The sequence below is a fragment of the Aotus nancymaae genome, unplaced genomic scaffold (genome assembly GCF_030222135.1).
Source record: "Aotus nancymaae isolate 86718 unplaced genomic scaffold, 86718_ANA_hifiasm-v0.15.2.pri h1tg000036l, whole genome shotgun sequence".
Classification (NCBI taxonomy): domain Eukaryota; kingdom Metazoa; phylum Chordata; class Mammalia; order Primates; family Aotidae; genus Aotus; species Aotus nancymaae.
In genome coordinates, this window is record NW_026988450.1 from 42,169,704 (window position 1) to 42,225,832 (window position 56,129).

At 38.8% G+C, this 56,129-nt stretch overlaps 2 protein-coding genes across 14 annotated transcripts; one reads left to right on the forward strand and one right to left on the reverse strand.

Moving 5' to 3' along the window:
* The first annotated feature begins 13,257 nt into the window (after positions 1-13,257).
* On the forward strand, positions 13,258-41,653 carry CIBAR1 (CBY1 interacting BAR domain containing 1). 6 transcript variants are annotated; one of them, XM_064384364.1, is made up of 9 exons: positions 13,258-13,337; positions 13,879-14,113; positions 16,573-16,641; positions 17,540-17,680; positions 22,509-22,613; positions 26,581-26,670; positions 32,094-32,207; positions 39,138-39,257; positions 41,389-41,653. In XM_064384364.1, exons 1-9 carry the CDS (start codon positions 13,312-13,314, stop codon positions 41,470-41,472), a joined length of 984 nt encoding a protein of 327 aa, XP_064240434.1. In that variant the 5' UTR covers positions 13,258-13,311; the 3' UTR covers positions 41,473-41,653. The 6 variants fall into 6 exon arrangements, with proteins under 6 accessions (XP_064240434.1, XP_064240436.1, XP_064240435.1 ...); XM_064384368.1 differs by lacking the exon at positions 13,258-13,337 and adding an exon at positions 15,176-15,198 and having other exon boundaries at positions 14,046-14,113; XM_064384366.1 differs by lacking the exon at positions 39,138-39,257.
* Positions 41,654-45,063: 3,410 nt separating this feature from the next.
* On the reverse strand, positions 45,064-54,796 carry RBM12B (RNA binding motif protein 12B). 8 transcript variants are annotated; one of them, XM_012438603.3, is made up of 4 exons: positions 54,638-54,767; positions 54,389-54,456; positions 51,077-51,125; positions 45,064-50,184 (listed from the first exon to the last, which is right to left on the reverse strand). In XM_012438603.3, exon 4 carries the CDS (start codon positions 50,154-50,156, stop codon positions 47,154-47,156), a length of 3,003 nt encoding a protein of 1,000 aa, XP_012294026.2. In that variant the 5' UTR covers positions 50,157-50,184; positions 51,077-51,125; positions 54,389-54,456; positions 54,638-54,767; the 3' UTR covers positions 45,064-47,153. The 8 variants fall into 8 exon arrangements, with proteins under 8 accessions (XP_012294026.2, XP_012294027.2, XP_012294023.2 ...); XM_012438604.3 differs by lacking the exons at positions 54,389-54,456; positions 54,638-54,767 and adding an exon at positions 54,780-54,796; XM_012438600.3 differs by lacking the exon at positions 54,389-54,456.
* Between the last annotated feature and the right edge of the window lie 1,333 nt (positions 54,797-56,129).

Here is a 56,129-nt window from a genome sequence, read left to right on the forward strand (position 1 = left end):
CTTTAAAGATGACATGATCCTATATCTAGAAAACCCCATCAATTCGGCCCAAAAGTTTCTTAAACTGATAAGCAACTTCAGCAAACTCTCAGGATACAAAATCAATGTGCAAAAATCACAAGCATTCCTACAACAACAGACAAGCAGAGAGCCAAATCACGAATGAACTCCCATTTACAATTGCCACAAAAAGAATAAAATACCTAGGAAGACATTCTGGTGCCTCCCTAGAATCTGAGCAGATGCCAGCACCAGGCTTCCCATCAAGTCTGCAGAACCATGAGCCAATTAAACCTCCTTTTTATAAATTACCTAGTTTCAGATATTTACTTATAGCAATGCAAGAATGGCCTAATATAATGCCACATAGGTGACTGTGAAGATTAACTGAGTTAACACATGTACAATGCTTAGAGTAATGACCTAGCATAATGAGCATAGAATGGATATTCAATTAAACAAATATTTACTTAGGATCTTCCACACCGTAGCATCAAGAATAAAAGCAGATATCAAGAACAACTAAGGTTTTGGTCAGGCATGGTGGCTCATCCCTGTAATCCCAGCACTTTGGGAGACTGAGGCAGGTGGATCACTTGAACTCAGGAGTTTGAGACCAGCTTGGCCAACATGGTGAAACCCCCTCTCTACTGAAACTGTAAAAATTAGTTGGGCATGGTGGCATGCGCCTGTAGTCTCAGCTACCTGGGAGACTGAGGCAAGAGAATTGCTTGAACCCAGGAGGCGGAAGCTGCAGTGAGCTGACATCACACCACTGCACTCTAGCCCAGGTAATAGAATGAGACTCCATCTTAAAAAAAAAAAAAAAAAGAAAAAAAGAAAGAAAAAACAGAGGGGTTTCTTGTCTTCTGGAGTTTTGAGATCAACCTAAAAGTGTTTATCTATTTATTCAGCAAACATGCTTTTGTGTTTCTTCTACTCTGCACCTATGGCCTCGTTCGTCATCCAGACTCTCTTGACTAGAGGCCAGTATCTTAGGTCCACTCTGTTCTGGGCTATAAGACATCCAGGGTCTGCCCCTTACTTTTTCCTATATTTTCCTTTCCTTGACTCTTCTGGCTCATGGTAGATCAGTGGCTCTCATCCATGGGCAACTTTGCCCCAAGAGGACATTTGGCAATGTCTGAAGACTTCTTTGGTATCCATGACTTGACACTGGGGAGGTAAAAGGGAATTGCCATTGGGTTGAGGCCACAGATGCTGCTAAATGCCCTACAATGTACAGTTTTATAATTTTACAATGTATCATTTTACTATTTAACAGAGACAAGGTCTTGCTGTGTTACCCATGCTGGCCTCAAACTCCTAGGCGCAAATGATCTCCTGCTTCAGCCTCCCAAAGTGCCGGGATTAAAGGTGCGCCCGGCTAGTATCTTACAATATATAGAACAGCATGCCCCACTAAGAATTATCTGACTGTCAGCAGTTCCCAGGTTGAGGAACTTTGCCAGCCACAGACTTAGTTTCTGGACCAGGAACTGAGGGAAAGATAGAGGGTAATCAGCTACTTCTTAAAGCTCATAGGATGATACTCTTGGACACCAGGGCCAAGAGTTCCATAGAGTGGATGGAAGCTAAGACCTTATTCCACTAAATAAGACGTTGTTTTCTCTCCCAGGAGCCATCAGTTTGTACCTCACCTTTACTCACCTGCTGGAGAAGAATGCATCCAGACAGTGCTTCCAGGGGTTCAGGATCCTGCCAATAGATCTTCACATTTTTCTTTTTTTTTTTCTTCGAGATGGAGTCTTGCTCTGTCACCAGGCTGGAGTGCAGTGGTGCAATCTCGGCTCACTGCAACCTCCGCCTCCCAGGTTCAGGCAATTCACCTGCCCTCAGTCTCCCAAGTATCTGGGACTACAGGCACGTGCCACCAAGGCCAGCTAGTTTTTTGTAATTTAGTAGAGATGGGGTTTCACCATGTTGGCCAGGATGGTCTCAATCTTCTGACATCGTGATCCACCTGCCTCAGCCTCCCAAAGTGCTGGGATTACAGGTGTGAGTCACCGTGCCTGGCCGAAAGTTTTCTTTTAATGAGCTTTCCCAGGTTGAAAGAACCTGCCAATAGATTTGCCTCTTGGAACAAATTGAATAGTCAAGAGACACACTAGCCAATGTAAACAAAAATAAAACTCTAAGCACCCCAATCATCTAAATAAACCTCTCCTTTTGGCCAAGAGCATTCCAACTGAAAAACTAATTTAGGCCATGATGGAAAGTGGGGGTTGGACATGACATTATCCCTCCTCCCTTTGGAATTCATTATACACTCCTCCCATTGGAATGTATCTTTGATATTCCTGCTAACATCACAGCGGGTGTACAACCTGTGATATGCAAAATATCTTCAATATTCCTGCTAATATCACAGTAGGTATATACCCTGTGATACTATGCAGAGTATATCTCTGATAATCCTGCTAATATCACAGTGGGTGTACAATCTGTGAAATGCAAAATATATCTCTGATATTCCTGATAATATCATAGTGGGTGTACTCCCTCTTATATTATGCAAAACATATCTGCGATATTCCTCCTGATAGCACAGTGGGTGTATACCCTGTGATATTATGCAGAATATATCTTTGATTTCCCTGCTAATATCACTGTGGGTGTACAACCTATGTGTACATTTTTTAATATTATTAAGAATACATCATCAATATTCCTGCTAATATCATAGTCAGTGTACACCCTGTGATATTATGCAGAATATATCTTCAATATTCCTGCTAATATCACAATGGGGGTACACCCTGTGATATTTTGCAGAATATATTTTCAATATTTCTGCTAATATCTCAGTGAGTATACACCTGCAATATTATGCAGAATCTATCTTCGACATTCCTACTAACATCACAGGGTTTACACCCAAGGTGATGTTAGTAGGAATATATCACCTTGAGATATATTTCTACTATCTATCTATATATATGTTAGTAGGAATAACATCACCTTGGGTATACACCCTGTGATGTTATGCAGAATATATCTTTGATATTCCTGCTAATATCACAGTGGGTGTACACCCTGTGTGTGCACCCACTGTGATATTATGCAGACTGTATCTTCAATATTCCTGCTAATATTACAGTGGGTTCACACCCTGTGATATTATGCAGAATATATCTTCAATATTCCTGCTAATATCACAGTGGGTGTACACCCTGCGTGTACATCATGTGATATTATGCAGAATTCAGCTTCGATATTACTGCTAATATCACAGTGGTTGTACAACCAGTGTGATATTATTCAGAATATATCTTTGATATTCCTGCTAATATCGCAGTGGGTGCACACCTTGTGTGTACATCCTGTGATGTTATGCAGAATATATCTATCCTCCATATTCCTGCTAATATCACAGTGGGTGCAAACCCTGTGTACAACCTGTGGTATTACTCAGAATATATCTATCTTCGATATTCCTGCTAATATCACAGTGGGTGCATGTCCTGTCTGTACACCCTGTGATATTATGCAGAATATATTCATCTTTGATATTCCTGCTAACATCACAGTGGCTGTACAACCTGTTTGTACACCCTGTGATATTATGCAGAAGATATCTATCTTCAGTATTCCCACTGATGTCACTGTGGGTGTACACCCAGTGATATCAGAATATATCTATCTTTGATATTTCTGCTAATATCATGGTGGGTGTACACCATGTGATATTATGCCAGAATATATCTATCTTCGATTATCCTGCTAATATCACAATGGGTGCACACCCTATTTCTACATCCTGTGATATTTTGCAGAATATATCTATCTTCGATATTCCTGCTAATATCAAAGTGGATGTGCACCTAGTATGCCCACCCAATGTGATATTATAAAGAATATATCTATCTTTGATATTCCTGCTAATATCACAGTGGGTATCCACCCTGTGTATACACTGGTGATATTAGTCAGAATATCTTGGATAGCTACTCCTGCTAATATCACAGTGATTGTACACCCTGTGATATTACTTCAAATATCTTTGATATTCCTGCTAATATTACTGTGAGATGATTGATAAACATCTGAGCAATATTTTTTTATTCATATCACATCAAGAACAGTCTGTGTAAACACTGTGATTTGACTGATGAGCATCCAAGCTATATTTCTTTCATTCATATCTCAGTGAGTAAACACTCTGTGTAAACACCGTAAAATGATTGATAAACATCCAAGCAATATTTCTTTCAAACACTGTGATATGATATAAATATCAGAGGGATATTGTATTAATATTACAGTATATAAACACAGTGATATGATGAATATCAGACTGATGTTTTATTAATATCACACTGTGTACACACTATGATATGATGAATATCAGAGCAATATTTCTTTAATATCACAGTGTAAACACTGTGATAAGATGAATATTGGAGCGATATTTCATTCATTAATACCAGAGTGATATTAATCTCTGTGTACACTCTGTGTACATGCTGTGATATGATGAATATCAGAGCTATGTTTCATTATTTACTATCACAGTGTGTACACACTCTGTGTAACCAGTGTGAAATGATGAATATCGGAGTAATATTTCATTAATATCACAGTGTGTATACCCAGTGATATTAGTCAGAATATCTTGGATAGATACTCTTGGATAGATATTGTGATATAATGAATATCAGAGTGATATTTCATTAATATATCACAGTGTGTACACACTGTGATATGATGGATATCAGAGTGATATTTCATTAATACCACAATGCATAAACATTCTTTGTAAACACTGTGATATATGATAAATATCAGTGATATTTCATTAATACCACAGTGTGTAAACACTCTGTGTCAACACTGTGATCTGATTACTATCAACAGATGGATATTTCATTAATATCACAGTGTGTAAAACACTGTGTAAACATCATGACATAACTATCATTAGAACCATATTTCATTAATATCACAGTATGTAAACATTCTGTGTAAACACTGTGATATGATAACTATCATCAGAGTGATATTTCATTAATATCACAGTGTGTAAACACTGTGTGTAAACTCTGGCTATTATAATTATCAGAGTGATATTTCATTAATATCATAGTGTGTCAACACTGTGTGTAAATGCTGGATATTATAAATATCAGAGCAATATTTCATTAATATCACAGTGTGTAAACACTGTGTGTAAACTCTGGGTATTAAAAGTATCAGAGCAATATTTTATTAATATCACAGTGTGCAAACATGTGTGAAAACCCTGGATATTATAAATATCAGAGTGATATGTCATCAATATCACAGTGTGTAAACCCTGGATATTATAAATATTAAAGTGGTATGGCATCAAAATCACAGTGTGTAAACCCTGGATATTATAACTATCAGAGTGGTATTTCATTAATGTCACAGTGTGTAATCACTGTATATAAACCCTGGACATTATAAATATCAGAGCGATATGTCATCAATACCACAGTGCAGCCCACACTTAAGGAGAGAGGACTTTTACTCCACCTCCTTGAGGATGGAGTAGATACACACATTATTTGGAATTCTGTGGGAGATTTGTCTCTTCTTCTCCATTCATTTATTCATTTAATCTCAGCATAGACTCAGGAATATTTAATTTTTTACTTTGGGTTATAATCCACTACTATATTATTTCTTGCTCAAATTGTTCCAGCCTTGGCCATCCAGAGCTCTTTTAATTGACTCCCATGTCTCCTTAACTTACCCTCCCACATGTGTTTTTTGTTTTGTATCAATTTTTCAAATCAATTCACAAAAAGATTAATGTATTAATAATTAATGCATGCTAATAGGTATATTAATGATGTTTATGTAGCATTAGGCACAGAGACCTTAATGATAAGACTGCTGATATAACTTAGCTAACAATATTAGCTCAACAACAATATTATTACAAATTCTCCCTTTTTAAATTATCCAAGTTGGAGAAACACTGACAAATCTATGGCATTAGTAGGCGCTAACCTTTGTGGACCACTTACTATTTCAGGTACCATGCTAAGCACTTAACATCTAGTACTCTGCTTAATCTTCACAACCCCAGAGCTAACCCTGAGGAATGTGAGGCACTCTGGAGTCTAGGCCAGTGGTTCCCAAAGCGTGGTAGGGACCAGCAGGTTCAGTACCACCTGAGAATTTGTTATAAACGCATATTTTTGATCCTCACCTCAGAACTCCCGAATGAGAAACTCCAGGGCTGGGGCTTAGAAAACCGTGTTTTAACATGTCCTGCAAGTAATTCTTGCTAATGCTTGAGAGAGCAGTGGAGCCATACTTTAAATCCAGGTATTAGACATAGAGTCCATCAAAGCCTATGTGCTTAATTACTTAATCGTATTCCCTCCTTATTATACTAAGAAGAAAACCAGTAATAGGTGATTTCTACTTATAAACGAGTCATAAAAGAGATAGCAGTCCAGGGCAGTTTCACTCTCTTCTCTCTGTCTTCCAAGGCTGGACCAAATAACTTTAAATATCAAATTCACCACTAGAGGGAGCCCTGACATTCCTCAAATACTGAACCTTTTAAAAGCATGTAACCAAACCCTAAATCTTTTGCTGGAAAAAAAAAAAGTTTGATTTGTATGTATCATCATTAAAACAATTTGTTTAAGCTACTTAATATGGAACAGCTGCATTTGGAGTTATATTGTTTGGCACAAATTACTTTTAACAAATAAATACAATATAGCATGACTGGTCACTTAACATCTTTCTTCATTTCTAAAACAGAACTGGAGAAGGGAAGGAGGAAACTCCAGTTAGCAAAATAATAATATACTTAAATAAAAATAATCTAGTTTTAACTACATCATCATCTCTAAATTCCTGATGAAATAAGACTGGAAAAGAATTCAGCAAAATTAGCCAGTTGCATGTGTCTCCTTCCACATTACTCTGAGCACTTGAGTTCAGGAATGTCAAATTCGGCACCTAGTAGATGGCAAGTTCTCAGTAAGGAATGCTGAATAAACATGTAAATAAAATGATTGCAACTCTCTGCCTCCACTAGACCCCTCTTAAAACATGCTAAATAAATTGGAGTTCATTCAATATTACACAAAATAATACTGTGCTGTTTTCACAATAAATATACAAATATCACATAATAGTTCAGAAAAGTCAGAGCCTATAATGCTTATAATCTGGAACAATAATTTCCAGAAATTTTGAAATGCTATACTCAGCGATGGACCGATCCTATGACACACACCCTCCTTCTTCCAAATATGGAATGATATTCAAATGTTTCAACTTGTTTAAGATCTTTGCAAAAAATCACTTTTTTTGTATTTCATTTTTATTTTCTATTTCAATAGGTGTTTGGGGAACAGGTGGTGTTTGATTACATGAATAAGTTCTTTAGTGGTGATTTCTGAGATTATCGTGCACCCATCACTTGAGCAGTGTACACTGTAACCAATGTGTAGTCTTTTATTCCTCGCCACCCCCCACTCTTTCCCTCAAGTCCCCAAAGTCCGATGTATCATTCTTATGCCTTTGTGTCCTCGTAGCTTAGCTCCCACTTATGAGTGAGAACACATGATATTTGGTTTTCTATTCCTGAGTTACTTCACTTAGAATAATGATCTCCAATTCCATCCAGGTTGCTGCAAATGCCATTATTTTGTTCCTTTTTATGACTGAGTATAATCCACTTGTATTCCATGATATGTATACGCATTTTCTTTATTTACCCGTTGACTGATGGACATTTGGGCTGGTTCCATATTTTTGCAATTGTGAATTGTACTGCTATAAATATGCATGTGCAAGTGTCTTTTTTGTATAATGACTTCTCTTCCTCTGGGTTGATACCCAGGAGTGAGATTTCTGGATGAAGTGGTAATTCTACTTCTAGTTTTTTAAGGAATCTCCACACTGTTTTCCATAGTGGTTGTACTAGTTTACATTCCTACCAACAGTGTAAAAGTGTTCCCTTTTCATCACATCCATGCCAGCATCTATTATTTTTTAAATTTTTTATTATGGCCATTCTTGCAGGAGTAAGGTGGTATTGCATGGTGGTTTTGGTTTGCCAAAAAAAATCACTTTTAAGAGCAAAAAAAGATCCTGGTACTATGGAAAGAACACTGAAGAGAGAAGACAAAGGATTTAAATCCAGCTCTTCTACTATTTGACCAGCTCCTCTTTGATGAGATAATGTGTCCTTGGAGAGAGTATAACCTGTAAGAAGGAACATGCCTCCAAGTAGTAAAAAGACTTGAGAACGATTGTGTTAATGCATATTTTTTAGATATCTGTTGACAGGAGAATAATATCAAGAGCTCATATCTCAGGAGGAAGTTTCCTTGAGCACTTTTATTTCCATATATTAAGTGGAGATTGAAGAAGGGTAATTCAATATGCATCTGTTCAACAATTATGATACTATATACCAAGCATGTGCTAACAGCTTTAAGAGCTACACAATAAATCACTTGCTTTAATATGTCAATACCTTCATACTGATACAAAGACAATGAATGATGGTTAATTTTATGTGTCAATATGACTGAGCCACGGGTGCCCAGACATTCCTCCAAACACTATTCTGCTGTGTCTTCGAGGGTGTTTATGGATGAGACTAACATTTGCACAAAGGAGAGTTCCCTCTCTAATGTGGGCAGGCCTCATCCAGTCAATCAAAGACCTCAATAGGAAAAAGCCTCAGTAGGAGGAAACCGCTCCCACCAGACCACTTGACTCAGGACACCATATTTTCTAGCCTTCCCACTGGGACTCAGTCATCTGTTTTCCTTGGGTCTCCACCTGCTGGCTTTCAAACAGGAAATAAACCATCAGCTCTTCTGGTTCTCCAGCTTTGGACTTGAACTGAAATGACATATTGGCTCTCCTGGATCTCCAGCTTGTGAACTGCAGATTTTGGGACTTCTCAGCCTCCATAATCACTTGAGCCAATTCCTTATAATAAAATTATACATATTATATATTATATTAATTATAACACAGACTATTGGTTCCGTTTCTCTAAAGAATCTTAGCTAATACAAGAACCAATCTCTAAACTCCTTAGCATGGCCAAAATGCCCTATACAACCCCCGGCCCCCATCTAGCCCTTCAACTAAATCTCAGACCATGGAGTACCACTTCCTCCACTCCATCCCATTGGCTTTCTTCCATGTCCTCACACATACTGTGTCCCTTCTGTCACAAGGTTTTCACTCATTTATTTATTCATTCATTAATAAATTCAACTAATTATTGAGTTTCTACTATGAGTCAAGCATGAGGTGGTACTGGGAATATAAAGTGAACAGGTAGGCCAGGTGTGGTGGCTTATGACTGTAATCCCACCACTTTGGGAGGCCAAGGTGGGCAGATCATCTGAGGTCAGGAGTTCCAGACCAGCCTGACCAAAATGATAAAACCCCATCTCTACCAAAAATACAAAAAAATTAGCTGGGTGTGGTGGCACATGCCTGTAGTCTCAGCTACTTGGGAGGCTGAGGTAGAGAATTGCTTGAACACAGGAGACAGAGGTTGCAGTGAGCTGAGATCATACCACTGCACTCCAGCCTGGGAGACAGAGTGAGACTCCATCTCAAAAAAAAAAAAAAAAATTAAAAAAAAATTTTTAAATTAAATAAATAAAATAAAGTGAACAGGTAACAAAGTGGCTAGTTTCATGGAGAATATATTCTAGTCATAGAAGACAGAAATAGATCTACAGCCATATCTGAACACACTTGATCTTTGAAGCTAAGTGAGGTGCAGCCTGGTTAGTACTTGAATGGGAGAAGACAGAGAAAGCATGTAAATAAACAGGTTAATTTCAGGACGTGACACGTGCTTCAAAGGAAACAAAACATTTGGTGATCAGAGAAAGCCCCACTCATAGGTGTTTTTTAAGCACAATTTTATACGAAGGGGCCATCCATGTGAAGACCTGAAGAAGGAACATTCCAGGCAAAGAGAATTGCAAACACAGAACTAACACTGAGATAAGCTTATCTACAGATAGACACAGAGAGAGAGAAAGAGAGAGAGCGAGAGTGAGAGTGAGAGCAAGAGAGAGAGAGAGAAACTTATCTATCTATCTGTCTGTCTATATAGATACAGATAAATAAAGTGTGGCTATAGCACAATGGGGCAGCAAGAGAAGGTAGCTGGGTAACCAGAAATAAGATAAAGCCTTAACAGACAATGTAGGCTTTAAATTTTTATTTGAAGCACACTGAGAGGCTTTGACATCATCTGATTTGCATGTTTGATTCCACACTGCAATGTGTAACAGTGGACATGGGGAGACTAGTAAGGGAGGTTTGCAGTAAGGATGACTGGTAATAGCAGCTTGTTTTATGGGGATGTAGAAAAAAAATGAAGAAGAAATGATTCAGGGTATGTTTTGAGGTGGAACCAGTAGGAAATGCCCATGTGGCTGGAGAAAAGAAAGGATGACGCCTAGGTTTTTGACTTGAACAATCAGCTGGACAAAAGTACCATTTCTGAGATATGAAATTCTGGGTAGAGACGGGACTGGGACTGGGGGAGGCATGGGGGCAAACTGTCCGTACTGTTTTTCTCTCAGGACTGTTTTTCAGTCCCTCTTCACCTAATTAACTCCTTCCTATTCTTTGGATCTCAGCTCAAATGTCACTTTCTCAATGAAGCCCTTCCCTGATGAGTTCAAACCAAAGCTCTGCATTAAATATAGGCTCAATTGCTGCCATGTAGTTTCCCTTAGTAGTAGATTGGAAAAGTGGTCACCAATTCCTCTACCAACCACACCATCCATAACATTTCCACTGCCCTCCCACTCTCATCCATCTGGTCTAGGCCACATGACTTGCATCCACCAATAGGGCATCAGAAAACGTAACACAGGCAGAGTCTTGAAAGGCACTTGTGCAGTAAGTAGACTTGTCCTGCTACACTGTTTTGGAACTCTGAAACCATGAAAAGCCTGGCTGACATGCTAGACAATCAGAAACATATGGCTCCTGCTGATGACCTGCCACTGCCATGACACAGGAGTGAGCCCCCTAGATCATCCAGTCGCCAGCTGACCAGAAAGGTAAGTAAGAGCCCAACTGAGCAGAAACTAGGTAAAAGAACTATCCAGCCCACTCAGAATCCAAAGCTAGCCAGAGGACTGTAAAAAGCCACTAAGTTTTGCAGTGATTGGTTACACTGTGAAAGTGGATACAGTAGCACGTATCTCGGTTGTCATTTTACATATCTTTGATTAGCTTCCATCCCTCCCACCTGACTGTGAGCTCTCTAAAAGCACAGACTATTCTGGCCAGGTACAGTGGCTCATGCCTGTAATCCCAGCACTTTGGGAGGCTGAGGTGGGCGGAGCACAAGGTGAAGAGTTTGAGACCTGCCTGGCCAACACGATGAAACCCCGTCTCTACTAAACACACACACACACACACACACACACACACACACACACACAAAAAAAAAGTAGGGTGTGGTGGCTTGCGCCTGTAATCCCAGCTACTTAGGAGGCTGATGCAGAAGAATTGCTTGAACCTGGGAGGCAGAGATTGCAGGGAGCCAAGATTGCACCACTGCACTCCAGCCTGGGCAATAGAGCAAGACTCCATCTCAGGAATAAAAGAAAAAAGCATAGACTATTCTGACCTTAGGGTACTGTGCCAACCTCAAAGCCCAGTATGATACCTGGAACACACGAGGCATCCAATCTATAACATGCTGAATGAATGCAAGAAGGAGAGAGAGGTACACATTGTAACATGAGAGAATGGCACAAGAGAATGGAGGGGAGTTCAAAACAAAGGACTGAGGACATCTATTTGTCCAAAATAAAATCTTTTATGGAGCAGGGCAAGGCAGTGAGGAATCCCAGAACAAAATCGCATTTCCTCTGCCTCAAAGGGCTCAAAGTCTAGAGTACAGGAGGCAGTATAAAATCAACAACGTGTACTGTTTGAGCATTTAGACACTTCACTCCTTCAGACAGCATTAGGACCCTGTCCCAAGGCGTTAGGACTAGGCCCTAACGCTGCCTAAAGGAGCAAAGTGCGGGAGGATCCCAGAGAGGTTTCTTAAAGCAGATAAAGTCTGAATTGAGGCCAGGTGCAAGTGGCTCATGCCTGTAATCCCAGCACTTGGGAGGCTGAGGGGGGTGGATCACTTGAGGCCAAGAGTTCAAGATCAGCCTGGCCAACATGGTGAAACCCCGTCTCTACTAAAAATACAAAATATTACCCCAGCATAGTAGTGCATGCCTGTAAACCCAGCTACTCAGGAGTTTGAGGCAGGAGAATTGCTTGAACCAGGAGGCAGAGGTTGCAGTGAGCCGAGATTGCGCCACTGCACTCCAGCCTGGGAAACAGAGCGAGACTCCATCTCAAAATATATATATAAATAAATAAAGTCAGAATGGAGTCCTTGCGGTGTTTACTGAGAAGAGCCACACACACCAAGGCTAGGAGGGTCAAAGGGACTGAGGCGTTCAAAGGAAAAAGGAGAGCCTCCTGTTTGTTTGGGGTTTTATTATTTGTTAATTTTTCTTCCCCCAGGCCAACCCTGAGAGCCAGGACTGTTGGTCGTTGTTTATCTCAGCACAGGTTCCGTGTAAGTGTTGCCTCCTCATCCAACGCTCAGGCCCTTCAGGCCCGGGACCGCTGCTTCTTATGTTTCTATTATTCCCAGTGTCTAACAATCTCTTCCACCAAGTAGGAACTCGATACATATTTGCTGAATAAACGAAAAGTTAAACATGAGGCAGTAGCACCGCTCCTTCCAAGGGCAGCTCCCAAGAGCCCAGGTTTTCAGATTCAACAGCGAAGCGGACGCGTCGGGTACGAGACTACAAGTCGCACAGGCGGATATGAGCCCCCTGGGGCTCTGGTTTCACGTCTCCCTCCTGGATCCCGGCGGACCGGCGTCTTTTCTCCCCTGCTCGGAGTAGTCGAGCAGCCATGGATGCTGGGTGTCTGTTTCGCTCGGCTGTTAGGGAGGATGGAGGCGCCGCAGGGACGCACGGGGTGACTGCACAAACCGCTCTGCAGAGGTGGGCGCGCCTTTGGCACTCTCGGACCCTCGCTGCTTTGCGCTTCTCGAGCCCAGCCGCCCTCTGGCAGCCTCTCGCTTTGACCTCTGGGGCGCTCGCCTCGTTTCCATAGAAACGCCCGGGCTGGCGCGGCGGCGCGAGGGGCGGGCTCTTCGGCTCACGGCAGCTGCTTGCGCCGCAGCGCGCGCCCGGGCGCTTTGGAGCCCCAGTAGCTGAGCCCGACTGGTTGGGCCCCCGCAAGGTCCGCTGCCGTGCGCGAGGCAGCATGATGAGGCGCACCCTGGAAAACCGGTAACAGCCCGGGCCCAGTTTCCCGGGGCCCACACGGGAGGGCCGGGGTAGGGGAAGTGGAGCCTCTGTCCGTGGGGCCTCTGCGCCGAATTCCGACCCGGGGCGGGAGACTGCACGGTCCCCGCTGTGGTCTGGGGCCTAATTCTCTGGCCTGCAGCAAGCGCTGGCGGCCAAGGGGAGCACCGGGCCCGGCAAGCTGCCAGCCACCCACGCCTCTGGGTCTCGGGTCCCCGCACGGCCGCGGGCAGTGCAGAAGCCTGGGAGGCAGTCGGGCGCCCAGGCCGCGCCTCGCGGAGCTGCCATCTGATGCCAGGCCCACCCGGCCTGGGCCTCTTCCTGTGCCTACACTGTCGGGTTAGTGAGGCCAGGCCCCAAATGGGGTCATGGAGGAGAGCAGTCCGCGCCGGGAGACAGTGGATCGTTGGTTGGTTTGCGCCTTCAAAGCTGCAGAATGCCCGGGTGTGTTGGCATGTTAGATTAATGTGAAGCCTTCTCATCGCTAACGAGAATGTTTCACCTTTTGTGTCACCTTTTTCTCTAGGAACGCTCAAACGAAACAACTGCAAACAGCTGTCTCAAACGTGGAGAAGCATTTTGGAGAATTGTGCCAAATCTTCGCTGCCTATGTGCGGAAAACTGCCAGGCTGCGAGACAAAGCAGACCTCCTGGTGAATGAAATCAACACATATGCCGCTACAGAGACTCCACATTTAAAGCTGGGTCTGATGAACTTTGCTGACGAGTTTGCCAGACTTCAGGATTATCGACAAGCAGAGGTATGGAGTGAGGTCACAGTGTCATTGTTATGAATGAGCCATGAAGTAGTGGATGAAGGAACCGTGGAAACTTTTACTTGTAATCTACCTAACTGCAGAGGTGGATACAAACTTGATAAAGTATACATTTTCGTGTCTATAACGTTTTGTGAATCTATTAAAGAGAAGCTTTCTATGTTGTATTTTACCGTTTCCAAGCTAAACTTTAGGGCGTCTTGAAGTCTTGAATTTCCCCACTTTATTTGCTAACTTTTGGCCAAGGGGTGGCTGTTTACTGGGGGTAGTACGAATATACCCAGGGGGAAGAAAAGAAGCATAACTCGTGTCTTGTGTGGCACATAAGTACATTTTAAAGAATGACTGGAGATGGAATGTTGGGAATGATAATGTGGATGGATAAATTATTAATAAATGGGCAAGAGATCATTGTTGCATCCATGCTCTGGAAAATTTACCAGTGGTTTATTAACAACCGCAAAAAATGCTGTGAATTATATCATGGAAGCAAACCAATACTGAGACACCAAGGGGGCTTTTTGCTCTGGGTAGCAGGAGAGGTGCCCTTGCGATTGTTTTCTTTCTAAAAGCCCATTTTTTTTCCTTTAATACTTAATAAGCACTTTTACTTATATTTATTTTCAGTTTCAAGGCATAGGTTAACTTGTCAGAAGTTGCCCGGTTAGAACATTATTGCTTTTTTTGTACTTTTCTCATCAGAACCTAAAACAGAAATTTCAATTTTCAAAAAATAAAATGAGCATAATCTTTGAACTCATAATATCCATACAAATGTGAAGAGTAATCACATTTAGAGGTACTTTTGGAAAAATGTTGAATTATTGTCATGAAATTTCTGTAATAAGTAACTCTCAATTGTATATGATAACTGGGGACTTAATGTTTCAAAGATAATTTATGTTCACAGGTAATCCTAAAATCCTATTTTAGCCAGTAATTTCAATGCCCCTTTGTAGAAAACCTTTATGCTATTTATCAAATAGCAAAGTGAATTGATTTGCATTTGTTTGCCTTTTATTTCCCTTGCTTACCAAATGGTGGAAGTGCTAATGAACAATGACAAAAAGGTAGGCAACAAAAGGAGAACAGAAAAAAGAAAAAAAGACTTAAATAATCCTTAAACTGAATAATCAGTATGGATTATAAGAAATGGTATAAACCAGGCCAGGCCCGGTGGCTCACGCCTGTAATCCCAGCACTTTAGGAGGCTGAGGCAGGTGGATCACCTGAGGTCGCGAGTTCAAGACCAGCCTGACGAACATGGAGAAACCCCAAAAATTAGCAGGGCTTGGTGGCTCATGCCTGTAATCTCAGCTATTCAGAAGGCTGAGGCAGGAGAATCGCTTGAACCTGGGAGGCGAAGCTTGCAGTGAGCTGAGATCGCACCATTGCACTCCAGCCTGGGCAACAAGAGCGAAACTCTGTCTCAAGAAAAAAAAAAGAAAAGAAATGGTGTATTCCAAACTGCCGTGAATATCTATGATTTTAGGATTCCTAATATTTGAACACTTGATGGGAACTTGATTTGTATTTTCCTAATATATTTTAAAATGAGGCATCTATAATACATTTTGTTTATGAAACTAAAGAAAAATCAATATCAAATAGTGTATTTGTCAATTATATAAATATGTATCATTAAAAATCCCTTTTTCTGCTATTAAAATAATACATGTTCATTTTAAGCAATTGAATACATGTCACCTATCTTGAGAGAAAAAGTTTTAATGTCCAAGAGAGTTATTTTTCTTATGCTATATTTAAATACTTGCCTTAAAAAAAAAATCTGTCTCTTCAGTGCTTTCCACTAGTGCTGTTTGTAAAAGAATTGCTCAAAATGTGATTTAGAAACCTGTAACGTTTAAGAAAAAGTAATTCTAAATGAAACAGAGATGAGACATGCAATTTGACAGCTTAGCACTCAGACCATTTATCTTGTTCTGTAGGCTTTGATAATTCACAAATGGCTTCTAGGAAAAAAAGTGCAGCAAATACAGTGATCCCTAAGCTTTTTTGCTTTTGACAGCTATGTTGCTTTAAATGTTTACAGGATGCTCTATCTTTCAGCTTTGATTTTTCTGAAAAGTTGAGCCATTACAGTTCAGAGATAATATATGTAAAGTATCCAATACTGTGCTGAACACACTGAAAATGTTAGCTGTATTAAAATTAGAGCTGTCTTAGCACTTAAACTACCACTTGAAGGTGAATAAGTAATCCTAGGGTGTTGTGGTGAGGATGAGCTCCTGGGAAACCTGAGACATTTTCTTGTCATTTTGCTCACCAGGTGCTTTTCTACTTTCACTGTTACTGTGCACCTTAACAGTTTTTAATGTGTTTGAGTTTAGATTCTGAGTCTTACCAATTTCTAGTGATTATCCTTTTATTTATAGGTTAAAAGGTTAAACATTCTAATTTAAAATTTTAATAATTTTCAATAGGTTGAAAGACTTGAAGCCAAAGTAGTTGAACCCTTGAAAGCTTATGGGACCATTGTGAAAATGAAACGGGTAAGTAAATCCATTTTCTCACTTATGAGTTACTCTGGCAAAGAGTATGAGGATTCCAATTGTTCTTTTAATAAGAAATACAAAGTAGTATATAATCATTCTTTTTACATACTCTGAAAGATCGCTTAGATCTTTAAGAACAATGAAATATTTTTAGTGAGCTTATTAAGTATACTGTAGCAACATAAGACTTTATTATGGGAACTTTAAAATATTTAATATTTATAATGAAAACTATGTGGACAGAAATTAGGTTACTATATGAATATAAGTTTTTGTTTAAAGCAGATTATAGCATTTAGACTTTTAAAATGTGCGACAGAGTTCTATAAAACTAACTTTATTGAAGTATAATTTACATCAGCAGTCGCCAACCTTTTTGGTGCCAGGGACCGGTTTTATATAAGACAATTTTTCTTTAATTCACAATAGGGTTTGCATTCCTATAAGAATCACATGCTGCCTCTGATCTAACAAGGCAGAGCTCAGGCCTTAATGCTAGCTCGCCCACCACTCCCCTGCTGTGCTAGTCCAGTTCCTAATAGGCCGGGGGGTTAAGTGCCTCTGATTTACATGCAATAAAATTTTTCCATTTTCAGTGATCATTGAGTTTTGACAACTTTTTATATACATGTGACCACTACCACAATCAAAATTACACACTTACATACATATATGTATTATGGTTATAGTTTTGCACTGAAATTGTGTCATTATTTTGAGAGAATGTTAAACACATTCTCACATACATAGACACACACTAATTATGTAATACTGGTAATTCCTGTAGTAATGGTACCAGGATCACACAAGAAATATTCTTCCGTTCTTAAAACAGAGTGTGAATTTCCTTAAGTCAGACATTTTTACTAACTAAAAAAAAAATGCCAATTTGCAGGATGACCTCAAAGCAACATTCACAGCGAGGAATCGAGAAGCTAAGCAATTAACTCAGTTAGAAAGAACACGTCAGCGAAACCCATCTGATCGACATATTATTGTATCCTTTGAATTTAGGTCTTTAAAAAAAAAATTTAAGGTATGGAGTACAAAAGCAAATGTATATAGAAATTATGCATTTTTACTTTTAAATGAGTGGAGAATTTGAATATAAAGTTTGAAAAGAAACGCATTTAGGAATTCTCACTATAGAAATAGGCTAATTTTAAAGAAGTTATACCACCTAATTCAAATACCCTTATATTGTTTTCCACTATAGGCTTTGCAAACAAACAAACAAAAAACCTACTCAAAAATGCAGATGTTTTTATAAAAAGTAAATTCAAATTTCTTAATTTTATTTTCACATGGTGATGACTAAATATTAATTCTACAACTAACTTAAAGATCTATCATTAATCCTAATATGTTAGTGCCCTCTATGCCCTGCTTTGAAAAAAGGAAAGAAAAATTTCCCATTTAATTTCCTTCACCTTTTGAAAATGAAACAACTATGTGAAATCATGACTTCCAGCCAGTTAATCTCAGGAGACTTAGGAGTATAATTAAGATCCAAGTTGGACACAAAGGAACCTAGATAGGACTGTCTACTGTAACAAGCTTCTTCTGTTAAACATGATTATTTATTTATTTTTATCTAGTCAATCTTTACTTTTTTTTTAATTATACTTTAAGTTCTGGGGTACATGTGCAGAATGTGCAGGTTTTAGGTACACACGTGCCGTGGTGGTTTGCTGCATCCATCACCCTGTCATCTACCTTAGGTATTTCTCCTAATGCTATCCCTCCCTCCTCTATCCCCTCACCCCCTGCTATCCTTCCCCTAGCCCCCACCCTCTGACAGGCCCTGGTGTGTGATGTTCCCCTCCCTGTGTCCATATGTTCTCATTGTTCAACACCCACTTATGAGTGAGAACATGCAGAAACATGACTATTTCTTAAACTACAATGTGCCTTTTTGGTGACTAAACAAAAGCATACAAAATAGTGCCTAATTGCCAGCAACTGAGATAGGTAGGACTGTGTAGAAAGCACTAACATCCCTACTGCCTCTTTTTCCATTCCTTCTGTGTGTTTCCTTCCTACTTCCTTAAGATTGTTACTGCCCAGCTCAGCCAGAAACCACATGAGGAGTGGCTGTTTTGAGAGCATTTGAGATTCCGGAACACCTCCATTCCTGAGGGGAGTCCCTTGAGCATTGATTTGAGGCTACACTAATTGTTTGGTCCTTCTTCCTGTGGTCCAGAGGTACAGAAGCCCAACTTTGTGCTAAACAAAAATGGGCAGCCATAGGGCTGGGAGTGCCCACTGGAGACTGGGACAGAAACATCTAGATAGTCATAGTGTCATAAGATCTGCAAATGGAGATGATAGAGTCTGTGTTTTAAGCAAGTCAGACAAACCAGAGAATGCTGGAAAATTTATGACTGATAACTAGAGATCAAGGCAGAGGCTGTGGCCGGGGAGAGGGTGGGTTCACCAGTGTTAAAGAATTAAGCTAGGGATCCAAATTTTTTGTTTTGTTTTGTTCTTCGTGGCCTGGAGTTGGGGAGGTGGTAATATATGAAGACATCTGGAATCCTGAGCAGTTGGCAAGATTGAGTCAGGAGTACTGGTGTCTACACTCAACACAGAATCTATTCCTAAGACAAACATTTTTCTGACTTGGATGCTGTGCTGTAAACACTGCTGTGGAAGGGAGACAATCTTAGAGCACAGATGAAGCAGGTCTGTGGGGTCACATCGTGGGGAAATAAATACAACCTAAGAGATTATTGGTGAACCAATGTGCTTCTTCGGTAAGATCTGCAACTTGTGTATTTTGACAACCTGAGACCAAAACATGAAGGACAACTTGCATACAAATGTAGTCAGTATAAACATACAAATATTCAATCATAGTATCATAGAATTTTTACCAGGATAGACTCTTAAAATTCATCTATGCTGAAGTATGTTGAAGTTCAATATGTAAAATAAAATAGAGTCCCTCTGAGAGAAGAGAATAGGGAAAAGAAGAATCCCAGGGCTCTGCCTGCTCACCCCCCAAGTTAGGCCCTAGGTAGCTTCTGAACAAGCCTCCTGTAATGCAGTGTGAGCTCAATCTGGCTTATCCTTTTAAAAATCATTTCAAACTCTTAACTAATTCCATTTTATATACCAATATCTTTATTCATGGAGTTGTATCTTAGTGTTTTATTTTATTTTGTTTTTGTCTTTGTTTTTTTTTTTTATGAGATGGAATCTTGCTCTGTCGTTCAGGCTGGCATGCAGTGGTGCTTTCTCGGCTTACTGCAACCTCCACCTCCTGGGTTCAAACGTTTCTCCTATCTCCCCAGCTCTCCCAAGTAACTGGGATTATAGGCACATGCCACCATGCCCAGCTAATTTTTTATATTTTTAGCAAAGATGGGGTTTCACCATGTTCCCCAGACTGGTCTCGAACTCCTGAGCTCAGGCAATTTACTCACCTTGGCCTCCCAAAGTGCTAGGTTTACTGGTGTGAGCCACCGCGCCTGCCCTGTATCTTAGTATTTTAATCCAAAGCATTTCCTACTCAAGTTGATACATCATAGAATTTTGAAGAATTTTCAGTAAAAGAAATACTAGAAATCTATATTCTCTTTGCTTTAAAAATGGATGTGTTACTTTGGGTGAGTTGCTATACTCAAGTAAAAGGATTTGAGACTTTCTGTAATAAATAGAGTTGCTGGAGACTATAGAAGGTGAAATTACACATATCCTAGCTATGGCTTCTGTTTCCCCATGCTTTCCTAATTTAGCCAACTCTACCTAACCTTCTAAACTGTCAAATGAAAATATCAATAAGTGAGGAGGGGAAAGATTTGAGTCAAAAGGAAGTAGTCACAAGTAAAGAGCTGCATCAGTCATGTCATGTGTATTAGTGTTAGGAATTAGTCTGGTTGAATATTCTCATTAGCAAAAGGTTAATATGTATCACATAACTGTAGAGATTTTTTCATAGTAGTAAGTCTTCAAAGGAGCTCTATTTTACCTTTGAATTTCCTGTAATGAAGTTGTAGTTTAAAGAATCCTCAAACACAGCAATATAGAGAATCGTATGAGTATATAAATTTAACTTATTGAAAAAATTGTTATACTCTCTTTGAAATGTATTTTTTCCTTTATGAAAAATTTCAGTCACAGGTGGGTAATAAAGTGGCGTGTCAAAAAATGGATCCTTAAAGTAAACCCTTTTACTTGTTTCAATTTATACATTTTCTTGGAAAAGAAAGTAAAAGCTAAGTTTCACGCTATTACATATCATAGAACTTTGACAACAAATGCAAACTTTTCCTATGATTAATTGTTAAATGATGATATATGTGACTTTTGAGTAAATATAATATTAGCACAGGAAACAAAACATTAGAAAGAATTTAATCAGAAAATTGGGCTGTGTCTTTTCAAATTTCTGTGTTGCCATTTAAGAAAAAGTCTTAAATTTTGGGGGGTAACTTTCGTTAGCAGATGAGATGCTTAAAGAGAGATACACAATTAGATTAGAAATATTCTGCACTTAATGGTACTATAGCCGCTAGCTATATATGGCTATTAAGCTCTTGAACTAAAACTAGAGTAACTTTGGGGATCGTTTTAAATTTTTTATTTAGTTTTAATTAGTTTTAATGAAAATGGCCACATATGGGCTAGTGGTCACCATATTGATTGGACAGTACAGATCCAGATAATATGAGTACATGTCCAAGTGTATTAGACTTGCCATCTAATTCATTAGTTACTAGTGTATTCATTTTTTGTAATAAGCATAGAATAGAAGCAGTGTAACATGGTTGTCTTGTAAGGAAGAATCCTCAAGTACAACTCCCATGCTGAAATATTTGTAGTATATATTGTATTCCACCTGATCAGGATATTATAGAATTAAGAATATTTAATGCATTTGGAGAATGAGTAGAAGTAAGCAAGGTAGAAAGGGTCTTTGGTTATATACCTGCTATCCCAAAATACCTCAATGTTGTAATGATTTTAAAAATCAGACTCTCAATGGTGGTAATTGTCATAGCTGTAGGTCTTTCTACTGTGTGCCACTCTCCTTAGTCCTTTCCAAAGATGATTTCATTTAATCCATGCAGTAGTCCTATCAGATAAGCATAGAGAGTAAGAGATAATCAGCTGGGTGCAGCGGCTAACGCCTGTAATCCCTGCACTTTGATTGTAAAGTCAAATGGGTGGATCACCTGAGATCAGGAGTTCAAGACTAGCCTGGCCAACATGATGAAACCCCATCTCTACTAAAAATACAAAAAATTAGCTGGGCATGGTGGCACATGCCTGTAATCCCAGCTACTCAGGAAGCTGAGGCAGGAGAATCACTTGAACCCAGGAGACGGAAGTTGCAGTGAGCTGAGATAGCGCAGTGAACACTAGCCTGACCAACAAGAGCAAAACTCCATCTCAAAAAAAAAAAAAGAATAAGAGATAATCTCTAATTGAGAAAAAAAAATAATGTTTACTAAGTTGGGGAGAGAGACAAAAGAAAACGCATTTTTGATAAATGGCACAGGTAGTGAAGTAGACGGAAGCAGTAGAAAATATGGGAAATGGTTTTACAGTAAGTTATCCAGTGGTGTCTGGAAAAAAAATTGATTTTGCAGACAGAAAGGGAAGGATTTGGGGGTAGTTTTTGTTCTTGGGATTTTTTCCCTAGATCATGAATCATGTCACTAAATAGACATAAATTTCTTTATTCTGCATATGCTTACATAGATCATTTTATTTATATATGGTAAAATATGATATTAACAATTTACACTATTATGCCAAAAAGCCAGTACTGCAGTGGTAGAATTTACCAGTGGATTCAACTGAATGAATTCTCATTTGATTTTGTTTATATCTTTGGTTGGGGAATACTTTTGTAGGCAGAAACAGAATTACAGAGAGCTGCAATGGATGCTTCCCGAACAAGTCGTCATCTGGAGGAAACTATTGACAACTTTGAAAGGCAGAAAATGAAGGATATAAAGGTAATAAAGTAACCGTTAGGGTTCAAAACATGTTTCTAACCTTATTTTTTACTTTAAACTTATGAAAAATTTAAATTACTCTAAATTTTTTAGCCCATAAATAGCTCTTATAAAGAAAGTATGATAAATAAAGGGCTGGGCACAGTGGCTCATGCCTGTAATCCTAGCACTTTGGGAGGCCCAAGGCTGGTGGATCACTTGAGGCCAAGAGTTTAGGACCATCCTGGGCAACATGGCAAAATCCCATCTCTACAAAAAATACAAAAAATTTAGCCAGGTGTGGTGGCACATACTTGTAGACCCAGCTTCCTGAGGCAGGAGGATCACCTGAGCCTGGGGAGGTCGAGGCAGCAGTAAGCCATGATTCTACCACTGCACTCCATGTGCTCCAGCCTGGGCAACAGAACCAGACCCTGACCACCCAACTCCCCTAAAAAAAAACACAGAAAAAGCAAAAAAAAAATTATAAATAAAATATATCAGGGTTTTTTAATGGAAACAGTGATATATAAAAAGACCAACATCCACAACCAGAAGTCAGATATTCAGCTTTTTATCACAAATACTATTTAATTAAGGGGAACTAACATTTATTATGTTTTTATGTACCAGGCACTACTCCAGGCACACAGCAACTCCATGAGGAAGAGGTGGTATTAATTAAGAAATTAAGCAGCCAGGTGCAATGGCTCACACCTGTAATCCCAGCACTTTGGGAGGATGAGGCAGGCAGATCACGTGAGGTCAGAAGTTTGAGACCAGCCTCGCCAACATGGCGAAACCCCATCTGGCTAAATATAAAAATTAACCAGGCGTGATGGTGCACTCATGTAATCCCAGCTACCCAGGAGGCTGAGGCAGGAGAATAGCTTAAACCTAGGAGGTGGAGGTTGCAGTAAGCCAAATCATGCTACTGCCCTCCAGCCTGGGCAACAGAGCAAGACTGACTCAAAAAAAAAAAAACAGCAGAGACATAAAGTATTTTACCCAAAGTACAATAGCCAGAAATACGGGCTATAAAACAATATTTTAATCTGATTTCTGTTACAATACAGTCATTAATTTTTATAGCTTAATACTTTATAATAAGTACATATTATCAAATAAGTAAACAGGGTAATAGTAGCCAACCACATAAATTTGCATCTATTATAATATGGTATCTTATTCAACAAAATCACAAGACTTGCCAATTCTAACACATAATGTGGATTTGAAACTTTCTTAGGGATCATGAAATTCAGCAGGTCTTTTTGATAGCCATTTTGAAAAGACTTGAAGGACCGCTTATGACCATCTTACAGACTTTAAAACTCATCTAAGGCTCTTTTTGGCCCACTGAAGATTTTCCTGTAATGAGCATTAAATATGTTTGCTTTTATTTTACTACTATTGACAAATAAATCTTCCTTCATAAGCTATATTCTTTCAATAAAATAAGCATTATCTGCCATTTAATTATATCATTTCTCTCTGAAATCCATGAAACAGTATGCATTTACATCTTTTATTTTAATTTCCTGTTGTAGTTTGAAAGATTTCTGAGCTTCTCAGTTCAGTCACAGGCTCTGTACTCTTCTGTGTAATAGATTACTACTCACAGAAGAGCATCTCGGGGGTCCCAAGACAAATTCCTTTACTGAGCTAGGAGAGTATGGTTAGGGTATAAAGATTTACAATTGCTGACATCCACTCTTAAACTCAGGGAGGAAGGCGAATTATTAAGATAATGAATTAGCTTTAACCTGAAAAATGGATGCCTGATTCCACTGTTGGATAAGGGCTTTTCTTTCGTGATGGGAAACTAATTCCTTACTCCATCACTGTTCCTCAGACCTGCATATTTTTCATTTACACAAAAATTTGTCTCTACTCTGATCTTTGGGCTCACTTCTGTGTTCTGCCTGCATGCTGGTTTTAATTCCCTGAGCATTACAAAGTACCAAACCCGGGCAGAGAAAGTGACTGCAGCATTCCCAGCTACAATTCCTGCTGCCTGGGATTTCCTGAAGCAACAGGAGATGGAGCGAGGTGCTGTACAGTGGAGGGTACACAGAGAAGAAAAGAACTTCTAAGCTTTTCTCTATCATGCCCGCAAAAGAGGGAAGTCTCTTGATTTCAGGAAGTCTCTTGGTCACAGAAGAAAATTTTTTTTTAAAGACAGGAAGAAACCTACACTTTTAAAACACTGGAATATAATTCATTGTGCAACTCTGGTTTTCACATATATATAACCATCACCACTCAATGTTAGCACATTGTCATCCCCTCAACCTTGTACAGTTTAGCTTTACCCCCCTGCCTGCCTCCCAACCCTAAGCAACCACCACTAATCTTTGTCTCTATGGATTGAGCTATTCTGCACATTTCATAGAATGGAATCATCAAATATCTTGCCTTCTGTGACTGGCTTCTATCACCTTGCCTGCTTTCAAGGCTTATCCTTGTAGGATGTATCAGTACTTCATTCCATTTTTTGACCAAATAATATTCCATTGTATGGATATACAACATTTTGTTTACTCATTTCATGGACATTTTGGTGGTTTTCACCTTTTGGCTATTGTGAATACTAATATAAACGTTTATTTACAAGTTTTTATGTAGACATATATTTTTATTTCTTTTGAATATATACCCAGGAGTGGAATTGCTGGATCATTGGTAACTTCATGCTTAAGCATTTGAAGAAGTGCCAGACTGTTTTCTAAAGTGAATGCACCATTGTGTTTGCCCACCAGCAGTATATGAGGGTTACAACTGCTCTGCATTTTCAGTACTTGCTATTCATCAGACTTCTTGATTATAGCCATCCTCATGGGTTTGAAGTAGTAGTTTCATTGTAGTAGTAGTCTCATTGTAGTTTTTACTTGCATTCCCTGATGATGCTTTTTGCTTTTGTTTTTTTGTTTGTTTGTTTGAGATGGAATTTTGCTCGTTACCCAGGCTGGAGTGCAATGGCACGATCTCAGCTCACGGCAACCTCCGCCTCCTGGGTTCAAGCGATTCTCCTGTCTCAGCCTCCCAAGTAGCTGGGATTACAGGCATGCACCACCACGCCTAGCTAATTTTGTATTTTTAGTAGAGATGAGGTTTCTCCATGTTGGTCAGGCTGGTCTCAAAGTGCTGACCTCAGGTAATTCCCAACCTTGGCCTCCCAAAGTGCTGGGATTATAGCCATGAACCGCCGCGCCCAGCCAGCTTTTTTTCTTTTTTCAAAATAGAGATGAGGGCTCATTATGTTGCCCAGGCTGGTTTTGAATTCCTGGTCCTCAAGTAATCTTCCCGTGTCAGCCTCCCAAAGTGCTGGGATTACAGTCATGAGTCACTATTCCTGGCCTCATGGTGCTTTTTGGCCCTTTGTGCATATCTGCCTTGAACAAATGGCTATTCAGATCCTTTACCCTTTTTTTAATTGACTGTTCTTATTTCTGAGTTGTGAGAGATTTTTATATATTCTAGATATAAGTCCCGTATCAGATAATCTGCAATTTTTCTCATTCTGTAGGTTGCCTTGCCACTTTCTTGATAGTGTCTTTGAAGCACAAGTTTTTAATTTTGATGAAATTCAATTTATCCGTCTTTTATTACTTGTGTTTTGATGTTATAGCTAAGAATCCATTGCCAAATCCAAGGTCATGAAGATTTATTCCTAGATTCTCTAACAGTTTTATAATTTCAGCTCTTATATATCTTTGATCCATTTGAATTAATTTTTATGTATGGTTAAATTTTGTAAAGGTTAAATTTCAGCACCTTTTGTTGAAGAGACTGTTCTTTCCTCAATTGAATGGTCTTGGCATCTTTATTGAAAATCAGTTGACATGGTTTTATTTCTGAGCTCTTATTTCTTTTCATTGATCTATGTGTGTCTATTCTTATGGTAATACCACACTGTCTTAACATTGCTTTATGGTAAGTTTTAAAATCAAGTAATGTGAGTCTTCCTACTTTCTTCTTTTTTAAGATTGATATGGCTATTCTGGATCTATTGCAATCCTATATGAATCTTAGAATCAGTTTGTCAGTTTCTATAAAGAAATCAGCTCGAGTTCTGGTAAGGATTGTATCAAATATGTAGATCAATTTGGGGAGTATTGATATCTTAAGACTAATTCTTCCAATCCATGAACATGGGATGTTTGTCCATTTATTTTAATATTTTTTAATTTCTTTAAACACTATTTGTAGTTTACAGAATATAAATTGTACATATCTTTTGTTAAACTTTTTTCTAAGTATTGTATACTTCCTGTTGCTGTCATAAATGGATTTGTTTTCCTTATTTCTTTTCAGATTGCTTGTCACAAATATATAGAAATACAATTGATTTTTGTATACTGCCTATGTCTTACAACCTTGCCAAACTTTCTTATTAGTTCTAATAGTTTTTTTAGTGGATTCCTTAGAATTTTTCACATATAAATTATGTCATCTGCACAACCTACAATTTAAATGCAAACTCTCATAACCCTAGCAAACTCCCAGAAATATGAGCACCAGATATTAATACCAGAGTCTGTTAGGGTTCTGAATCTCCATTCTGTACATCATTCCTCATCACTGTCAAATTGCCTCCTTTCTAAGTAAGGCCACATTTGGGATCTTTTATAATAAAGAGGGATGTAGAAATCTCCTAACAGTGGCCTCAAAGATCAGTCAAAAGGGTTATATTACAGCCCATTTACTTTTTTTCTTTTATAGAGATTGTGTCTCCCTATGTTGCCCGGGCTGGTCTCAAACTCCTGGGCTCATGCAGTCCTCCTACCTCAACCTCCCCAAATGCTGGGATTACAAGTGTGACCTACTATGCTTGGCTGGCCCCCTTATTTCTAATATAAACAGTATTTAGATATTGCCATGTTGATCTTAGAATGTCTCATAAACATTTCTGTAAGATAAATACTTGGAAAAGACAAATTATTGATACCACTTTTTTTTTAGTCTCTCTCTGTTACCCAGGCTGGAGTGCAATGGCGCAGTCTTGGCTCACTGCCACCTCTGCCTCTGGGGCTCAAGCAGTTCTCCTGCCTCAGTCTCCTGAGTACCTGGGATTACAGGCACCTGCCACCATGCCTGGCCAGTTTTTGTATTTTTAGTAGAGATGGGGTTTCACCATCTTGGCCAGGCTGGTCTCAAACTCCTGACCTCATGATCTGCCTGCCTCAGCCTCCCAAGGTGCTAAGATTACAGGCATGAGCCACCTCACCCGGCTGATACCACTCTTATTTTGGGGAGAAACAGACAGAACATTCCTGTTCTTACCTGTTATCAGCTACTGCTTCTGGTAGGGCAGTTTGTGGCTTTCTTTGACCACTCTGGAAGCAGAAATGATTAGCAGTAGTGAGCACTGCTCATAACTGCATTGTGTGTTTGAGGTGAGTTTAATTGATAAGTCCATTTGAATTTTGGTATTGGCATTAATCAGCAAGGTAATACATTTTTGACAGACTTTTCATAGGAACTTTGAAGAGTGTCTCTCTGAAATAGGTTGGTATAGAACTTAGTGTGCAAAATGAAAGAAGAATCACAATCCCATTTGTTTTCCATGTATTAGGAAAAGTCATCAGTATATGATGAATGTCAAGGGAATTTCACAATTACAAAAAAGGTACTTAACCAGGAGTTACTCCTGTAATGAAGTAGCTGACATGAGCAAGAAACATCATAATTAAATATTTATACCTTTATTTTTATTATAAATATAAATCATAAAACATATCCATAAAACAAGAGACAACTTTAATCTCAACACCCAAAAATATTAACCATTTTTTATTTTATCCTTCCAAACTTTTCTTTTGCATATATACAGAGATATGGTAATAACAATAACAAACATTTCTTAAACATTGACTGTGTGCCAGGTACCAGTCTAAGTATTTTACATGAATAAACTCATTAATTCCTCAAAACATGAGGAAGGTACTATTTTTAGCCTTAACAGTTATATATAAATGGGACCACCATACATACAGCATTTCTTCTTAAAACTTTCTATATCATGGATATATTTATGCTAAGAAACACATCCATATCATTTTTTTTGTATTCTTACGATATTTTGCAGTATGGATATATGAATTCATTTAATCAGTTCTCATTGGTGAATGTCTAGGTTATTTTTGCATTGTAGCTGTCACTACATCATTACACATCCTTAAACAGCAGCCTTTGTGCTGGCCCAGTTATTCTCTCTAGATAAGTGGAGCTCCTCCTTCAGAGCATACACTTTTAATTTTAATAAATATTTTTAAAACTTCTCTTCACAAAAGTTAAACCAGTTTACATTCCTACTAAACCTTGCATAAGCACAGGTAAAATGAGTTTGTTTGTTTTTTGGGTTTTTTTTTTTTTTTTTTTTTGAGAGTCTCCCTATCACACAGGCTGTAGTGCAGGCGCGATCTCAGCTCACTGTAACCTCCACTTCCCGGGTTCAAATGATTCTCTTGTCTCAGCCTACCAAGTAGGTGGGATTATAGGCATGCACCACCACACCCAGCTAATTTTTGTATTCTTAGTAGAAACAGGATTTCACTATGTTGGCCAGGGTAGTCTAGAACTCCTGACCTTAGGTGATCCACCTGCCTAGGCTTCCCAAAGTGCTGAGATTACCAGCATGAGCCACTGCACCCGGCCTGTTTGTTTTTTTTTTTTGTCTTTTTTTTAATATGACAATGTTGACACCATATGTTGCAGTATTTTTAATAACAGACAATAGGTAAACATCAGTATCTCATTTGCATTATTACTGCTGAGCTTTTTTTAGTGTATTTAGCAATACATTTCTTTAGTAAATTACATTTTTTCCTTAAGCTATATTTCTGTTAGATGTTGGCATTTCTTACTTATTTCTAAAAATTCTTTATATTGAGAAAATTAGCCCTTCAAATTAAATTGAAAGTATGTTGCAAATGTATTTTCTCATTTTATTGCTTACAGTGTTTTTGCCACCTCTGAGTTTTCTTTTTATTGCCCTATCTATCCATCTTCTTTTTGGTTTCTTAAAGATTTTCATCCCCTAGGTTATATAAATACTTGCTTATATTTTCTAGTTATTTTTATGATTTTTTAAGTATTTTAAACATTAAATATTTAGCTGGCAGCTGTGTTTTGCATGTGGTATGACACAGATACATAACTTTACAGTTTTCAAATGGATAGACAGTTATCCTGACATCCTTTATTGAATATTCTATATTCTGGAGAGCTGCCATTTCCTCTTTGCCAAAGTGTTCTTAAAACCCTTTTGTTAAAGATCTCTTTATTAATCAAACAAAATGGAGGCTTTACTGTTAGTCACTACGTCAATTTAGCTAGTTGGCTTTGTTGCTGTTGAGATAGAGGTCTCCAAATGTTGCCCAAGCTGGTCTGGGACACCTGGACACAAGGGAACCTCCTGACTCAGCCTGCCAAATAGCTTAGATTATAGGCACATGCTGTCTATCGTGCCTGGCTAGTTTACTTCTTCAGCATTAAAAATGAGTGTTTTGGCTTGTCATCGACTCTTAGTTCAGTTTTCCCTCTAGGAGTTTCCACACTCAAGAAAACCTGACTCCTTTCTGGTTTGCAACTATCATAGGGACACTAACAACTAAGAGAGGTCCCAGCCCTGCTCAGAAGCCATTCCTCCTCTAAGGTATTCCTAGGTATCCAGAGATACTTTAATATGAAATCCAAAATTGTATTTTAGCATAATGCTATTTATCAGTCAGTTGCCACTCCAGTATACCTGAGCCCTCTATAACTTACATTAAGTGACAATAAAGGTCATCGTGAATCATAGTTACAAGTCCCTTATATCTGGACCCCATCTTCTCAGACTGACACATATCACTGAGTAGCAATCAAAAGGCTCTTAATGCTCCCTTAAGTGTTTTTCTAATCATCTAGGAAAGAATGGAGCTGGAGGAAAGAATCACAGGCCACTGATAATTATTTATATGGCTATCTTCCAAAGTATATGACCACTCCTTTCTGGGTTATCTTAGGAGAGCAAGGATGAAGGGAAATGTGTATCTGACTACTGCCTTCTAAAATAATCCATGCTTCAGTATTTTCTACCTTGTTTTTATTCAGCCCAGTTCTTTTTTTTTTAAAGATGGGGTTTAACCATGTTGGCCAGGCTGGTCTCAAACTCCTGACCTCAGGTGATCCCCCCACCTCAGCCTCCCAAAGTGCTGGGATTACAGGTGTGAGCCACCGCGCCCAGCCCAGCCCAGTTCTCTCTACATTAATGATTATTTTGTTATCAGATAATTAACAAAATGATAAGATCATATTTGTTGAAAACTTGCCTGGTTTCCATTTTTTCCCCACCTACTGATTACCTCACCCCCTGCTTAGATCAACATGCACATCTTCATACTCTTTGTTAATGATCTTCCTTGTCGTAAGTTTCCATCATGCTTATAGAGGTTACCTGCACAGTCTATCTGTGAAGGAAATGATTGATTCAGCAAGAACAGCACAGTTCAGTAGGCAACAGCAAAAAAAACCTTAAATAAGCTATAACCTTATAACCTTAGAATCAGATCTGTGTCTAGAGTCTTATCTGTGAGCAACCCTGGGCAAGTCAGTATTTGTAAACTAGAACACTCCATGCAAATATATGGTATTATCATCAGTGGCAGGAATGTCATTACTACCAATTCCTTGTGTTCTCCAAACATAATTCCTTTATGTTTAGAGAATACAAGTAGCATATAGTGTGGACTGTAATTCCTGTTTAAAAAATGTTCTACTGTTTGGCCTGCAGAAATTAAAAAAAAAAAAGTTCCACTGTTTAAACATCATTTAGAGTTGCTAAAGCACCAGCTTCATAACTGAACTGCTCTAATACTTAATATGCATATGGTATTAAAAGTATATAGTAGGCCAGGCAAGGTGGCTCACACCTGTAATCCCAGCACTTTGGGAGGTGGAGGCAGGAGAATTATGAAGTCAGGAGATTGAGACCATCTGGCTAACACGGTAAAAACCTGTCTCTACTAAAGAGACAAAAAATTAGCCAGGCATGGTGGCACACTCCTGTAGTCCCAGCTACTTGGGAAGCTGAGGCAGGAGAATCACTTGAACCTGGGAGGCAGTGGCTACAGTAAGCCAAGATCATGCCACTGCATCCAGCCTGGGTGACAGAGCGAGACTCCATCTCAAAAAAAAAAAAAAAAAAAAAAAATTACATTTTAGTCAGATCTTTTATTATAAATGTCAATTACTAGGTATAAAGAGAACTAACTAAAAAAACAAGAGGGAAGTAAATGGTGATAAAGGAAGTACTTTGTATAATTTGAAGGTTTGGCAGCAAAAGGTCTTCACAACTATTTTTATTTCAGTTACTTTTTGTACTTTATTTGCCCTATAGAAAAACAGATACTTCTGTATTTCATAAAATGCCAACATTATAGTGAGAAATGAAGTTTCTGTATTCAGAAAGAAATTTAAATGATTGTTTAAATTCAATTCTTTGGTTTTTTTTAGACTATATTTTCTGAATTTATCACAATCGAAATGTTATTTCATGGCAAAGCTTTAGAGGTCTACACTGCTGCCTACCAGAATATACAAAACATTGATGAGGATGAAGATTTAGAGGTAGGACTATGTCTATCTAAGCTCAGTTCTTCTTTAATATGGAAATATTTTAAAAAGAACATTAGTTTGTATGTGATTAATATCTTAAATTTGAACACTACAGTGGTTATTATGTGTAATCCAAAGCAGATGAACTTTTATGATTTTTCATTTATTTTCAACTTTTGAAAATAACCAGGGCAAAAGTTCCAGAGTTAATTTATTAATAGCTAGCAAAACATAATTTGCATAAAGCCATTTAATAAAATACTGTGTATCATTTTGACTGGTGATATAAGCCCACTTAAGTATGCTAAAAAATAGTTAACATTTATGGACTTCAGTAACATTTGAGTGTTTACATCACACACAATGCCCAAAGCTTTAGATGCATTTTCAGATTCAAACCTCAAAATCCTAGGTGGTAGCTGCTGCTCTAACTCTCATTTTACAACTACAGCAACAGGCTTAGAGGATTGAAATAACCTATTTGTGGCCACTTAGCTAGTAAATGGAATCAGGATTCTGACTGTGTAACTTAATCACTAAGCTATGAAATAAATGTAGGTTATGTAGACTTGCTTTATGCTGATGGTTTTAGTTAAATGCAAATAATTCTGATTGGCCAACTAACATTAGAGCAAGTAAGTATCAAAGCCTGGTCCTCAATGAGCAATTCTGTAAATATCCAACCCTCTTACCTTCCAAAAGGGAAAAAAAAAGGTACAAAAGTATTTATGCTGAAGTAAACTATTCAAGACGTAATTTCCCTATTTCATCTCTAAGGTAGAAGTGAAAAAAGCCATGTAATCTCAACATATAACAATAATTCTGTATTAATAAAATATGGGAGTGTCTACCATTTGACAAATTTGAAGATTCCCAGAATTTTTTTTTTCTATCTTTTCTTACCCCCTTGAGACGGAGTCTCGCTCTGTCACCCAGCTGAGTGCAATCTTGGCTCACTGCAACCTCCACTTCCCCAGTTCAAGTGATTCTCCTGCCTCAGCCTCCCAAGTACCTAGGATTATAGGAGCCCACCACCACACCCAACTAATTTTTGTATTTTTAGTAGAAATGGGGTTTCACCATGTTGGCCAGGCTGGTCTCAATTCTCATGATCTGCCCACCTCAGCCTTCCAAAGTGCTGGGATCACAGGCATGAGCCACCACGCCCAGCCTAATTTTTTTGGTATCTTAACTGTCAGTAAAGAGATCCGCTGAGACTTCTCGTCCCATTACTCCACGGGCTCCAGGAAACTTAAGTAAAACCAGAATATAGGTTAAAGAAAATGAAGAAAAGTACATGTTACAGTATGTGTATATATGTTTCCAAACAAATCTGTTTTTATATTAGTTATATATACATATTTATATTTCTCTATTTGTCAATAATGACTCTCCAAGCGTTATTTCAAAATACTACAGCTAAGGTTTCTTAACTTTGACTCCTTTTCATGTCCTGCTTTTAAAAATTGATTATCAAGGCCAGGCGCAGTGGCTCATACCTGTAATCCCAGAACTTTGGGAGGCCAAGGCAGGTGGATGACCTGAGGTTGAGAGTTCAGACCAGCCTGGCCAACATAGTGAAACCCTGTCTCTACTAAAAGTACAAAAATTAGCTGGGCTTGGTTGCAGGTGCCTGTAATCCCAGCTACTTGGGAGGCTGAGGCAGAAGAATCACTTGAACCTGGGAGGCAAAGGTTGCAGTTAGCTGAGATTACACCACTGCACTCCAGCCTGGGTGACACAGTGAGACTCCATCTCAAAAAAAAAAAAAAATTATCAAGCTTTCATCTGTCACTTATAAAATAACAGTAAATGTTTATATAATGATTACTTTGAGTCAGCTACTGATCTTTGCATTTTAACTATAATATTTTAATCCTCTCAACAACTTTGATAAAAATACTTATTTTCATTTCTATGGATGAGAAAAGTGAAGCACAGTGAGGTTAAGAAACTTCCCAGAGATCCCATAGCTAGTAAGCAGCAGAGCTGGAGGTCTAACCCACAAGTTTGACTACAAAGTCAATTTTACTTTAATTCTCTCTACATTAGACTTCCAGAAGTATGGTTCTTGATGAGTGACATTAACCATTTCCTGCAAGAAATAACACTGCATTGAGTGGCAGATTCAAAAGTGATCCCCCAGTTCTCCTTCAAGACTGTAGTCCACTTTATAAGTATTTTCATTCTTCTTTTTATAATACCTTTGACATGCTGTTTGTTACCCGAAATTAAAGTTCCTTCAAGCCCTTCAGACCCCAAGATTTTCCTTCTCATCCCAGAGGTCCTAATTCTTCTAATACCTTTGACATGCCATTTGTTAACTGACATTAAAGTTCCTTCAAGTCCTTCAGTCCCCAATATTTTCCTTACCATCCCAGAAGTCCTAGATATTCACAACACTTCCTTTATAATTTTTTTTTTTTTTTTTTTTTTTAAATAAAGATGGGGTTTCACCATGTTGGTCAGGCTGGTCTTGAATTCCCGACCTCAGGTGATCCGCCCACCTTGGCCTCCAAAGTGCTTGGATTACAGGCATGAGCCACCACGCCCGGCCTCCTTTACTTCTTACCACTACTCTTAATCAGCCATCTAAGTAGTTTGTGGGAAAAGAGCTCTATGTAAAACTAAAGGTCTCAGGAATATGTGGTAGATGTGTTTTTTTAATATCATCTCCCCTACTTTCTAGTGAAGTAATACTGAGCAAGTTAACTACTTCACTCTTCAGCTTCCTCCTTTCTAAAATGTAGATACTGTAGTACTTACCTCATGTAGTGTTTGTTCAACTGTTTATTGTGCACCTCATATACACCAAGCACCATTCTAAGTGTGAAGTGTTTAGCATTCTAAGTTAGAAATGGTCCAAGTTAGTCAAAGCAGTAATTTTAAATCTACCAGGCAATTCAGATATCCCCCAAAAAAACAACTGTGTAATGATTTTTTTATAATATGACCAGTCCCATAAAGAAAAAAAAAAGTGTGTTGTGTGTGATGGGATTCTAAATAGTCTGGAGAATCAGAGTGATTTCTTAATTAGAATTTTGAGGGATGCCTAGGAGGATGCCTGGCAAAAACTTTCAGGTAGAGGGCATACATAGATATACAAAGGTCCTGAGGCAGGACTGTTTTAAAGAAAGAACAGTATATTTAAAACAACATAATTGAAGAATCATGGTGTGTATTGGGAAAAAAACAGAACAACACAATATAGGGCATAAGCACATGTTCAGAGAACCATGGGCATCAACTATTTATCATGCCACATAGCAACTGTGGAGAGAGCAGTCTGGGGAGAATTGTGGGACCGGGGGAAGTAACTAATTGATATAACTGATATGCTATCAAACAGGTACCTACCAAGAGGAGGAAGGATCCTGTAAATACAGGGTTTCTTGGAAAGAAGTAAAGAAAACATGCAGAAGACTGAGAAATAACTTGCTATTCTTCCAGACAGTCCATGCTTTTTAAGGACCACTGAGATTTATTCCAGCTGCAGCCAGTGTTTCGTAGTTAGGCACCTCTAGTTCTATCACAAACCATCTTACCTTACTTGTTCTTCACATAAGTACTGTCAGGTCACCTCTATATTAACTTCAGAGCACATTCAGATCTTGAGAATCACTCTTAGAAGAGATCTTGGACCATGTTGGAAAATGCATTATTGCCAAAAAACTGAAGTAAAAGGTTAATTTGAATAAATATTTAACTGGTAGAGACTTGTATCCCAAGGGTTACATACTGCTTTTCATTTCCCACTTTAAATTCCATGTTTGCTAGAAAAGTTAAAGGAACGTTTTAACAAAAATATATCTTCTCCAAATACCAGTTGATTAATGAGTCATTGCATTTTTATATCATACTAGGATGTCCGTGCTCCATGTCTGGCACCAAAATAGAATTGGGTCCTTGGTAACCTGTTAACCTAATTAGCACCCCTGAATTCCTTTAAAATACACCTCTCACCTCCTATCTTTTATCCTTGATTCCTTTCGTGTCCTACAGTTCTCTTAAAGGAATGTGTAGCCATCCCTTAATTTGGGTCTCCTTTTTATCCCCATAGAAGATGTTAATTAAATTCACTTTTGCCAAATGAATGTTTTGCCAACATACAGCATAAATAAAACAGGGCTCCCTTGCTCTAAAGAACTTATGACTAGCTGAGACAGATAATGTAATCAATTACAAAACACTGAGTTAAAAGCAATACTTGAGGTTATGAACAGTAGGAGCTACTAAGACAATAGGAGAAAGTGTAAGAAAGATGCAGTTTCATATTGTTTTTGAAGGACAAGTAAGTTTGCTGTAATTCTAGGCTAAGGAACCAGCATTGCAAAGGCATAGTATAACTTATGTTCTGCATTTACAGTCAAGAGCCACAAAAAGTTTTAGAATAGAGAAATAGGCTGAGCATGGTGGCTCACACTTGTAATTTCAGCATTATGGGAGCCTGAAGCAGAATTCCTTGAGGCCAGGAGTTTGAAACCAGCCTGGGCAACATAGCAAGACGCTGTACAAAAAAAGAAAAAATTAGCCAGAGTGCACCTGTGGTCCTTCTGCATTGAGTGGCAGAGGGACCCTCAGGAGGCTGAGGCAGGAGAATCACTTGAGCCCAGGAGTTTGAGGATACAGTGAGCCATGACTGCATTACTGCAGTTCAGCCTGAGTGACAGAGTGGCTCCCTGTCTAAAAGAAAGAGAGCAATAACTTATTTTGGCCTTAAATTAAAAAGTAAGCTATAAAGCCGGGCGTGGTGGCTCACACCTGTAATCCAAGCACTTTGGAGGCCAAGGCGGGCGGATCACCTGAGGTCGGGAGTTCAAGACCAGCCTGACCAACATGGTGAAACCCTGTCTTTAAAAAAAAAGTAAGCTATAAAAGGTATGTAGAATCAATAAAAGTGCCTCAGGTGAGAAACGTGTGGGGGGTGTGTGTGTGTTTGAGACAGGGTCTCCTCCTTTTGCCCACTGGTATGCAGTGGCACAATCACAGCTCACTGCAGCCTTGACCTCTGAGCTTCGGTGATCCTCCCACCTGAGCCTCCCAAGTAGCTGGAATTGTAGGCACGTCCGACTATGCCTAATTTTTGTATTTTTTGTAGAGATGGAGTTTCGCCATGTTGCCCAGGCTGGTTATGAACTCCTGTGGCTCAAGCGATCTGCCTGCATCGGCCTCCCAAAGTGTCAGGTGAGAAATTTAGGGAGAATGCCCAGGCTTATAGCTTGGTCTTCTAGGTAAAGGATAATGTCTTTCATTATAATAGCTAATATAGAGCTAAACTGTTCAGTAAAGTAGCCACTAGGCATATATGGCTATTTAAAGCTCAATTAATTTAAAAATTCAGCTCTCAGCCACATGAACCACATTTCAAGTGCTTAGTAGCTACACATGGCCAGTGGCTACGTTTTTGAACAGCACACAATAGCAAGCATTTCCATCATCTCAGAAAGTTCTACTGGACAGTGCTAGTCTAGAGCAAGAGATAGTTGGGAGCATGAATACAGCTGTCACAGGGTATGCTTGTCAGGGGATTAATTGAAGGGTAGTCATTAACAGTGTAGATACATCTTTGAGAGAAACTTCAAGACAAGGTCTTGCTCTGTCACCCAGGACGGAGTGCAGTGGCATGATCTCGGTTAACTGCAACCACTGCCTCCCAGACTCAAGTGAATCTCCTGCCTCAGCCTCCCAAGTAACTGGGACTACAGGCATGCACCACCACCACTGGCTGATTGATTTTTTTTCAATTGTATGTAGAGATGGGGTTTTGCCATGTTGCCGAGACTAGTCTCAAACTCCTAGGCTGAAGTGATCCTCCTGCCTTGGCCTCCCAAATTGCTGGGATTATAGGCATCAGTCACTGTACCCAGCAGCATTGTTTTTATAAAGTGGCCTAAAGGAAACCCTTTAAAAATATTTTAGGTGTAAGTAGTAGAAAAGGAGATGTAAAGAAATAGAGAAGCTAGGACAATGAAAGAGCTCAGTAGCATGTAAGTTTCAGGAAGGGGGTCAATGAGGAAGAGGAAAAAAAAAGACCTTGATGATTTGGGCAAGAGCAGTTTTAGTGGAAGTGAAAAGCTCAATTGTAGTTTGTTGAAAAATAAATGGAAATTTCTTAAAACAGAAAAAAATGGAGATGAAGTCAAATATTCAAAGTTTTTTAAGAAGTTATACCTTGAGGTAATTAAAAAAAGAGAGAGACTGATCTTGACCTTGTTTTCTAGGAGAGGGAACCTGTGGAAAGCAAAAACTTGTTGCTTGGTTGGGTTTGAAGTTTTGGTTAGAAAAATGCACATTGGAAATAAATCAGAACTGTATTTTAAGAAAGAGAAGGAAAACAAGGGGCGAAAAGCTTGAGGAAAAATAGGAAAGTTGAAGAGATTGACATCTGATAACCTTACCTACTAGAGAAATGGTGGGAGTGGGATAGAAAAGATGGAGATAGGCAGGCTTAAGAGTAACATTTGGAAATAGTGCTTAAGGAAAGAGAACTGAGAAGTCATGGCATTCCAGATACTAGTTAAGGTTGGAATCCATAAATTATAGTGGCTCCAATTTACTCTAAGGTGATTTTCCATAGCAGTACTGCAGTGAAGTTAAATTGGTAAGAGTTAAGAATATGAGGAACAGAAAGAAAGGTGTGAGCTGTAGCCTCCCTGCTAGCTTGCATGCTCTTTGAGGGTCTGAACTTTTGCAGTTCTCCTGGCAAAAGCATTTAAATGATTGTTTCATGACTAATTACTATTTATATCTGCCATCATCTTACATAGTTCAAACATAATTTTTAGCTTTCATCTTTCTAGCTTATTTTTGTTTTTTGTTTTACATTTGTAATAACTGGAATTTTGTCCATTTGGGGGGAGTTGTTTAAAAAAAAATCTTAACTAAGGAACTTGACTGTCTTTTATCATCAATTTTATAATGCTATTTTTATCATTACAATAGGTTTTCCGAAATTCTCTGTATGCACCAGATTATTCATCTCGTTTAGATATTGTAAGAGCAAATTCAAAGTCACCTCTTCAGAGATCACTGTCAGCTAAGTGTGTATCTGGAACAGGACAGGTGTGTAAGAAACCATAATCTAAAGGAATTTGAGCTGCTGCCTTTGGAATTGCTGAGTTCTAAAAATGTTTCCCCTCAGTCATCACACCTCATGTAACTTATTCTCCCCAGACCTATTTCCTCTTCTATAATATGACCAAAGATTCCACTAGGTGCAGCTCTGTTATTTCTTAAGTATCTTTTATACTGTAATTTATATGTAATAAAGCATAACACTTGAGAGCAGAAGTGAAAAAGAAGAATGCTAATGCAGATGTGTTACCTGCTATAATATGAAAAGCACAGATTCTGAAGTCAAACTCAGGTTTAAATCTATCAAGACTTAGTGGATCTATCTGATTAAATTATAAATATAAATTTAAATACTGAATTATACCAATAAAGGGCTTTTGCTGAATACAGAAATCATTTCATTTTTTTCTATATCCAGAAAGCCTGAGTTTCTCAGTATCTAGAGCAGGGTCTTTTTCTGTAAGATGTGGAGACTAAATGCCTTAGGCTTTGTGGACCATATGGTTTCTGCCCAACAACTATAACATAAAGCAGTGTAACTGTGTTCTAATGAAATTCTATTTACAAACGCAGGAGGCTGGCTGGGCCACAACTTGCCAAACCCTGATCTAGAATGCTATGCCCTTTTTTTCATATCTAGCCTTCAGAATACAAAATTCAGCAAACTGTTTTCAAAATACAACTTTTAGGTATACAACTTTTAAGTAAATAAAAGTTGTATTTTGAAAACAGTTTCTCGGCCAGGTGCAGTGGCTCACGCCTGTAATCCTAGCACTTTGGGAGGCCGAGATGGGTGGATCACCTGAGGTCAGGAGTTCAAGACCAGCCTGGCCATCATGGTGAAACTCCATCTTAATTTAAAAAAAAAAAAAAAGTTTCTCATTTCTGTTTTCTATTTGATTTTCATTTGATTCTCCTCTAAGCATTTGTTTTATATGTATATCTCTCCCAACCCAATATTTTTATTATTCCAGCATTAAGTGCCTTGAACATAAATTTCATAAATTTACTTTTATAGTACATATTAACATTTTGACTACAACTAATATTGTTACCTTAATTAACACTTGTATAGCACTTTAGAATGCATTATCCCTAGGTTTCTCAACCTCAGCACTACTGACTTTGGGACAAATAATTGGGCCCACCAGGGAGGAAGAAGGGGACGGAGTACTGTCCTGTATATGGTAAAGATATAACATCCCCAGCCTCTACCCACAAGATGCCAGTAGCACACGTAAACATGCAGCCCCAATAGTGACAAACAGCGTCTCTAGACATTTCCAAATGTCCCCTGGGTTAGATATAATCACTCTCAGAGAAGTTTTAAGCAACATACCCCATGTGCGGCAGTCAAGCGACTTAAAGCTGGTGAATTCAGATTCTCAACCCTCATTCCATTTAAATCACATTACTTTTATATCAGTATTTCTGTCCCACTCCCTAGCTGAAATATCCTTCTATTTTCGCCATCCATTTTATGATTCTCAAATACTGTTTTTTGTGAACCAAAATTTATCGTTAACATAATATACTGAGTTTATACTTTTTTCTTGAGACGGAGTCTCGCTCTGTCACCCAGGCTGGAGTGCAGTGGAACAATCTCAGCTCACTGCAACCTCTGCCTCCTGCATTCCAGTGATTCTCCTGCCTCAGCCTCCCAGGTAGCTGGGACTACTACAGGCATGCGCCACCATGCCCGGCTAATTTTGTATTTTTTAGTAAAGACGGGGTTTCACCATGTTGGTCAGACTGGTCTCAAGCTTCTGACCTCAGGTGACCCACCCACCTCAGCCTACCAAAGTGCTGGGATTACAGGCATGAGCCACTGTGCCCAGCCTGAGTCTACACTTTTAAGGTAATGATGTTTTTGAAGTATTGATGGCTATCCAACTAGAATCAAATGGTTAATTACACATTTTTATTCAAAAAATATGAATGAAAAACTAACTTCTAAGCTTAAAATTCATAGAGAATTTTCACTACTAAAAGTTACGACATATGGACATTTTTCTGAAATATTTGTTGTGTGCCCTTCTCTGTAATAGCATAAAAAGATACCAAGCATGTAAAATTTTTTTAGTATCTTTATTTTTAAAACTGTGTTAACTTTTAACAGGTATCCACTTGTCGACTAAGAAAGGATCGACAAGCAGAAGATGATGAGGATGAAGAGTTAGATGCTACAGAAGAAGAAAATTAATTGTCTTAACTACGTTTCCATTTTCATCATAAATGACATGAAATACACATGACTAAATTGTAGAACTTTATACTCACTTTGATATGTTAAGCCTCAAAATGAAGACCAACTAATGGAAACTTACGCTGACCACAAATGAAGGCTTGAAAAAATATTATACATCAGTTATTTCAATATCCTACCTAGTGTTACGTGATTTTTGTGTTAAGTACCGTTCTTTTTAAAAGATGGTATATTTCAAAGTATTTCATATTAATGCACTATATCTACCTGAAGTTCCAATAGTACATTACGACAGAAATCAAAAGATCTAACAATTCCACTTAGCTTCTTTTAGGTTAAGACTCCATGCTTTCATAACCCCAGAAAAGGGTCCTAAGTCGTCATTCTTGCTACATGTAATTATATTCCATGAAGCCTTAAGAAAAAAAGTTGTTTTTTTTTTTGTTTTTTTTTTTTTTTGAGACGGAGTTTCACTCTTGTTACCCAGGCTGGAGTGCAATGGCACGATCACGGCTCACCGCAACCTCTGCCTCCTGGGTTCAGGCAATTCTCCTGCCTCAGCCTCCTGAGTAGCTGGGATTATAGGCACGCGCCACCATGCCCAGCTAATTTTTTGCATTTTTAGTAGAGACGGGGTTTCACCATGTTGACCAGGATGGTCTCGATCTCTTGACCTAGTGATCCACCCACCTGAGCCTCCCAAAGTGCTGGGATTACAGGCATGAGCCACCACACCCGGCAGATAGAAAAAAAGATTTTTTTATGCTTTCCCTAAATTTTTGTTTTATCGTTTGGTAAGTAAATTTACTTTTCAAGAGTATAATCAAAGAGTAAAGATAATGTGACACTAAGATAATCAGTGTTTTATGTATACACATAAAGCATAAATTTCAACTGCTAAAAAAAGCCACATTCAATCTGACTCTGGTTTTAAAACTGCTGTCATACTTATACATGATACTGCAACTTTTGGAAGGCTAGTAATTTGGTGAAATGTTTCCTCATCATAGAATACCATAAACCATTAAAAATTCTATAAAATTGGCCGGGCGCGGTGGCTCACACCGTAATGCCAGCACTTTGGGACGCCAAGGCGGGCAGATCACAAGGTTAGTAGTTTGAGACCAGCCTGGCCAACATAGTGAAACCCCATCTCTACTAAAAATACAAAAATTAGGTGGGCATGGTGGCACATGCCTGTAGTCCCAGCTACTTGGGAGGCTGAGGCAGGAGAATCACTTGAACCCAGGAGGCAGAGGTTGCAGTGAGCCAAGATCACACCACTGCACTCCAGCCTGGTGACAGAGCAAGACTCTGTCTCAAAAAAAAAAAAAAAAAAATTCTGTTAGAATTTTACAAAGCTACCATATAGTTAATAAGAGGGTATACAGTCACTTTTATTTCTGAAAAATATAAAACAATTGGAGCCTTTCAGTGTATCTGATGCTTCTGTTTCTTTTGGTAAGTAATTATACTTTTATTTCATGGATACCAGGCAGGCATATAAAAGTTAAAGAATTTATAAAATCATTTGGGATAATTCAAAAATGCAATTATTCATAACAGAAAAATACTTTCTAGAAAGTTTTGACTTTGTCATTCATGGCTCTGTTCTTAACAAAGCACTCTTTCCTGAGAACAGTCTTAAGTGACAAAGTTACTTCAGTACTTTTTTGTAAAATATTTAAAACATTTAAAAACCCTAAATAGATATTCTTAAGAAAAAGATATCATTAGATATTTACTACTTCCTCACTCAGTATTTAAATTTGGTGTTGTAATCTGGGGGAAAACAACAGTTACTGTATCTTGCTGCTTACTAAATGTGAAGAGCAACTTCTCTTGAGCATTATTTGCCTTACTGGTAAAGTTAAAACTGCATAAAACAATAATTCTGGAATAAAACATACATTCTGCCTACCTCTAAGAAATACTCTAAGAACAAAAGGAAAACTATCCATGAACATACTTTCATTAATGTAAAATTTTCATTAATTAGACCATTAAATATTTTACTATCTGCCGACCTAGGTCTGGTCTAATTTTTAAAAGGCCAGATAGTAAATATTTTTACTTTGTGGGTTGAGGCAAATTCAAGCCAATTTAAGGGTACTTTTGTAACCATTTAAGACTTAAATACACTTAAAAATGTAAAAAACCATTCCTAGCTTCCCACTGCCACAACAATAGGCAACCAATCCAACCAACCCAGCCTGTAAGTCTCCCTATCTATTATCTCCAAACTAGGAATACAAATTGAGTATCCTTTATCTGAAGTGCTTGGGACCAGAAATATTTAAGACTCTGGATTTCTTCAGGTTTTGGAGTATTTGCATTATACCAGTTCAACATTCCTAACCCAAAAATCTGAAATCTCAAACGCAATGAGCATTTTTTGAGCATCATGTTGACACTGAAAAAGTTTGTGATTTTCAGACCATTTGAAATTTCAGATTTCCAGACTAGGAATACTTGACCTGTAGTACATTTACTAGGGTTATCAAAATTAAATAGTTAATTCATAATTATACATCATATAGTATCTAATACAGCTCAATAAACAGCTTATATTTACTGCAAAAACAGAGGCAGCAAGGTCACTACTTAACAGGCGATAACATGGCTCAAGAACCACAGCTCTGAACAGTGTTCTCAGTAAATTGATAGAAAAGCACTCCTATTTTTACCTATCTTGGTTGTAGAATTGACTTTCTAGACATGATCTCCATTTTTTTAGATAATTTCTAGACAAAAAAATGTATGGCTTTAAGACAAATGCCACTGGATATCAGACTAGAGAATATGCCTCCAGTACCTGGTGTACCTTCAGGATAGGAGGGGAAAAACTGGCTATGAGATGATAATTACTGAAGCTGAGTGATGTGTACGTGGAAATTTATTTTTATGTTTGAAATTGATGAGGTGCTGGGAAGCTGGCTCTCTGAGGGGACAATGGGAGCAGAATGCCTTGATTTGCTGCATTTATCAATTTCTATGGTGTAAATACTTCTGCCATGGTCAATTTGTTATTGACATATCACTAAAGGCAGAGTTGGGGAGAGATGTGCAAAGATGGCTCCCAACTAGAATATGCCACTTTCTGTAATAAACTTTTTATAATGAAGTTTAAAAATACTAAACCCTGATATATTAAGGAGTAAAAGGAAATATTTACATCAATTAATTTAAAAATCAAAATATAAGGCTGGGCACAATGGCTCACACCTGCAAACCCAAAACATTCTGGGAGACCAAGGAGGGAGGATTGCTTGAGGCCAGAAATTCCAGAACAGCCTGGGCAACACAGTGAGACCCTGTCTCTCCAAAAAAATTTAAAACTTAGCCAGACAAGGTGGCACACACCTGTAGTCCCAGCTTTCAGGAGGCTGAAGCAGAAAGACAGCATAAGCCCAGGAGTTGGAGGCTGCAGTGAACCATTATCAGACCACTGCACTACAGCCTGGCCAACAGAACAAGACTCTGGCTCTTAAAATAATAAAACAAAACTACAAAGCTTATGTTTACTATAGCTGGGCTCTTACCTGCCACCCCAGACCAGTTTGAAAAGCAATTCCACAGTAAATAATCTCTCACGTAAAGCTTCTTAGCTTTATTCCTTTGTATTTGAGAAGTATCTTTTAACTTTCTATATATTATTCAAGATGGCTGACCAAATGAACCATCTATACAATCTTTGCTCGATTAAAATTATCATTTCTTTCTTTCTTCATTGTGCTTGGTTTCAATATTCCAAACAATTAATTTAACATTACCCTAGCTACTTACAAGCTTATAAAGAATCATACTGAGGTGCTTTTTCGTATCAAATTTACCTGTTTATTCATTCTATAGTGAGCAGATTTTGTTTATTCACCATTTAAAACAAAAACAGAAATTTAATCAGATTTTTCTTAGATTTCCTTAAATCACTGAAAAGTAACACCAAAAATACATATAGGTACTAACTGATTAATTACTGACAAAGTGTTCTACCTATGCAATATCCTTAAATTACCATATGTAAATTCAACTATATTCTTATTTACCCAACGTATTAAATCTGGATTACAGAACTAAGGAAAATGTCTTATGTAAATTATAAAAGGCCAACCAAAGTCAATCATGTTAAATAAAATGAACAATTCTGAAACAGAAGCCAGTAATATACAATGTGAGTATCCCAAGAGAAACCCTGAATATAAAGAAACTTTTAAAGTCATTTTTTTTTTAATTAACAATGTTTGAGCATGCTGGTTTTACCTTTTTTTAATGCTAATTTTAAACCAATAATTGAAATTAAAAAAATCACTTATCTTTGCAAGTATCTTTAGCATGGTCTTCCTAATTTAAAATACCATTTAAAAAAGTGAGGCAGCAAAAGTAAGCATGAACTGGAGTCTGGTTTGGGTTGAAATTGGCCCCATGATTTAATACCTGTGACTTCAAGCAAGTTGCTTAGTCTCCCATTTCATTATCTCATTTGTGAAATAGAGGTAAATAATTAACCCTGTACTCATAGGGAATACTGAGATTATGCATATAAAGTGCTTACAGTGCCTAGCACATAGTAAGTGCCTAATGTTAGCCATAAATATTATTACGGGGATAGAAAATCAAATGCCCTATCTGAGAAATTTATGCACTAAATGCTGAATATCAAAGAAGTCAAAATTCAACCACACAAGTCTTAGTTATGGTGTCTCTGCATGGATACAAAGTTTTGAAGCTAAAAAATGAGAATGTAGTATTACATGCAAGTTATGTGACTCAACAGTAGATTCTTCTTAGAAAAACAAACTATACCATTTGTCAGATTCTTCCCAGCATAAGCCTGAGTCCCCTTGCACCTACAATTAGATTCTTATTTTATTGTCTTTTGAGTATGTTGTATTATTATTATGTTGTTATGATGTCAAAGAAACCATGGAATTATACACAGCACTATACATTATTATTATGGAATGTCTGGTCCCTCCCATCATAAATATGGTTTAATAGAGCTATTGAAAAACTTCACAATATCAAGCTGCAATTCTTTTTTCTTTTTATACAAATACAAGTTAATTAGTTGCTCTATTAAGTTGCAATTTTATTTTTATAAAACTTTGTAAAGTTTTGAACATGGAAACCCTAAGAATCACCTAAGCTTTTTACATAAGTAAATTTCAAGTTGACTGTCCATTTTGAACTATTTATAATTAACAGGACACAACACAGTAATAGCTCAGACAAGGAAGAAGGCATTAATTCTGCAGGCAGGTAGCAATGAAAATGCCAAACCTGAACAATCAGTCACTATTTCCTTACATAGTTTGAGTAAAAAATGTAGACTACAGAATGATAAAAATAAAGTGAAATGTATCTTCTCCAAATACAACTCTACTTCAATGAGTCTTGAAGCTTACCATGACATCAACAAAAATGAATGAACTCAGGGAATTCTTTCTCACTATCAAAGAAAAAAACAGCAGGTATAATTTTAAATTAGAAAAAAAAATGAATGGCAATTTGCAAGCAAAAGAAAACCAGATTCACATTCTACTATTTACATTTGTTCTATTCACAGGTCAAAATTAAAACATTTCATTAGATTAAAAAAAAAAAAAACACCTTTTAAAAACAAATGTATTTTACTCTATCAATACTGCAAGGAAGATAACTGAATTTATAAATGCTCTCTACAGCAAAGTTAACTTAACTTTTCGGGGCCCAACTGGCCTATCATTTAGATCTTTAATAGCAGCCATAGCTTCATTATAGTTTATCATAGCAACAATGGCTTCCCCTGTAGGTAAGCCTTGCTCATTATACTGTATTGAAACTGAATCAGGTATGATTCTGTAACCATGGAAAAAGTCTAAAATTTCATTAACATTAGCTTTAAATGGAAGATTCATTATCTTAATAGGAGTTACTCTACCTGAACCACAATTTATCTTTGGATCAGGAACAAATCTCCCCTCAGCAAAACTTCCCATATTATGCTTTCCAAAATCAAACTTGCCACCTTCTGGGCGACCAAAATTCACAAAAGGGCGGTGACTTCTGAAATCATCAGGCGGGCTCCTAAAATCCTCACCAGGAGGTCTAAAATTGTCAGGAAGTCCAGGGTCCTCCTCCAGAGCTTCCCTAAGGTCTTCCTCTGGGAGCTGCCTGAAGTCCTCATCAGAAGGGCATCTAAAATCTTCCTCCTGGGGGCTCCTGAAGTCCTCATCAGGTGGATGCCTAAAGTCTTCATCGGGAGGGCTCCTGAAGTCTTCATCTGGTGGGTGCCTGAAATCTTCCTCTCGAGAGCGCCTGAAATGCTCCTGAGGTGGACGCCTGAAATGCTCCTGGGGCGGTCTCCGGAAGTGCTCCGGGGGTGGCCGCCTGAAATGCTCTGGGGGTGGCCGCCTGAAATGCTCCGGGGGTGGCCGCCTGAAATGCTCCGGGGGTGGCCGCCGGAAATGCTCTGGGGGTGGCCGCCGGAAATGCTCTGGGGGTGGCCGCCGGAAATGCTCCTGAGGTGGGCGCCGGAAATGCTCCTGGGGTGACTGCCTGAAGTCCTCCTCAGGGGAGTGCCTGAAATCCTCCTCTGGGGGCCGCCTGAAGTCATCCTCGGGTGGTCGCCTCCATTCTCCCTGAAGAGGCCGCCTAAAGTCCTCCTCTGGGGGCCGTCTCCAGTCCTCCTCGGGTGGCCGCCTGAAATCCTCCTCTGGGAGCCGCCGGAAGTCCTCCTCAGGAGGTTGCCTGAAGTCCTCCTCAGGAAGCTGCCTGAAGTCCTCCGTGGGAGACCGCCTGAAATCCTCCTCCAGTGGCCGCCTCCAATCCTCCTCAAGGGGCCTCCTCCAGTCTTCCTCCCTAGTGTGCCTGAAGTCATCCTCCGGAGGGCGCCTGAAATCTTCCTCCCAAGGGCGCCTGAAGTCCTCCTCAGAAGGCCGCCTGAAGTCCTCTTCCCGAGGTCGCCTGAAGTCCTCTGGGGAGCGCCTGAAGTCCTCCGGGGGAAACCTGAAATCCTCTGAGTGTCGGAAGTCTTCTGGAGGGTGCCTGTCAGGCTGCCGGAAATCCCTCTGGGGATGCTTGAAGTTATCCAGTTGCCTCAGGTCCTCTAGCTGATGTCTAAAGCTTTCAAAAGGACCAACTGAGTATATTGATGGGTCTTTTGAGTCAAATAAATGGGAATGATCACCTCGCTCACGTGACTGTGAGCGAGCTTGCATCTTCTCACTGGACATCAAGGAAAAATTTACACCAAACTCCTGCATTTGTGCCTCAGATATAAGTCTTAATAATACCTCTGTTCCTAAGAATCTTCGTCGGTTTAAACGTTCAGCTTTCATGGCCTGTTCTTCTGATTTAAATTTCACTAATGCTTCTCCCAGACCAACACCTTTGTCATCATAAAGCAAGTAAATGTCGTCCTCAGCAAGAAGAAAGTCTGCAAAGAACTTCTGCACTTCAACTTTTGTAACATCAAATGGAAAATTTCTTATATAGATGCACAGCTTCTGGCCAGAGTTACCTTCTTGAGAGTATTTCTGTGAAACATGTCCAGGCCTCTCTCTCTCTAGTGACCCTGATCTCTTCTTTTCATAACGTGCAATGAACTTCAGCATTTGTTTTCTAGAAATTGGATCAATATGAACTGGACGATACTGTAAAACAGTCTTATGTAAACTCAGAGCAGTATTGTAGTCTTTCAGAGTCTTGAACCTCACAAAGGCATATCTTGTTCTATTTTCATCTTTATATAAAAATCTAATCTGTTCATCAGTCAGATCAGTACCTCTAAAGAAATTTCTTAAATCTCTTTCGTCAATACTGAGGGACAGATTTTTTAAGTGAACATAAAATCCAAGAGGGGAACGAGAACGTGTCCTTCTGGGAGATTTTGAATGAGACCGTTTTCGAAAATGTCTATCATTAATTCCTCTTGGTGGAGAATGTTCTTCAGATCTCCTAAGAATGTCACCCTCCTTAACTGCATTACCACCAAACTCAATCCACTGTTGTTCTGATCCTTGCATTACTTCTATAAATCTTGAACCCATAAAACTTCTATGACATTTAAGACCTCCTGAAGCATCAACACATGAAGCAAATTTTACTATGGCATCACCATTATTTCGGCCATCATGATGTTTTAAGAAAATTACTCCATCCACACACAAACCAGAGAAAAAGACACGTACATCATCTTCATTTACTAGGTAAGGCAAACCTCGTAGAAACAAGTAAGGATTCTCGGCCTTCAATGGCCTTGTCTTTCTTGGCCTTAAATTACCATGTCCTGTACCATTAGTATGAAACCCAGCATCTTGATTAATTGAAGAGTCATATCCAGAATTACTTGCTTCTTCCTTAACAGACTCAATAAAATTAGACAGGTTGCCAACCCCTGATGCCCCAGATCGTGGGCGCCCTCTTCCTACACGATCAGTTCTTTTCATGTCTATAGTCTTCTGCATTTCTGCCTTGCTACTAAGAAAGAGCTCTACAGATGAATCCTTGATAAACCCTCCTGAACGACTTATGGCACGTCTTGCATCTTCATCTGTTGCAAAAATAATAAAAGCCTCCCCAATTTCCCCTCCAATTATATGCACTCCTCCATCAGGAATAGTCAATCCCGTGAAGAAGTGACGAATATCCACAGGCCCCGCAATAAAAGGAAGCCCCAGTAAACGGATGACTACAGCCATGCTGAGCTCAAACCACAGCAATAATGACCTGCAGACAAAAAGGTACACATAATAGCAAGTCTTATTTTTGAAGTACCTTAGCCCAAACTAAGCTTAATAATTACCTGGTTCCTGCTTCCTTCAACATTTATAAATGAAAACAAGATACAAGTTCACAAAAATACTGATCATATCTAATTATTAAAGAAAACAAGGAATAAACTTTCTCCCATCTAAAAATACAAATAAACCAACTACCTTGAAGAAACATTTCGTATCACCTATTCTATACAATAGGAACATCAAAAATATAAAAATCTTCCTTTGTAAATCTGCCAAATGCTGCTTCACAAGAAGACCAAACTACTTTCAGACTCATTTAGAATCTTATCTTCTACTGAAACATGCGAGTTTTGTAGATTAAAGCATTTTATCAACTGCAATGAATTCTGCATATTTAGAAAAGTCGTCTATGGTTAGTATATAGTTTTTGCTCATAATAAGTTGCCTACCACTGGCCAAACACAGAGAACAAAAGCCAGGGCCAGCATGATGGCTCATGCTTGTAATCCCAAGCTTTGGAAGACCAAGACAAGAGGATCGCTTGAGGCCAGGAGTTCAAGACCAGCCTTGGCAAGAGAGCGAGAGCTTGTCTCTAAAAAGAATAAATTAGCTAGGCGTGGTGGCATGCACCTGTAGTCTGTCCCAGCTACTCAGGAGGCTGAGGCAGGAAGACTGCTTGAGCCCAGGAATTTGAAATTTGGGGATACAATGGGCTGCAACTGTGCCACCACTGCATTCCAGCCTGGGTGACAGAGTAATACCCTGTCTTTAAAAAAAAAAAAAAAGAACAGAAGCCATAGGTACCTAGATATACTATTCTACTTCACATGTTTTTTTGTCAAGCCTCTGTAAAAAGCCTTAAACTCTGGATATCTTACCTTTTTTAAAATTTCTTGGAGACCTGTTAATTCTGTAAAAGCAACTTAACTGTGGAAAGAAAATGAAATATAATTAATCCTTGAACCCTGTAATTTATCTTAACGCCAGATTAGGATATCCATTTCAGAATTACCTATCAAAAGTGAAGCAATGTAAGGAACCACAATTACAGGTGTTAGAAAATGGTCTTTTGTTCCAAGGGGAAATTAATCATCCTTCTGCAAAAAGGAGATACAATATCCAAATAGACATATAAAAATTATTTAAAAATTTAAAACTTGTCAAAAATTGAACAACTGCTCCTTGATTGGAAGTAGCATGAAGAAAGGAGTGACAGAAATGTTATATATTTTGAATGCAGCAGTAGTTACATGGGTGTATAAATTTATCAAGGTTTACTGCATTGTATCATTAGGGTCTATACATTTTGCTGTAGACAAGTTTTACATCTACTTCAAAAAACTGCTCTACAAGTAAAATCTCAAGAGTACGAAAAGTTCAAAAAAGAAAATAGACCTTCAATCATTTTGCCACACGAAAATCCAAAAATCTAGTTGATATTTATATCCAACTCTCATGCTGTTCTCCTCCCTTTCAAAACATACGGCCAAATCAAATTAAAGCAACCATTCAAAATTATACAATAAATGAATAAAACAGCAAAGCCTGAAATCCAAAAATCAATTTTTAAAAGAATAAATCCAAACCTATGGCTACTGTTTGGATGCAATTTAAAGGTCTATATAAACAACTTACACTTCCACGCATAGAACCAAATTTCATGATGCCAGTATAATTAAAGCAAATAGTACAATATCCCTAAAGTCAAAAATCTCAATACCACTCCTTACTGCAAAAATAGTAACTGTTAAATTTCATCTCAAGCCAAACAGAAAACGCTAATAACAATGCTAATATTAATAATGGCAATAGCAGATTTCCATTTCAAACAACTATTCTGCATTCTACTAAGGAAACCCAAATGACAATGTAGAAAAGTAAAAGTAAAAATGAATTTGCAATACTGGGATTACCAGGTCACTGAAAAATCTATTTTTCTTTAAAGAAAAATGTATTTTTCTTTAAAGAAATTTGCATTTAATACTTTCAGGAATACCCAACTTATTTCATGAAGACTTGCCAAACTAATCATTATAATTTACACTTTGGGGGAGGGAAGAGACAGGGTCTCACTCTGCCACCCAGGTTGGAGTGCAGTGGCACGATCTTGGCTCATGGCAGCCTCAACTCACCCAGGCTCAGGAAATCCTCCAACCTCAGCCTTCCAAGTAGCTGGGACTACAGGTGCACACCACCATACCCAGCTAATTTTTGTATTTTTTGTAGAGCCAGGGTTTCACCATGTTGCCCAGGCTGGTAGGGAACTCCTGGGCTCAACCAATCAGCCTGCCTCAGCCTCTCACAGTGCTAAGACTAACAGCTATGAGCCACTGCACCTGGCATAATTTACATGTTTTTAATGTACAAATAAATGTGGCTTTAATCGAGTACTTACACTTAAGTATCACTGTTCCCCAAAGTGGGGGTCTGAAGACATATGCACTGAGGTCTGTTTTCCTTTAAAAAGGGTCCATAGATTAACCAGAAGCTAAACTAGCGAAGACATCAAATTACGTCACACATTCTACATCTGAAAAATATTAATGTAGTTTGCTATTAAAGTATTTGCACAGTAACAAAAAATAAAAAAGTCTATTTTCTTCAACAAACCAATATCCAGACCAAGACTTCAACAAAAACTATAAATGGTTTCTGGAATATTTATCCACATTAAAGTCCCAAGACTCCTTCCTATGCAAATTGGCTTAGCTACTCTTTTACTTTTAACATATTTCAGAAAGCACCATAAGATATACATATTTTTGTCTCTCTTAAGCTTTCTTAAAAATTTTAAAGGGATTTACCCTGGGAACATAAATTCATCTACAAGAGAAATTAGAGATGTTTCAAGGAATAATTATATCTCAAATTCAAAAAAATATCTAGTAATTTATCCTACCTAACTTAAAAACTATCTTTTTAACTACACCGTTTCATGAGCACAAATCTCATTAATTCCAATTCACGCAGACTCTTTATAAACTTTATTCTCATTTGCCACAGTTAAAATACAACTAATGCTTAAACTTCTCTGCACTTAATACAGTAGGGTAATTTACCATTTATGCCTCTGCAATAACACACCTTGGAGACCAACTAAAAGAGACCAGCTCTCAAAATGGGCACTTCTCTGTTTCCAACATGCTATTTCCTTAAGCAAATTCTCCAGAAATTCTACTCTTAACACACTAAATTACACAAAAGCAAAACACAAAAATTACCCTACTCTGCAATTAAAGTTTTCCTAGTTATGAATGCAAAAAGTATTTTTGTGCCTTTATGTATTTGAAAACATTAATCTGTTAAAATTTCTACAAAAAGAAAGTGGGTCCCTAAAAGGTCATTTTAGTAAGTCAGTGAAATTAAAAGCGCATTTTAAATAACTTTGCTTTTTTATCAAACGATTCATCCCTCTTAATCACCATCATAACTAAACAATATGTAATGTGCATCTTCTATTCAAGATTTAAGGAGATACAGAAAGGGAAACGGGAGGGAGGCTGAATTTGAATAGGTAATGTCTCAGATCCATTTGATTTTTAACTAACGAAGAAAAATTCATTTTCCAGATATGGTAAGGGAAATAATTTTTTTTAACTCTGTAACTACTTCGTAAAGCCCAAAGTCATGATGTAGCACATTCAAATCCTAAACGTGAGTTTCCTCTGCAGAAAATAATCTACACCGACCCATAATTATTCATGATGATCCACCTTTTATAATGCAGATGTTTAAAATAAAAACCAAAAGTATGACCAATTAGAGCCATAGTCCCTAAGAAGAATTGTAAATGAAGACGAATCCACAGGGCACAGGATTTCTCCCAACATCCATCATCCTCAAACGGGAATCATCCGAAGGCATCGATTCTACAGCCAAAAGCCTTTGTCCACAATTCCCACGGGTCAGAGCTTCCTTCTTTCGCGCCAGGCCAAAGTTGCTACGTGGAATCCGATGTTGTCGCCCGACTTTCAGCCAAAATCAGCCTTCAAATTAACCTGGACCGCCCAACCTCTGTGCCTTTCCGTTATGCCGTCTCAAGGGCAAATATTCCACCCTAACTCGCCAGAGGGTGAACTGCCCCCAAATCTAACTGAAAACACTTGCCCTTCTCAAGCCTAACAAGCCGGGCCTGCAGCGCTTTTCTGCCACCACTGACTACGATGACATAGCAAAGAAAAAAAAAATACCTATGAAATCCTTCGAGATCTTCACTCTCAAGATCCCTGGGAAGCGCACATACACCACCACATGGAAGCTGACGGGAAAGGGAGAGTCGGTGTTTTAGCAAGAAAAGAGGGTGCCCTAGCTGCACGAGCTACGCTAGATCCCGGGGCTGCCGCCGGCCCCGCCTTTCCCCGTTCTTCCGGCTTGGTCGCCCAGCCCTCCCCACCCCCGGCGCCCAGAGGGGAACTGCTTCGCACTTAGCAAACACACACCACTGCTGCCGAGTCGGACACACAAGGCCGGAGGCTGAGGGCACTCCTCGTCGCAGCAGCCTCACCAGAACAGATAGAGCCCTCAGTGAGCCTAGAAGAAGATGGCGCCCACGGCCCCTCCGCTCCGGACAAACGGACGTACCGTTTGTCTGCCCATGCGCTCTCCCAGCGTAACCTATCAACACACTTGCGCACGCGCGCTGCAGCTCACCCGCTTCCCTTGCGAGGGGAGGGGAGGCGGAGCTGCGGGTTGACTGAGCTCCTGCGCATGCCCAGATTCTGCCCAGCCCAGAGACCTCGACTTGGAACGTGAGAAATTCGGACACATACAGGGCTCAGCTGGTAGGTGTACTGAGAATCTTCTATAGACAACTGTCGAAGTGCAGTGGACAAACTTTCAGGATTTCCAGAAGTTAAGAAAAGAGATGCAAAAGCAGAGAAAAGATGGTTTGTCTTTTCAGTGTTGCATTACTATGTGGCGTAAAGCATCTTCTAAAAAAGCTCCCGTGGCCGGACGTGGTGGCTCGCGTCTGTAATCCCAGCACTTTGGGAGGCCGAGGCGGGAGGATCACTTGAGGTCAGTAGTTCGAGACCAGCCTGGCCAACACGGCAAAACCCCTGTCTCTACTAAAAATACCAAAAAAATTAGCCAGGCATGGTGGCGGGCGCCTGTAATCCCAGCTACTCTGGAGGCTGAGGCAGGAGAATTGCTTGAACCCGAGAAATGAAGGCTGCAGTGAGCCCAGATCGCACCACTGCACTCCAGCCTGGTCGAAAGAATGAGACTCCGTCTCAAAAAATAAAAGCAAAAAAGGGGCCAGGCGCGGTGGCTCACGCCTGTAATCTCAGCACTTTGGGAGGCCGAGGCAGGTGGATCACGAGGTCAAGAGATCGAGACCATCCTGGTCAACAAGGTGAAACCCCGTCTCTACTAAAAATACAAAAAATTAGCTGGGCATGGTGGCGCGTGCCTGTAATCCCAGCTACTCAGGAGGCTGAGGCAGGAGAATTGCCTGAACCCAGGAGGCGGAGGTTGCGGTGAGCCGAGATCGCGCCGTTGCACTCCAGCCTGGGTAACAAGAGCGAAACTCCGTCTCAAAAAAAAAAAAAAAAAAAAAAAAAAAAAGCAAAAAACGTCCTGTAAACCCTTGATGACCACAGAAATGGCAATTTCACTGCCGTAGATGTTCGCCAAGTACAATCCCAACACCTGGGGCTTAATAAATGCATGCTTAGTCAATTTTATAGATATTAATAACCTTGTGAAATGTCTTTATAAATTTGTTCCTATCATCTGGATTTTGTAACAAGAGAACAGATGAGCCAATACTGAAATTTCAGTAATGGAAAAGCAATATTGCAGGCATATTCTGTGATCCCTGCTACATAAAAGCTGGTGAACAACCTCGTTTGGTTTTATCATTTGCAAATAGCAAAGTTGCCCACCACGTTGTATACCTACATGGTGCATTTGTGGATGGATTCAAAGCTC

Coding starts and splice junctions, on each gene's coding strand:
- CIBAR1 (XM_064384364.1), top strand. CDS start 13,312: ATGATGAGGCGCACCCTGGAAAACCG. Junction 13,338..13,878: donor AGGCGCACCCTGGAAAACCG/GTAACAGCCCGG, acceptor CTTTTTCTCTAG/GAACGCTCAAACGAAACAAC. Junction 17,681..22,508: donor CTTTAAAAAAAAAATTTAAG/GTATGGAGTACA, acceptor ATACTTTTGTAG/GCAGAAACAGAATTACAGAG.
- RBM12B (XM_012438604.3), bottom strand. CDS start 50,156: ATGGCTGTAGTCATCCGTTTACTGGGGCTTCCTTTTATTGCGGGGCCT.